This window comes from Stenella coeruleoalba (assembly GCF_951394435.1).
Source record: "Stenella coeruleoalba genome assembly, chromosome: 13".
NCBI lineage: Eukaryota > Metazoa > Chordata > Mammalia > Artiodactyla > Delphinidae > Stenella > Stenella coeruleoalba.
Genome location: NC_137159.1, coordinates 78,575,513 through 78,646,823, shown reverse-complemented (window position 1 = coordinate 78,646,823; position 71,311 = coordinate 78,575,513). Strand labels below are relative to the sequence as shown.

At 50.1% G+C, this 71,311-nt stretch overlaps 1 pseudogene across 1 annotated transcript; it reads right to left on the bottom strand.

Moving 5' to 3' along the window:
* Positions 1-21,116: 21,116 nt before the first annotated feature.
* On the bottom strand, positions 21,117-47,154 carry LOC307196056 (reticulocalbin-1-like; annotated as a pseudogene). The gene is made up of 3 exons: positions 47,048-47,154; positions 45,711-45,817; positions 21,117-21,706 (listed from the first exon to the last, which is right to left on the bottom strand). The product of its transcript is annotated as a reticulocalbin-1-like (transcript).
* Between the last annotated feature and the right edge of the window lie 24,157 nt (positions 47,155-71,311).

Below are 71,311 nucleotides of genomic sequence, written 5' to 3'. Positions count from 1 at the left end.
CACGTTGTGATGTCCTGGGCATGGGGGAGGGGCACGATTCAACCCATGAGACTTTCCTTTGCTCATCTCCCTTCTGTCCTCTTTCTGCCCCTGGTAGAACTGGTCATCCCCACCTTTGTGCCCTCGCTGGATCCTGTCCAGAAGATCATCAGAGGACCAAGAACTTGGCTTTTGGACTATGTGCATGTTTCTCTAACTTATTAGACAGTGAGTTCCTTAAAGACAGGGACAATGCCTTACTCCTCATCACCCTCGGGGCCCAGAAGTATGCCACGTGCACAGGCGGTGCTCAGTATTTGCTTGCTGAATAAGTGAGTGACTGAAAGCATGAGATTCTTTTTTTTTTTTTTTTTTTTTTTGTGGTACGTGGGCCTCTCACTGCTGTGCCCTCTCCCGTTGCAGAGCACAGGCTCCGGACGTGCAGGCTCAGCGGCCATGGCTCACGGGCGCAGCCGCTCCGCGGCACGTGGGATCTTCCCGGACCGGGGCACGAACCCGCGTCCCCTGCGTCGGCGGGCGGACTCTCAACCACTGTGCCACCAGGGAAGCCCTAGCATGAGATTCTTAGTGAAGACCTGAGTTGACTCACTTTTCTCCCACCTGAATTTGCTGTAGGCGCCCCTCTCACCAGCACCTCCCCCCACAGTTTGTTGATGCTGCCTGGTCTCCCTTCTGTCAATCATTTTCACTTCTGACTGGGTAATCTTTATAAAAACTGATTACGTTATTCCCCGGTGTCGACGGCTTGCCATCCCTATTGAATTAAATCTCTACTTCTTACATTGTAGCTATTAGTTAGCAAAATTATTATCCACATTATGATTCATCCACTTAGTGGAACCTTATGTAGTCATTCGATGTGTGAAAAAAATTGTTGTTGGCAGAGAAAATGCTTAGGAGTCTGAGCTCTATTCGAAATAGTAAACAATTGGCCAATCAGAACTGACCAATCGACAGGGTATGGCCCCAGCAGCTTCCAGCAATAGAAAACCAGTGTGATAATGAACTCTTACTGTCCCTCTGGTGTTAGCAGGAGGAAAGGATACAAAACTGAATACACAGTGTGTGGTGAGAGGAACTTTACAATGGCCCCCATGACCTTGGGACATGGTGTTCCTCCTGGGATTATCTTATGTTATACGGCAAAAGGGAGATTATCCAGGGGAGCCTATCTAATCACAAAAGCCCTTAAAAGCCAAGAGTTTTCTCTGGCTGGGAGTAGAGGGAGAAGTCAGAAATTGGAAACATGAGAAGGATTTGACCTGCCCTTGCCGGCTCTGAAGATGGAGGGGAGCTCAGCAAGTACTGGAGAGAGGCTTCTAGAAGCTGGCAGAGGCCCCCTGCTAACAGCTAGCAAGGAAACGGAGACCTCTGTCCCACTGCTATAGGGGACTGTATCCAGCCACCACCTGCACGGTCCTGGAGGATAATCTTCCCAGCCTCTAGATAAAGGCCTGGCTGACGTCTGGACTTGGGCCTGTTCTCTAAGCAGAGAACCCAGTTGAGCCCAACTGGACTTCAGACCTAGCAGAACTGTGAAATAATAAATGGGTGTTGTTTTAAGCCACTGAGTTTGTTATGTTATTGTTATAATTGCATAATTGCTACACAGCAGCAGAAAACTGAGACAAAGTGAGATAATCACTTTAAAAATATGAAATTGAAAACTGAAAGAAAATCTGCCAACACGTTACTAGCGGTTTTGCCCGTGGTGATTATTTCCCGCTTATTCAGTCTTTAGCTCCTTTCTAAGTGCTTTATAATGTGCAGGCTCCACTTCTACAATGAACAAACAGAGTTGTCCCTGCCTTCTTTTTCTTATGAAGATCTAGGTTTCTCAAGGACAGAGGCTGACTGATTGTTGAGTCTTGGTCCATAGATATTTGTTTGTTTGTTTGTTTTTGCGGTACGCGGGCCTCTCACTGTTGTGGCCTCTCCCGTTGCGGAGCACAGGCTCCGGACGCGCAAGCTCAGCGGCCATGGCTCACGGGCCCAGCCGCTCCGCGGCATGTGGGATCTTCCTGGACTGGGGCACGAACCCGTGTCCCGGGCATCGGCAGGCGGACTCTCAACCACTGCGCCACAAGGGAAGCCCGGTCAATAGATATTTGAATGAACAAATTCAGCTTTCCAAGCCAACATGGGTTTGCATTTCCAGGCATGATCTCTAATCCCCATAGTACCTCTGAAAATTCAGTATCATCATGTCCAGTTCACAGGTGTGGAAGTGGAGACCCCGGGTGGATGAGTGACTTGATCGAGGACCCCACGCCTCGTTTACATGGAGTCCACGTTTGAACCCAGGTCTGTGTGTGGACTCTAGAGGCACCAACAACTGCTTCTCTTTGTCTCCACATGCTGCTGGGTAGCATTTGCTGATGTGGTCTCAGTGTCCTGTCTGGAGCCAGGAGCTGCGGAGCCTGGAGCAAATGACCAGTTCTTGTTCTTGGGGGCTCCCAGCCTGGTGCAGCCCAACGCCTATAGCTCTAGTTCCCAGTTCCCCTCCCTGCCCTGCTCCCAAGGCCGGACCTCAGGTACAGGGGCACGTTTCATCTCTGACGGTCTCGGTCCAGGACCAGGTCAGCTGTGCCCTCCAGAGGCCTGAGATTCCCCTGTATCTTCACAATCTGGACTAGCCAGCTGTGTGAAAAGGACCCTGATGGCCCTAGGAGGCCCTGAGAGAGGGCGCAGCACCGCTGCCTGGCTCACCATAACTCTGTGCCTGTGTTTACAACAGATTTTAAACAATTCTTATGCTGTCGACAGCCCCCCACCAAGAGGCAGCTGCAAAACGCCTCCTTCCTGAGCTGACATCCCTGTTTAGAGAGGGACATCCGGGTTTTTCTTTTTCCTCTCTCTCTCTCCTTTAAAGTGAGATTTCAAAACAGCAGAGAGCTCTCCCAGCCCAGAGCCAAAGCTGGCCTTTTATCACCGGGAGGTCCTGCAAGAACCATTTGGAGAGTCTACTTCCTGTCCAGAGAGGAAGTGGCTAGGTCTTGACCTCGGACATACTCTCATTCCCAATCATTTTCCAGCCTGGAATGCAGTGATTCAGTTTCCATTTATAAAGTGAAATTAGTGCCTGTTGAATACTAGGCATGAGGGAGGGGGTAGGAAGAAGGAAATGAAAGCCCCTTCCAAACAATCCTCCCCTGTTTAGCTTGGAGCTGGCTCTGTTGTGGAAGGATTTCCTTATGTTCAAGGTGTTAGCAGCCTCTCTCAGGAAGAGCCCTGCTTCATTCTCTTCTGCAGTTAAAAAAAAAAAAAGAAACTGGAGTGGCCGCGTGACTCGGCAGAGACCTGGCTGTAATTGAATCTCGTGTTTCCATAGCACTTTATGCTTTGCAAAGAACTGTCACATGTATTGTCTCTGCAGGTCCCCAGAACACCTCTGGAAGGGAAGCTGGGAAGGCATTAATGTCCTCATTTAACTTTCTTTGCAAAGTGTGTTAATTCCGAGAGCTTCTGTGTGAAGGCCCGGGAGACAGCGGTGGTTCAGGGCACGCGGCCAGGTCAGGGAGTCAGATGATCTGGTATCTGGTCCTTGTTGGGTCTCTATTTCCTTGTGTGACTCTCTGGACTTTGTTTACCGATCTGTGACATGGGATGATAATACAGAGTCATCAGGAGTGTGTAACCTACATGTGTGAGGAGATGGGTGAATAGTTTGGTAGCAGTCGTTCCTTGCGTGAATACGTGGTTCTAGATGAGCATTTCCTTGGAACCCTGGAGGAAATCCCGAGAGAGCAGAGGGGCGGGACTAGAGGGGCCCACTCACTGCCAAGGCTCGGTTGACCAAGGGACTGATAGGTAGAGTAGAAGTACCCAGGGGCGCACCAAGAGCCCACAGGAGCTCTGAAATCAGGTCCAGGGTCCCTGCCCTGCCATCAGGGACGTGTCCCTTGGAGGCTGTGGACTGTGGCATGTGGAATGGTCTGGGAAACAAGGTGAGGTGGTTAGGTACTAAGAAAGGGGCTCAGATATGCAGAAGAGCCCAGAGACCCCCAAGGAGGACGGTCATCAGCAGGCCCTCCTGTAGGGCCTGGGCAACTAGAGAGAGGGGATTCAGAAAAGTGGGTAGCTGGGTCCCACCAGAGCCCATGGCTTCGAGTAACTTTCCCGAGGTTTTGGCTAATAAGTGGTGGATTCAGCGTTCAGTCCTCTCTATGGCCCTCTACAGCCTACTAAAGTGAGGGCACTGATAAGATGTGCTTCTCGACTGCACGTTCATCCCTGGAGGGTGGACCACGGGAGGGGCACTGTGGGGCCTCTTCTATGGCCCCTTGCATCGTGCCACTACCTGCGTCTTCAGAAGGACCAGCCCAGCAGGTCGCATGGGACTGCAGACTCTTTCGGTAACGGCTGTGCCAACCTGGGAGGGCGAGATGGGAGGGGTCCAGACAGCCAGCCAGGTCGATTCCAAGGCCAGGGCTCTTCCAGGCTTGCTCCCCACCCTTAGGCTACCGGGCTTCCCCACCCTGACCCAGGTTCCTCTTTTCTCATAGACCAGCTGCTCAGAGCAGGGAGCAAAAGGACAGGCAGCGAGCAGGCAGCTGTGGGATCGGGCAGGGGGTGTGTTTTAGGGGGCCCAGCAGCCCTCGCCAGAGACCAGATCCACCAGCTAACAACCTTCCCCCTCCCCAGGAGGAGCACACCCATCCCCAGGGCAGGTCCTTAGCACCCCGTGCTCCAGCCCACCTGACCTGGGCTGCTCTCTGGTCTTTGTTCTTCCAGGTCTCACGGCCTGGAGCCCTGCCCTTCTTCTTTCTTGACTTTCTTTTCTATCTTGGGAAATTCAGCGTGTCCTTGAAAATACAGGCCAAGACACGCCACCCTGCCTTGCCCTGCCCTTCTCCCTGCTATCTCTCGGCCAGTCCTTTCTCTTAAAACTTGGCACTTGGGCCTCCCTGGTGGCGCAGTGGTTGAGAGTCCGCCTGCCGATGCAGGGGACACGGGTTCGTGCCCCGGTCTGGGAAGATCCCACATGCCGCGGAGCGGCTGGGCCCGTGAGCCATGGCCGGGGAGCCTGCGCATCCGGAGCCTGTGCTCCGCAACGGGAGAGGCCACAACAGTGAGAGGCCCGCGTACTGCTAAAAAAAAAAAAAAAAACAAAACACCTGGCACTTTATTGTGACTTTACATGTATGTTTCACCTCTCCTGCCAGGTTCAAGGTGAGGAGGGAGGACCAGACCTCTCTCACGCTTCACCTACTCCATTTCTGCTTCCCTTTAAAATTGACCAAATAAAACCAGGGGGAAAATACTTGGCAGTTTGCTAATATAGCTCTTATGGGAGCAGGGGCTGGCCATAGGATTAGACGCAGAGCTTTGGGCTGTGCTAACCCCACATCCTCACCTGCTCGAGGACCACCGCTCTTGGGCATCCAATGCTCACCAGCTTGGAGCTTGAACTCTGTGGGCTTGGACTATGCCTTAGCACCGGATGAAGTGTGACAGGGGAGGAAAAAGGAGTGTCTGGGACACCTTGTGGGTTTTGGGCCTGGGAACTGGAATGGAAGGCCGTGCCATTCTCCAAAGACAGGAAATCCAGGAAGAGTAGCAGGCTTGGGCTGGGGAAGAGAAAGACCCCTGGAGTATCTACGGTCAGTCCAACTTTATGCCACACCTCCTCCAGTGCTTCTGGAATCAGAGTTCCTCTGATGGAGCTCTTTGGGATTTCTCCGTAATATGCATACTAACCCATACCAGTGTGTAGTATTTACCACACGTGCCGAATTTACCTACCCAAACCCTACAGACACCTTACAGAATGCCGTTCCTGTACGGAAGTCACCCTTGGGCCACTTTTGTCACAGTGTTGCCACTGTCCCAGCAACTAACGTTGCTAGTTGGGCACCTGAGCTGAATCAGAGGACAAGAAGACAGTGTGTTATGTGTTGCTTAAGTACGTGGCTAGATTTGAAGGGCTGATTGAATTTAGGGGTGCGCCTTAAAGAATGGGCTGGATTTAGGTAGGAAGAAAGGTTGAAAAGGTCTGAGGATGAGTTACCAGGAAGATTCTGAAATGCCTGACTTCTTCCCTGCCCACTGTGAGGGAGCTGGGACAGGCAGGCTTGGGGGGATTCTAGCTGCAGTGACTGGCCCAGGCTCCCAGTACATTCGATGGTGTTTGCTGTGTAATGAGGAGAGCATCCCACCATCCTGCCCATCACATGACCTTAGCTTAGGCTTTGACTACAATTGCAGGAACTGATCATATTTACGGACTGGTTTTGTCTCTAAATCGTAAATAGAATAGAAATCTTCCCAATTCATTTGAGTGGGCCAGAAGCTTTTTCTGAAAACATGGAAATATTAAAAGACAGATATATTCTACTGTCTTCCTAAGGAAGAAAAAAATAACTCTTTTTATATGTGATCATTTCTGCCACTGATTGCCTCGTACAGAAATGTCCTGCAAGGATAGAGCTCTAAATTGTGAGTCATTCATGCTTATACGCAGCCTTCAGTTGAGTCATTTTGTCGAGCTCTGTAACATGCCTCTATTAGAGTTTATTCATCTATATTCATATTGCTTTAGAGTGAAGTTTTCTTCCCTGATTTTTCCTCTGTCTGTGGAATCCATTTATAAATTTTCTCTTTGGAAATAGATAGGTCGATAGATAGATAGATATAGATAGATAGATAGATAGATAGGTAGATAGATAGACAGACAGATGGGACTTCTGATTCATAGAGTGTACCCATCTTCAATTTTACTAGATATTGCCAAACTGTTCTCCTAAAAGGTTGCAAGCACTTACAACAGTGGAAATGAGTTCCCCTTGCTCCATATCATCACCAACTCTTGATATTGTCAGACGTTTTATTCTTGCCAGACTGTTGAGTGTGAGATGGACACTCTCCCGTTTGCACATAACAGGCAACATGTGCTGGAGTTGGAGTTCCTTTTCGGTGCACCTCTCCTGTCCATGCCGGGCACGTGCCACACCAAGGCGGTACTAGCAGTGCTGAGGTGCTGAACTGAATATTCCTTGCGAGCCTTTAGTGAGTGTTTGCTTATGCTGGATGCTCTCCTGTGCTCTTTTCACAAATCGTCTTACTTATTACTCACAATAACCTAAAAAAGGGAGAAACTATTATCTCTGTTTTGCAGATTTATTTCTTCGTTCGTTCATTCATTCAGCAAAACACTGACGATTCTGGACCAGCTACAAATGGAGTAGAACCTCAGGCTTCCTAAAAGAGGCAGCGTCTGACATGGCCTTTGCATGTTTCTGGCTGCCCGGATCCACTACTCTCTCCTGATAACCACCCGATTTCCCATTGGGGTGGTTACTTTTCCCAGAAAGTATGGTTTTGGTGGAAGGATGAGTCCAGGTAAAGACCTTCCACCCTGGAAGATTATAAGCTGGGTCTTCCCTGTCCTTCCTGCACAGCAGCGAGTTCGGCACTGCCTCCAAGGTCTTTGAATCCAAGTGGCTCCTGGTGAGGGCAAAAGGGAGAGGTTTCAGATCACTCTGGTGGCCCTGGTGGGCAAAGCTGCAGAAGGGCGGCCCTGACCTTCTCCATAGTAAGGGAGCCGTTGTGTGTTCTGCTTAGTACTTCCTGAGCCTTGGAATTCCCTCAGCTCGTTCCCCAGTCGCCTGTCCTTTACCTGAAGCTCCTGACATCCTTCTAACAAAGTCCCTTCTGAGGTTCATAACAAGACCCTAAACTGACATAGAAGGTTTGGACCAGGTTCTGGAATCAGCAGCGCTGAGGAACCAGCATGAACTCTTGTCCCTGGGTCTGTCTTCCTCCTGGATCCGTGAGCCATCCTGGGAATTGAGATGCCCCCCTGCTGCTCCCTTTTTCTAGGGATGGGATTATTGGGGAAGGTCCAATAATTCACCAGTTCTCCGTCCTCCAGGCATGGAGCCCCGTAGCTGCCTCCCTGGGTACCTGGACCTGTGAGGGAAATCTGCCCCTTGGATGGGAGTCAAACCCCCATCGTCATGGCCACAGGCTCTGCCCTCACTCAAGACATGAATTTCCAACTGGTAAAGACATCGCCCTCCAAGGAATATTGCCGATGACCTGCCCAACCCAGAGAGGTTTTTCCTAATACAAATAGATTTTTCTGGAATTTCCTAGGGCAAAATAATTTTCCCTCAGGGTACGCCCATAGACCTGTAGCTGGGAGGAAACGCCTTCCTTCTGCTCACCTCATAGCGTTGTCCTGGGTCCTGTGACCCTCCCCCTTGCTCAACCCAACTGAGAGCTCCCCAAGGCCTGAAATTAAGTTGTTTTTGCCTCTCTCTCCGCGGTGCCAGACGCGGGTCTTGACACTGAGATTTCTAGCTGGATAAGTCAGTGCTGCTCTTACCTACATGACACGGATTTGACTTGGAGATGCTTTCTCTCCAAAGGAGGTGGTAGCTGGGAGTCTGGGCCTTAAGAACTTTTGGGTGGATGGGCATTCGCTGAGGATTCCTAGATGCTGACAGTGTGCTGGGTGCTGGGACAGGATCGAAAATTATACAGTCCTTGGCCTTGGGGAGCTCACAGTCTAACAGGAGAAACGCACGGATAAACAAACCATTTCCACGGAGTAAGAGCTTCTGCAGAGGTACCAGGAAAAGGTTTTCAGAGACCAGCACTTCATTTTGCAGGAAACCAAGGTGAGGAGAGGGCCTCAGTCATTCAGTGAATGGCAGGGCCAAGGCTCAAGTTCAGACATCTGTACTCAGAAGACAGACGTCTGCCCACCATTCTCTCTTCTCCTTGGGGGCTATTCATGAGTTATTATGTAATTAATTCAGATACTTATTGAGTGCCAACCATGCGTCCGGCACAGTGCCTCGTGGTGGGGATGCAGACGGGGGACAGGTGCGCGCAGACACTGGCTGTGTCTTCACAGGGCTTATAGCCTGGTGGGCGGACAGACACGCAAAAGACAACTTGTGAGTTATTACGCTGTGAGGAGGGGATCAGGGTGTTGGGGGAAGGGGGCTGCTAGCATAGCCCGAGAGTCCTCTGCATTCCTTCACTCACTCATTCATTTCATTCCTTCCATGACCATTTAGTGAGTCTACCATACGCCAGGCGTTTTCCACAGTCCCTCCCAGCACGTGAATCTCCCAGTTTTGCACTCATCTCGGCTGAAAGGGAATTTGCATGAACAAGAGCAATCGATTCTGCAGTGGAGAAATTACTGAAACTTTGCAACAGGGACCTACTTGCACGTCTTCACACCTTCCGTCACCAGCTGAGCATTCCATCCTGGGCTCCAGATCGGCACTCTTCTGTGTTGCTGTGGTAGAGGGAACCCAGCGTGGCTGCTGGTAAATTTCGTGTTTGGGAACAACATGCAGACAGCAGGGGTACAAGACTAGGGAGCTTGGTGCCGTCTGCCTGAAGGACCACTCCCTCCACATGGCCCTGAGCCACTGCTTCCTGCCCCGGGGCTGGTGGCCAGGTGGAGGTAGGGTGGTGGTTCCTGAGAACCAGCGCTCTCTGCAGAGAGTCCCTGGGAATCTTTGGTGAGAGCAGTGGCCAGGGTAGCAATGCCCTGCATGGCTTAAAACCTACAAGGGATACAAGAGAGGAGCGGTGATGGGGTCTCGGCGAGGGGCGCCACTGGAGGAAGCTCAAAGCTGAGGGTGGTGAACTTCGCCCGAGGTCAGGGAAGGTTTCCTGGAGGAAAAGGGAATTTGTAAGACGGCCAGGTGATAGCAACAAAGAAGGGGGAGTGTCTTCTGGGGGAGGAAGCCACAGGTGCTGCAGACCCCGGTGTGGGTTGTTTGGGTCAGGGAGGGGCCAAAGTCAAGGGAAGCGCCGGGAGCTCCTGCCTTCAGGTGTTTGCTTCCGTTTTAGCCTCCGTTCCACACATCCTCCTGGATCTTGCCTCGGGTAACCCGGACGCTTTGCCTGCTGTCCCTCCCTCTACCTCCTTGACCCCTCTTCCTGCTCAGAGGAGTCAAACCTTCTCCTCGCCTTCGAGCCACTCGGAGCCTAGCAGAGGAGAAAAGGGCTCTTGGCAACCCAGCGTGGTAAGCTATGAAATGATGAAAAAATCCAGAGAAAGCAGCTCATTCTCCCCTAGAGTTTCAGACCAGGCTCCTAGAGCATGGACAGCAGGGTGGGAAGGTGTTAGGATGAGAGGGGAGACGTTTCTGAGCAGAGAGAACTGGCTTTGCCGAGGCCAAACCTTGGGAGATTCAGGGCCTGGAGGAGATTCAGTGGGGCTGGACGCTGCTGAGGTTCTGTTTGAAAGGGTCGGGCCGAGGGTGGGGGGCCAGTGATGGAAGTCGATGCAGAAGGACCTTGACCCCCTCGCTGGGCACTTACCATGTACCTGCTGGGGCGGGTCTGAGGCTGGGGTTCTCACCTGGCTTTGGCAGGTAAGGAAACCAAGCCTCACAGCAGCTCAGAGAAGATCCTGAACCTCGGGGCTTTTCCTGCCCAGGTCCCATCACTGGCTCCTCGGCCTATGGCGGGGGGCGGGGGGCGGGAGTGGGGGTTGGTCTTTCTTCTGAGTTTGCTGATGCTCCCTGGAGCTTTCTAAGCAGGACCCTCTGGCCTCCATCTACCTGGTCGGGGCTCTGACATGCACTGCGTCCAGGACTCCGGGCTCTCCTCACCCACAAGTGCTCTCCTCCCCTCGCCCTGCAGACTCGCTGCCCCTGGGCGCCCTGCTGCCTGGACCAGGCCAGCACCCCTCCTGCCGGGCCATCCTGCGGCCACCGGGCCCAGGGTGCGATCACACTTTTCCGCTCTGCACGAGGGTGTTTATGTTTCTGCTCCAGATGGCCTCGCGCCCCTCCCCGGCCCCGCCGGCTTCCAGAGCATTTATCAGGGCCGGTGTATGTTTTTCTTGTGTGGGATTTGAAATGATTTCTTTAAACAAGGTCTAAACTGGGATTGATTTCCTCTCTTTATTTAGAGTGGTTTGTTTTGTAATTTGGTTCTTTTAACAGTCTAAATTGTGGGAACTGGGGGAAAAAAAAGAGAATTTGCTGACTTCATATAAATACAAATTACTTTATCTCTCTTTGAAGACTTCCATGTCTTTTCCTTGAAAAGGCTGGAGCCAGATTCTTTGGGGGTCCCTTTCTTTTCAGAATTGTTATGATGGGAAGGATCCACTGGCCTTGAGACTTCCATTCCGGGACTGAGCGTTAAAAACAACGCTGGTCTTTACACGGTGCCTTGTACGTTTCTCTCAAAGCAAAATTCGTACCCATTAATTAGATCTTCATGACATAAAATTCTCTTTTAATGTGACGTTCATAACAGCCCCAAGAGGTGAGGAGGGAAGGCAAAATCCCTCCCAGTTGGTGGAGGAGGAAACGGCTTGCCCGTCAGATTGTGGTCCTGGCCTGGGAGGTACTGGGTCCCTGGCTGAGCAGCTCCATCTTCCATGTGTTTTATTCGATAAATATTTTTGAGTGCCTGCTATGTGGCAGGCTCTGAGTTGGAAGTGACTCTGAAAATGAGCTCTGTCACTTTCCCCATCAACTGTTTGAAACCTCCCGCCCCGACAGCATGCAGGCTGTAGTTCCCCTGCTTGTGCTTGCATGCTTCCAGTGACAGGGAGCTCACCACATATCGAGGTAGACCGTGCCAGCTGTGGATGGTTCCAATCATTAGAATCCTCGCTTGCATGGAGCTGAAACCACCTCCCTGTGTATTTCGCCTGTGCTGCCCCCTGGGTGTTCCAGTCTCCCCACCTCGTCCTCGCTTCTCTGGGGGAATCATCTTTGCTCGGCTCGGCGCTAACCTCTGGGTCCCTTATCACAGGTGGGCCCTGTTCACACTACCTCTGGGCGGGGCCGTCTCATCCCTTACTCTGGGCGTTATAACTCAATCGATGCAGCCCGTGCTTGCCTTAGCTCGGTGTCACCTCACTCCTGTGGACTGACATTGGCCTCATGCTGACGGAAGCCCCCTCAGCCTTTCCCCTACACCTTCTGCTTGGATTCTTAGACTAGACCGAGGAGATAGATTCCACATTCGCAGTCACTTTGTTGAACCCATCACCAGCCTCCACAGATCCGCTGGATCCTAACCTCATATCCCTGACGTTACCTTTCCTCTTCGTCCACGTGCTGGACCAGCCCACGCCCCACTTCCTGTCCGAGCACTGATTCAGTCGTTGCCGAGCACTGAGCCCAGGAGAGGCCCTCTTTGGCCTGCTTTGGAGCACTAGCAAGTGAATCTTGCAGCCGAGCTATTTTCCAACTTGTCCGTAAGGAGAACATGACCTACTTTGTCAAATGTCTAGCTGGAGTATGGGTTCATTTCATCCACTGAATCTTACTGCTATCCCAGGCCAGGGAGCCTCTTGGGAGGGGAACAAAATATAAAGTAACTTATTCTTAAAGCTCACGTGCTAGTTCCCAGGGCACAGCGCTTACCTTGTTTCTCTCCAGCTGTTCACCAATCATCTGTGTACTTACCCATTCTAAAATAGGATTAGGAGAACGCTTTTTCTGGTCTGTAGCTGAATGGGATTAGGGAAAGAATAGTAGAAGAAATGAGAAAAGTCATTCGCGGCCTTGAAGGCTGTGCTAAGGCGTTTGTAGGCAGCTCTGTCCGACCCAGAGCAGGCACAAGATGCAGGTTCAATCCTCTGTTGATTTCATATCCACCCCCACCCCCATTTGTAGAAAGTTTCCGAATAGTGGCTTAACAAGATGTGAAGCTGACAGCCTTGGTTTCCAGGTTACAGATTCTGTAGAACAAAATCCTTCTGGAGAGGGTGACCATATAGTATATCTGGCGCACTACCACAGAGAGTGAGAGGGGTGCTGTTAATAATTATGCCAGGATGCTAGGGGTAACGGAGGACTTCTCTGGACAAATCCCAGTGAGTCCCACTCAGCATCTCTCTCAGACACTCCGGGATCCTCCAGTCTCTGACTAGGAACAGATGGGAATCATGTGTCACTCTGACCCTGCGTGGGGCTGCAAGGGTGAGGAGAGGGGGCTGAGGGTTTGGCTAAGAAGCCAAATGTTTGGGGTTTGCTAAAGTCTCAGCCACATTCTGCCTGGAGCATTTCCCTCTCACTGGCAGAGTTGTGTATTTTCAGGCAAAGTCGTTTCATATGGCTCTGGTGCCTTCCCACTCAACTCGTTCAGACCGTGCTCGAACAAGCCTCTTGCTATCGAGTGAGCTCTCCCTGTGGAAGGCGCTTCTCTTTGAACTTGTAAGGCTGTTTATTTTTGGACTGGAAACTGGAAACCTAGAATTCCCCAAAGCCACAAGCTCAGCTCCTTCTTTGCAGTGATAACCTGTGGAACTTAGGGAATGATAGACTCTGGAAATGTCCCAGAGGGGAGAACCCGACAGGTCATTTCATCTGACCGGCTCATGTTACAGATGGGCAAACCCAGGTTCAAAGAGGAGGGAGGGATTTAGCGAAGATCACCCAGCATTTTCCTCCCTGTGCCTGGTATTCTGTAAGAAAAGAAGCCATGCAACGCGAATAAAAATCCATTTTATTATGCGCGGCCTCAAGGCACTCATGATTTCAAGGTGTCCCAAGGCTGTGTGCAGACCTGCATCGTTTCTCCACGGTCAAGTGCAGAGCCGAGTTAAGCAGCATTCATTGTGGAAGCAGAGTGAGGGCAGGAAGAGTCGACTCTGGCTGTCCACAGAGCTGGAGGAGGTTCTGGTGGCCGCTGGAGATCAGCAGTGTAGCCCCTTGTGATGCCCTCTGTGAAGACACCCCCATCCCCTCTGCACATGGTGTCCCCTCAGCTCCGTCCTCCTGGGAGCACGGTCACGGGTGGCTCTCCCTTGCCGGGACCCTCTAAGGAAGGCCTCATGTCTATACCTGCTCTGGTAGGCACCATGGCATAGAGAAGGAGGTTGGGCTTTTGTTTCCACAGATTGGGTTTGAAATCCGGTTCTTTCATCTTGGGCAACTTACTTACCATGCCTGAGACTTAATCCTTTCAATGTAAAAACCACCATAATTCCCTCCACGTTAGTTGTGATTATTACATGGCATGATGTAGTCAAAGAGCATGTGCTCTATGTGCCTAGCAAAATCCCCACCCTACTCCCACCCCCAGTTGAGAACTTTTGCTTTTATTATGTCTGGGACATAACACGGTACCTGACATCATAATGTAGTGGGAAGAGTAGGGATTACGAGCCAGGCTGATATGAGCTTAAATCCAGCCTCTACTGTTACTACCATGTGGTTTTAGGCAAGACCCTTAATCAGATCTAGCTTTGTTTTCTCATCTGAAAAATGGGCATGATATTGGCTCTTCAAGTTTGTAGTCAGTCAAATGAGGTGATTTATGGGGCTGTCTGGCCCAGAGAAGATCCTTGACATATGTTCATTCCATTTGCTTCCCTCTGGGAGGTACTGATGGTGGGCAGTAGGGGGGTGGGTCACGGGGTATTGAATCTCTCGTGTCCCTACGGCGTTGCAAGGGGATGGACACTTCAGAACGCCTGAATCTGAAGAGTGTTAAACTAGAACTAAAAGTCCAAAGTGTTTAGAATCTTAATTTTTTGTTCCAATTCCTGAAATATCACTTTCCTTTGTTGAAAACAGGAGTTATCTAGGTGCTGTTTGCTTGTTGGAATGCATTTGGTAACTCTTTTTTTTCCTCCCTGTAGACACACAAATAACTACTCTCTGCTGTGATGCGTTCACCCTTTAACAAATCACTGTCACATCAGAATTCAGGGTCATTCTCATAACAAGCCAGGTAATTAATACCTTGGTAGAATTTGGACAGCGAAAAGGCCCAGAGGGGAGAAATGAGTTCCTCAAGGCTACACAGCAAGTCAGTGGCTTGCTTGGCCTAGAACCAAGTCAGCTGGCTCCTGGGAAGTCCTCTTGCTCCTGGTGCCACAGGAATTGGTGGTGTCTGTGGTGGCATAGCCATGGGGGTGGTGTGACAAATCAGGCTTGGGGACGGAGAGGCGAGGACAGGAGTGTATTAGTTTGCCAGGGTGGCTGTAACGAAGTACCACGAGACAGGTGGTTTAAACAGCAGAGATTTATTTCCCCATAGTTCTGGAGGCCAAGCTGTAGGGCTGGTAGAAACCCAAGGCCTCTCTTCTTGGCTCACAGATGGCCGTCTTCTCAGCATGTCTGCATGTTACCGTCCCTCTGTACACGTCTGTGTCCTAATCTCCTCTTCTCATAAGGACACCAGTCATATGTGGGATTAGGGCCCATGCTAGTGACTTCATTTTAACTTAAGTACCTTTTTTTTTCTTTTTTAAGTTACCTTTTTAAAAAGAGCCTGTCTTCAAATACAGTCACATTCTGAGGTACTGGGGGGTTAGCGCTTCCACGTACGAATTTTGAGGGACGCAATTCAGCCCATCACGGGAAGGGTGAAGGGAGTCTGGGAAGATGCTGGAGGAAACTGAAAAATGAGACAGCCGAGGAGGGGAAATAGAGTGGAGAGGTTTGGGACACAGGATGGCCTGAGGTGAAGGGTGGGAAAGCCCAGCGGAAGTGCTTTTCTCTCACCCACCTCTCGCCTCCTCTCCAGCCCCTCCTCACTTGATTTCTTTCTCTTTCTCTCCGCGGTCGCCTGTCCCTGGCTCTCTCTTTCTGCTGCTTTGATTCTATCTCTCCAGAACTCTCTCTGTCCCTTCCTCTCCAAGAAAGCAGAAAGCCTGGGGGAGTAGCGTGGGACACGAGGAGGACATTTTGCGTGTGATCATTTAGTAAGCTGGTCCAGGTTTTAACACAAAAGCCACTGCAAATAAATGCTGTTCGATTAATAAACAGGGCTTCCCTTCTCCGCACAATTAGCAGAGAAGCTGGAGTCGCCACAAAAGGGGCCTGTTGGTCCTGGGTCTGCCCGATCCTCTCTCCCTGGCTTTAGCTCTGGGGGCTCTTGCCCTAATGTCTCCTGATGGGGGAGGCCATGACCACGCTGTCATTCCTGTCCTGCCGTGGGGCTGGCACACCATCTCGGGGCTGAAAGAAAGGAAGGATGCCTTCTGGGGGTATGTGCTGTCCTCAGCAGCAGGCACCGTGGGGCTTTGGATGTCACTCGACACAGCTCCTTCTTGGAAAGACGGAGGCCCAGAGAGGAGGTGTGACTGGCTCAAGGTTGCACAGCTTAGCGGTGCAGAGCTGCATCCTGACAGCAGCCCATCCCCTTGCCAAGGCCCCGTGCAGCGCCCCAGGTCACTGTCCCTGCATAGCTCCACCCCGCTCCCCCTGACCCCTTCCTCTGCTTGTCCGTGGGCGTGGGTGTGGGCTGCCGTGTTCTGCAATTAGCACCCAGCGTTTAGGGTCCAGAGCGCTGGGGTCAGACTTCCAGGAACATCCTGGGAAGGAAGTGAGCCTTGAAGGTCCTTCATTTCCTGGGACTTGGTGCCCTGAAGTCACTGCTTCTCAGAGAAGGAGAGAGGGGACCAGCAAGCGGGAACAGAGATGTCTTTGGGGGAAAAGGTTCGGGCTGGACCGGAAGAACGGAGGATCCCAGACTTGCTGAGCGAGATGCAGAGTGAGGCAGGAGACAGACTTGCAGGTGGGGAGGGCAATGAGCCTGTTCAGTCAGGGGCTGCCCTCACCAAGCACCGCAAACGGGGGCCTTGAAACAATGGACATTGATTCCCTCACAGATCTGGAGGCTGGAAGTCCAAGATCAATTTGTCGGCAGGACTGTGATCTCCCTGAAGGCTCCGGGGGAGATTCTGCTCCATTCCTTTCTCTTAAGTTCTGCTGTCACCAGCGACGCTTGGCTAGTAGACGCTTCGCTCCGATCTCTGCCTCTGTCATCACGTGGCTGCCTTCCCTCTGTGCGTGTGTCTCCGTGTCTTCTCATGACACCAGTCAGACTGGATTTAGGGCTTGTCCTTGTCCAGTGTGACCTCCTGTTAATTAATTAACTATTCCTATAAAGACCCTGTTTCCAAATAAGGCCACATTCTGAGATTCTGGGAAAGACTTGACTTCTGGGGGGACATAATTCAACTCAGCCCAGGGTCTCAGGGGAGCTAGGTACCTGGCTCAGCCTCGCTCAGGCTTCCCAGGCCGTAAGATGGAAGATGCAGCTAAAATTGATGGCGGGCTGACCTCAGAGTCTGGACTTCCCCTGGCAGCCAATGGACACCTATAGCTTCTGTCGGCCTCTGAAACAGACACAGACGCGTCAAGAAAGGTTCTGGGGCTGCGGCATCGCCACGTAACCCTTTATGAGAGGTCGGGGCTAGACGGGAGTCCCCTGTCTGCGATCCGCCTCTTGGAATCCAGGGGGTTAGAGCGCAGTCTGTGCCTTGGCCTCGTTTGGGGCCAACCTGCGGGCTCAGGAGTGTCTCGGGGGGTCGGCTGAATGCACTCAGTGTATTCCTGACCAGGGTAAGACTCACAGCTCCCCCAAAAGAAAAACAGTTCTGGCCAAGGCTGTGCGCTGCCACACTTTGCTGAGGAGTCTGGGAAACTCACCGGTGTTGACAGAGAGAGTAGCATCTGGTAAATGTCAAGGAGGAGTCGACACGGTGAGCTCTGTGGCTCTGGGTGTGTCAGCGCCCCTCTCTGGCCTTCCTTGCCTGGGGTTCTGGGCACAGCTTCTAAGGTTTCCACTGATTCAGATATTAAAATATTTAATCACTATAACTACCATTTTCTCTTGTGCAGCAAGAGTTTGTGTTCCTTTTACAAAGCCCCTCTGGACAGTTTATCTTACTTAATCTTCTCACCCTGCTGGGGTCAGTAAGTCAGGTGTCACGCTCACATTTCACAGATAAAAGGCCTGAGGCTGAGTGATCGAGCAGGGCCCCAGCACTGCGCAGTCAAAGCATTTGCGATTCAATGTTTAGTGCCTTAGCCCAGCATCCCAGGTCCCAAAATAGTTCCGTACTAGTGGACTCTTTCGACAGCTATGTGTTGAGTGCCTGTTCTTAGCTAGGCCCTGCACTCAGCACAGGGGGCCGTGCAACAAACCGATAAAATCTCTGCTCTCTTGGGACTTCATTGAACAGGAGAAAAACAGCAATAAACAAACAGATGGCATGTCAGAGGGGGGAAATCAGGCAGGATGAGACGGGTAGGGGCCATCTCAATCTAGAAGGGCACTGCAATATTGTGTAGAGTGTAGACTTAGGGGGTCTCTCTCCTCAGGTGATGCTGAAATAGAACCCTAAAAGGACGTGAGGGTGCAAGCCATGTGACTGCAGGAGGAAAAAGCATCCCAGGTGATGAGGGCGGCAAGTACAAAGGCCCTGAGGTAGGAACAAACTCGATGTGTTCATGAAATACAGGGAGGCCAGGGGCTCACATTCAGATTCTACATTTGAGACCTCCCAGGAGAACAAGGTGTATTTTTACTACCTTTTCCAAACACCATCTATTTTGGAAATATAAATGTATCAGCCATTGCCTTAAAACAGTTTAATCATAAGATGTTCTTCGCCCTCTGGTCCTCTTTCACCTTGAGACTTGGCTGTGGTCCTTGAGCAGTTCTGAGTGAGGACAAAAGGAAGACCAAGCTGAAGGGGGATGAGGCTCCTGTAGTTGTGTCATGAACATGGAGTGAGTCATCGTATGTCTGGTGTCAGCAATCGTCTGAGCAGCTCTCCAGGGGAGCTGACCATGGACCTTTGTGAGAGGTAAACAGACGGCAGCCTGGGCAGGATGAGTTACCATCCTTCTAGGCGGGGCTTGGAAGAGAGAATCCAGTCCCGGCCATGAGATCCATCCTGGTCCTAGCCCCAGATCTGTCCTGGTGCTTGCCTGGAATACTCCAGGCCCCTTCCTCTTTTTGGAGTGGAATTCACTGCGCTCACAGAGTTTATTCAGTGCTCTAGAGATGTGGGGTTGAGTAAGGAAATCTGAATGACATCAATCCATTAGTGATGAACCAGTATTTCCTGAGCCCTTCCTAAATGTCAGGCCCTGCGTTTGGAATGTGGAGGGATACAGAGATTCATAAAACCTGGGTTCTTCTCTCTTGGGGCTTATAGACAACTGTGGGGAAAAGATTTGTGTCCAGGAAAGGCGAAGTGACGTATCAGAAAATGCACAAAGCAGCGTGAATTACCATCCCTCTGTCAGATGGGTGCTTCTCAGACCTGACCATACTAGGGAATCATCCAGGGAGCTTCTTAACGTGGCTGCACAGTGCGCTCACCCCCAGAGATGGGGAAAGGGGGGAACTTCATGTGTCCTAACCCTTGGGGTGGGCAAAGTGCAGTGGAGGGCTCTGGGCAACAGTTATTTGAGGGGATGATAGAATTTGTGGGCGAGACAGGGCCTAAGATATCAAGCCCAGTAGATAAGGGAGTGAGGCCCAGAGGGGATGTTTCCTGCCCGAGGTTACACTCAGAGTCCGTGTCAAAGTGGGACTAGGACCCAGGTCTTCTGTGAACCTTCTTCACGTTCACACCTGCCTCTTGGCTCTGATCAGCTCCTGGACATGGCGGCTCCATGACCCCACGCTGAGCTGAGCTTTCATTTATTTATTTATTTTTTGACACTCTGGTCTGTGGCTGGAGGGTTCAAGGGCCTGCTGATTCTGTCCAGAGATGGACTGAGTCCTCCCTGTGCCGCTACCTCTAGGGCAGGAAAGGGAGGTGGGGACCGGCTCAGAGACTGTAATCAGGGTATGGATTGGGGGCCAATGACAGTCACAGCTGACACCACGGTGGTAACTTTTATGAAAGTCAGGCCAGAGCAGACACGATGAAAGTTAATACGTTGATTGAAGTCTTGCCTTTGAGTATAAAAAGATGAACTAAACAAGCACAGGCTGGGGAAGGGAAGGAGGGGGGAGAGCATGGGAAAAGGGGCCTGGAAGATTCTAGCTAATGCTAGGCTCAATTTTATGGGCCAGCCATGTAGGAGGGCACTCAGTTGGCTAATGTGACCTCAGGCTGTATTACTAGAGATCCAGTGTCTAGAACAAAGGAGGTGATGATCTGACTGTATTTTGTGCTGATCTGTCTACACCTGAACATTGCTTTCAGTTGTTTGGAGATATAGTGGACTAATTGGCAATTTTTGAGAAGATGAGGGCCAGGGGAGCAAAGGGACACGAAAACATTTCCTTTGGAGAATGTTTTTTTTTTTTCCTTTGGAGAACTTTTGAAGGAAATGAGGGTCTCGGTCTTTTTTTTTTTTTTTAAATCCTCAGAGGGATCCTTTGTTTCATCCACTTTCTCCTTAAAAGGTAGAATTTCAACCTGTAAAAGTTATTTCTTCCAGTTCAGCCAGTGGCTTGGAACACTGCTTTGTCAATTGCATGGTGTAAGTGGTCCTGGGGCAGGTCCAGGTGTTGTGGCGTCACCGGGACTGGATGAGACGGGTTCCAGGGCTCCACTAAGCAGGCTTTCCTAGGACCCTACTCCCTACTCCTATCAGAGATCAGTAAGGAAATGGATTGGATGTCTATTCACTTTTTCAAAGATCAGGTCTACTTCATTTACATGTCAAGAAAAATTTCTCAAGTACGATAAAGTGTTTACCATTTTCCTATAGCTCTTCAAATGCCTGACATTCATCTTTGCTCCCTACCTTTAAAATTCCTTTCTTTTTCACATTATCTTTCTTAATTGCTTCTTATTGTAAAAAACAAAGACAAAAAACAAAGATGGGTGGATCTGTTGTGCACATTAGCAGGTCCATACAGAAAAATGCACAGAGGTTTATATGCCATTTACAGTAACAGCTCAGAGTCCAGTCAAGAAGGAGAATCTGATATCAGCCTTACTCTGAAAGAAGCCTGTGTAGGATGAGATACCACTGAAGCTTAATCAGAATTTTCCCTCACCAATTATCTAACAGTGGCAAATGTAAAAATTATGCAGTTAAAATACATAGCAGTCACTCCATGTACTGCCCTCTCCCCACTCACCCAACTTCTGAATAACGGGGCTTTTTCAAATTTTATTCCCTTTTAGTTCATATTTCATGGAAAAAGCGAAAAAGTCATGTTTTAGCAATATATCCCCATAGAGCATTGCAATTTACCAAGATTTTAATGTATTTGGACAGAAATCTTACTCAAAGATTAATGATGACTATTTTCCAGCAAATAGTGAGTAAAAAATAATTCTAAACCCAATCTGAGGTGATAAACTTCCTTTTCTGGGGGGACACAACTGCTGAGACAATTGTAACAATTATCCAGGACAATAAAAGAAAGCTTATGACAGTCTGTCATATTATGGTGAGTGTGCATCAAAGCTCATCATGGTTTTTGGTGAGATCTTCCCCATAATTAGTAGCTTGGCTTCCAACAAACATGTTCCAGTTGTCCAAGATCTCCTCCTTAGTGAGCTTCTCATCCTTGTTTTTGTCCGGCTCGTACACCAGGTGCCTGGCCCCAGCATGCGCGTGGTCATAACCTTGCGGGAGGATCCAGCGGCGATTCTCATCTCTGTCCAGCTTCCCGTCCTTGTTCAGATCTCAGAATTCATTAAACTGCTCCCGTTCTGACAGCACCCAGTCTGGCTCAGGGCCATTCTCCTCGTGGGAAAACATATCAGCAATATACTCATCCTGATACACAAGGCCATCCCCGTTCTCGTTGAGGTCCTCCAGAGTTTCCCGAACCACAATTTCCTTCACGTGCTCAAACTCCTCAGGGAGCAGAAAGGTGGTGAACTCCTCCAGGGTGGCTGTCTGGTCACCATCGAGGTCCGCAGGCTTGAACCTTCTCTCATCGCATGGCAGCATCTTTTTAAAGGTGTGATGATCTGAAGTCTCATGAAACTCTGTGGGACCACAGGTATCTTTCAAGGTGCAACGGACGTTGTGTTTTGTACAGACTCAGGGGAGAGGGAACTTAGAGCTCGGTATGTGGATTACTGCCCCTTGCGGTTGTGATCTTCACATCCCTGGAAGCAGTCACGTGAAGCCTCTACCAGAGAAGGGATTGCTCTAAATAATAGTGATAACGACAGCTGACATTTGTCAGGTGTTACCATGTGCCATGTACACTGTACACTGATTAACTCATTTGATCTTACCAACAACCCTATCAGGTAAGTACTGTTATTACCCCCATTTCACAGATGGGAAGATTGAGGCACAGAGGGCCACTAAGTTGCTCAAGCTCACACAGGGCAGTGTGGGTCCAGAGTCCGAGATCCTCTAGCACATGAAGAGGGTTTGAGCAACAAGACCTCTAAGATTTTTCCCATCCCTGAGACTCTCAGGTTTTAGGGTGTTCTCTACTGGGACCATCCTCAAGTCATGTACTTCTTGTGGCTTTTTTTTTTTTTTTTTTTTTTTGTGATACGCGGGCCTCTCACTGTTGTGGCCTCTCCCGTTGCGGAGCACAGGCTCCGGACGCGCAGGCTCAGCGGCCATGGCTCACGGGCCCAGCCGCTCCGCGGCATGTGGGATCTTCCCGGACCGGGGCACGAAACCGCGTCCCCCGCATCGGCAGGCGGACTCTCAACCACTGCGCCACCAGGGAAGCCCCCTTCTTGTGGCTTTCAGGTCACACTCCGCGTAAGGCCCAGGAGACAAGACACTGCTGACTCATTCTTTCCCAGCGGCGCAGGCTGGGAACTGAGCCAGGCCACTTGGCCAGCCTGGTGGCAGGTGCCGGTGCCTGTGGTTTGGCGGCGGGTCAGCAGCCGGGATGTGGCCTCAGGGGCTGACCCGTGGGGAGGGCAGTGGGTCCACAGAACCCAGACTCTGGGACCCTTCCGAGAGGGGTTGATTCGGGGATAGGAAAGAAATACAATTCAGAATTCAACAAGACAGACGTGTGAAACGGAAAAGCCCTAAGTGGACTTTACTCAGTGCCAGGTCGAGCGTGGCTGACCCATGTGCACTTGGGTGACCCTCCCTGGGGGCTGAACTAGGGCTGCTGACAAGCTCTCCAGCACTATTTATCCCTCGACATTGACCCAAGGCCTCCTCGGTAACCAGGGAGGAACAGGGTACCCTGCTGGAGGAACCTCCCTGCCCAGGGCTCCTCAGAGGTGCTCTGGGTACCGGCGCCCAGCAGACAGTATAGGGGTGCCTGGTCCCACCCGCTGCCCTGAGGGCTGAAGGGGTCAGTATCATGGTCCGTGGGTGCCCCCAGGGAGCTCCTCTTACGTGCAATCGTATAAGGTTTTCTATAAATGGAGCTCATGGGTGGAATTAAAACTCTAGGAGAGCCTTCTCCTGATTCCCTAGGACCTCCTGCCCTGCATCTTCTAAAGGAGGGTTTTGTGCCTGAAAGTCCCTTCTCTTTTGTTTTTGGACACTTGGGTGACAGAGGAGTAGACAAAATCCTGGCACCAAAGAAAGCAGCTGGCCAAACCCTGGTATTCCTACTGATTAGAAGGAATTCGGTTTGAGTTAGTGGTTCCCAAACTTGTCTGATGATAAAACCCACTCGATCAGAACCTTTCTGTGAAGAACCTGGCAAAACTACATTTAAAAATAAGAGTCCCTTCCCCAACTTTTATCATGGAGTGAGACCCTGAGGGAAAAAAGTTTGAGCTACAGACTCAATTCCCAGCACCTTCATCTTGGACTTGAGGGAGCCTTAAGGAATCTACACTAATGATCTGATAAAACTAAAATGTAAAGAACCCAGTGAATGCGAGAGAATGCTTCAAAACCCCTGAAGATTTTCCACCTTTAATTTTAAAAGTTATTTATTATTTTACAAACACTTTAATAGAACTTACTGTGAGCCAGATACGATGCTTGAAAAATATTTGCTCGTTTAATTTTCATAGAACCCAGAGGCCCGGTGGGGTTAAGTCACTTGCCTAGGGTCGCACAGAAGTGGTGGAGTCCAAGTTCAGACCCAGGCTGTCTGGCTCCTGAGTGTTTGCTGTAAACCACTAAGTTGTATGTTTTTTTTGTTTGTTTGTTTGTTTTGTTTTGTTTTGTTTTGTTTTGCTTTGCTTTGCGGTAAGCGGGCCTATCACTGCTGTGGCCTCTCCCGTTGCGGAGCACAGGCTCCGGACGCGCAGGGTCAGTGGCCATGGCTCACGGGCCCAGCCGCTCCGCGGCATGTGGGATCTTCCCGGACTGGGGCACGAACCCGTGTCCCCTGCATCGGCAGGCGGACTCTCAACCACTGCACCACCAGGGGAGCCCTATATGTGTTTTTAAAACATCTCTTTTTGTTTGGCCACAGAGCAAACCCTCTCTTCCTAATCATTGTAAACGATAGAACAGCTTCGTCTGCGTGATTTCAAATATTATACTTCCCCCCTGCGGTCCAATTAGCGGGGCTATTTTTGTATGTGGAGCCCAATCCGACTTTCTCTTTGGATGGAAAACCATGCCTATTGTTATGGCAATCCAAAATGCTGTGTGGAAGCTTTAAAGTACAGATTTGAATCCCTTTGTTTTTCACCCCAAATGTTGAAACAAACCTAAGAGCTCTGCTGATTCCTGACAGTTTTGAGTCTCTGCGTTTCAAATATTTCAGACCAGCTTGGGAGCAAACACATGATATTCTGCGTGTTTCTCTTGCACAGTTTATTTTTAAAAGCATGCATCTGGCTGCTTTTTCGTTCCCCAGAAGGAGGAGGGAAATTGCTCCGAGAAGGCGGGTGTTGGATGGAAACTTCTCCCCAAAGCAGGAGGCAGCTCCGTGCGGATCTAGTTCCTTAGTGGGTGCTGTCCCTTGATTGGTCTTGTCCTTCAACCTCAGGCTCAGAGCTTCCAAGCTCTTCCAAGAATCCTCTGACCTGCTGGGCTCCTTGCACGTGGACAGGAAAGAAGATGTTGGTTACTTGTACGTGTCCACCTTTTCAGAGGAATAGTTTAGTCACCCTCTGATCGTCCGTGGTCAGGTCAAATAGAGGACGCCTTTCTGGCTGAGAGAGCCCGTTGTCACAGTGTCACAATCATTACTGAGCATTTGCGACGTGTCAGACGGTGGGTAGCTATGCCATGAAGTAGACATTAAAATCCCCCATTTAAAAAAATTAGAAACTGAGGCCCAGAGGAGCTAAGTGTCCTCTACGCCCAAGGTCACGCAGCTCGTGAGAGCAGAGAGGGGACTGGAGCCTGGGTTTGACGCCAGCATCTCTGCTCACTGCACCAGCTCACGGAGCGAGGAGTCATTCTTATCCCTCGTTCCTAACACAGCACCGTGGGAGTCTCTGTAGGAGCAAACGGGCAGCAAATTCACATGACCAGGCAGCCGGAGACTATGTATAGTCTGAAAACTCGGGCCTTGATTATAGCTCTCGCTTCATGATTTTCTTGGAGGAGCCTGAGTCCCACCAAGAAGTGCAAGGTGTGAAATTCACGTAGCCTTTTGGGATCACAAGTACACTTTCACCAATAGCATTAATCAGGGAAGAGCACGTTAACCAGTAGGTTTTATGGTTGCTATAGTTATTTTCTGCAAGGAGCTGGAGTCGAAACTTGTGGGCAGCAGGAGGCAAACTAGCTCTGGTTTGAGATATGGCTCCATTCAGTGTCTTTTCTTCAAGTCCCAGCTCTGCCACCCGTTACTGGTATGACCTGCGGGCATGGGATTTGCCCACACCGAGCCTCAATTTCTGCATCTGTAAATTGGGATCACAGCTTCATCTGCACTGGGTGGTTTCAAAGACTAAATGACGTGGCATACAAAGCCCCTGGCAGTGGGAGGCATGTCTCCTCTGAGAGTCTCTGTGGCCCAGCCAGAGCCCTCACCCCCCCCCACCCCCAACCACTGTCCCCTGTGGGCACTCTCTCCTCCCTGTCATCCCAAGACCTCCTACCTTCTGAGCTCTCCAGTCAGGTTCAAGTTCCTTAACTGTAAAATGGAGATAATAATATATAAACCAAGTGTCACCCTGCCCCTGGGTCCTCAACAACTCCAGCCTGCTTGGTCCCTTTCCTTTAAGATTCAAGTAATGTTAGCTAGAGGCTTTTCATAGATGTCCAGACTGAGGAAGTTCCCCTCTATTTCTAGTTTGCCAGGAGTTTTAAAATCAATCAATGGGTGTTGACCTTTGTCAAATGATTTTTTTTCCATCAATTAAGGGGATCATGTGGTGTTTCTTCTTTAGAATGTTAACATGGTGGATTACAATGATTGATTTTTGAAAACCAAACCAGCCTTTCATTTCCAGAATAAATGCTTCTTGGTTGCTGTATATCCTTCTTTCTAAATATTGCTGGATTTTATTTATAAATATTTTGTTGAGGACTTTTGCATCGATGTTCATAAAGGCTATTGATCTCTAATACTATTGATCTTTAATACTTTCTTTATAGGGTTTTTATATCAGGATAATGCTGGCCTAATAAAATGGTTGGGAAGTGTTTCCTCCTTTTTTCTTTTCTGACAGACACTGTGTAGAATGGATATTATTTCTTCAATTGTCTGGTAGAATTCTACAGTGAAATTATCTAGCTTGGAGGGTTTTTTTGTAACTACAAACTAAATTTCTTTAGTTATTATAGAACTATTTGGTTATTTATTTCATAGTAGGTGAATTTTGTAGTTTTTGTTTTTTGAGGAACTGGTCCATTTTACCTAAGTTAGAGAATTTATGTGTGCAGAGCTGTCCATAGTTTTCCTTTATTATCTTTTTAATGTTTGTGATATCTCTAGTGGTAGCCCCTCTTTTATTCCTATTTGTGCCTCTCTTTTATTCCTGATTTTGATAATTTCTCTCTCAGTTCCTTTATCAGTCTTTGTAGAGGTTTATGAATATTGTTGATCTTTTCAAAGATCCAGATTGGTTTAACTGACTTCCTTAATTGCTTTCTGTTTTAATTCAATTGATTTCTGTTCTTATCTTTATTATATTCTTTCTTCAGCTTCCTTTGGGTTTATTTTTCTCTTCTTCTTTTATTTCCTAGGGTGAGGTTTTTAGATCAGTGATTTAAAATTTTTCTTTCTCTTTTTTTAAAATTTATAAACATTTGATGCTATAAGTTTTCCTCTAAGCACTGCTTTAGCTGCATGGTACAAATTTTGATATGTTGTATTTTAATTTATGCTCAATTAAAAATATTTTCTAATCTCCCTTGCTACTTCCTCATTGACCATGGGTTATTTAGAAGTATATTGTTTAATTTCCAAGTGATTGGAGGTTTTCCTGTTATCTTTCTGTTGTTGATTTCTAGTTTAATTCCATTATGACCAGAGAACATACCTTATACAAGTTCAGTTCTCTTAAATTTGTTAAGGTTCTTTTTTAATGGCCTAGGGTATGGTGGCTGTTCCATGTGTACTTGAAAGGAGTGTGTATTCTGTTGTTGGGTGAAGTGCTAAATGTTATTTAGATCCACTTGGTTGATGGTCTTTTTCAGTTCTTCAATATCCTTACTGATTTTCTGTCTACCAGTTGTATCTATTAATACTGAGAGAGGAGTTTTGAAGTCTCCTAGTGTAATTTTGTATTCTGTCCAGATTTTATAGCTGCATTCATTGGGAGTAAATGTGCTTACTCCACATTTTTCAGAACTAAAGCCCATTTGCCTCTTTACCTAAATCATGTTTGTGCCACTGCTGATTGACTCGGGAGAAACACATCCTAGCAATGAAATATCCGACTCTCTTCACATTTTCAGTGCCTAATCCTAAGACAGGGTTTGAGAAGAACCAGTTGGGGGAGAGTGGGGGACTCAGGCTTCGTCCAGAAAGGGGGGTCGTCCCACACCTAAGAAGGGTCTAGGTGTTCCCTGAAGAGCCCCTGCTATCTCCTTGTCTTCCCACAGCAGGGTTCAGGGATCCAGAGAGGCATTCCAGAGGAGGGGACACCTGACTAAGCTTCCAGGCTATTTTAGGGTCATAAAGGTGAAAAAGATAGGAGGGACGGTAGAGGGAGCCATCTCTGCAAAGGCCTAGAGCCCGAGAACACAGGGTGAGCCTGGACATATCGTCACCTCTTCTGACCACTCTGCTGCTTACTTCTTGGACCCGCAGTTACAAGCACAGGAATCTTGCCTCTGCAGGCTGCAAAGCACTCTCCCTAAGGTCATCTCACTGTGACCAGGTGGTGCCTTATTCCTTCCCTTGAGGATGAGAACACTGAGGCTTTGTGGATGGACTCATCCATGCCACCCTACAGAGCTGTCACAGAACTGTTTTAGAACTCAGGTCTCCTCACTCCTGTCTAGCCCTTCCCCCTCCCTCCAGGGTGGGGACATGGATTTTTTCCCCCAGCTTTAATGAGGGATAATTGACAAATATAGTTGTATACATTTCAATAGTACACGATGATGATTTAATATACATATAGATTGTGAAATGATTACCATGATCAAGAATCAAGATAACTAACGCATACATCACCTCGTATAGTTAACTCCTTTTTTTTGGTGGCAAGAACACTTAAGAGCTACTCTCAGCAAATTTCAAGGATGCAATAGCATATTATCAACTATAGTCACCATGCTGTACATTAGATCTTCAAAGCTTATTCATCTTATACATTTGACCTATATCTCTTCATTTCCCCCAACCCCCCAGAAACCACCATTCAACATTCTGTTTCTATGAAATCAGCTTTTTTTTTTTTTGTAAGTTCCACATATAAGTGATACTATTCCTTTATCCACTCATCTGCTGATGGACACTTAGGCTGTTTTCATACCTTGGCTATTGTGAATAATACACAATGCACACAGGAGCGCAGGTATCTCTGCAAGATCCTGATTTGCTTTCCTTCTGATATATTCCCAGAAGCAAGACTGCTGAATCATATCATAAGATAACTCTATTTTTAATTTTGGGGGGATCCTGTTTTCCGTAATGTCCTGTCCAATCCTATTTTCTCAGAAAGTTCCTGGCCATGGGGCCTCCCAGATCACCGGGGAGATTCTCAAGCTCTTCTATTTTCCTGTTTCCAAACCATTTCCATGCGCAACCGCTGTCGGCAGGTGCCCATCCCTGGAGGGGGCATATCAGCGTTTCCAGGGGTTGACTGAGTGGCATTGAACTTCACAGTCTGAACAAGCACCCCTGACCCTGATAGGCAGTTCTCCTCTCCCTGTGCCTAGAGAAGAACCTCTGATTCTGTTCAAAACCTTTCATTTTACAGATAGTGAAACAAGGCCGAGAGAGGGGAAGAGACCAGCTGGGGGATTAGAACTGAGACCCAAGCTGGGGATTTGGGATGTGGCTTTGTGACTCTTTAATAAGAAATCAATCATGGTTAACAGTTATCGAGCACTTCCTCGATCCTGTGACCCTCTGTTAGTCCCTTTACGTGGATGAACTCATGCATTCTTCACAACACCCTGGGAGGCAGATATCATTACTATTGAGCTCATTTCACAGATGAGCAAACGGAGGCACGGAGAGGTTTGATAACTTGATGAAGCTCATGCCCTAGTGCATGGGGAAGCCAGGGAGCCAACCCAGGCCCTACAAGCTCCAGGCCTTTGCGCCCAGACACGCCCACCTCTTCTGCTTCTCTACCTGTCCCCCTGTTTCTCAGCATCAGAATCCCTCTGCCACCAAATGAACGGCCTTTATTTCCCTTCTAGGGGCACCCGATCAGCTGCTGGGGCTCCTCAGCGTTAGTGATATTCACAAGGAGTGTCCAGTGCCTGCACACAGCAAGGCCTTAGGGGCCAAGCCTCTGCCCGAGTGTCCTGCCCTCACCGAGGAGGGGCCCTGCCTGGGCCTGGCCTCCCGTCCTGCGGACCTGGCCTCCTTCCAAAGCCCACATCCTCTCAAGGTCTCGAGAGCAGGAGCCCTTCCCAGCTCAGTCAGGACCCGGCTGAGGGGTGGCCCGGGGCAGGAGTGACAATGCGTCTAAAATTACCCCAGCTGAAAGTTGTGTGTGCTCCACCCTTCCTGCATCCCTCCCCGAGACTGGACCAGCCGAGAGAGAGCCCTCTGCGGATTGGGTGATTTGTGTTGAAAGTTGTGCTCCCAGCCTCTGGGCCCCTCTGGGCTGGAGTGCTGGGAGGGGTTCCTGGAAACCCAGCTTGTGTGAAGCAGGCTTGCCATGGGGACCGGTGCTCTGCCCCGATGTCTTCTTTTGAGCTGTGGAGGGTTCTCTGGGCCTCTGTGTTCCCTCTCCTTGGATCACACTTGCCTGGTAATTCCTACTTAGCCCCACAGGTGTTCTCCTAGATGCCTCTTCTTCCAGGAAGCCTTCCTTGCATACCTCCCTCCTGCATCCATCTGGGTTGCATGCCTTTTCCCATCTTACCCCTCATAGAACTTTTCAGTATTGGCCTGTTCATGAGTCTGTGTCTCCAAGTAAAGGGCCAGGTTCACTGTAGTATTCCAAATCCCCAGCACAACGCCCAAACCATAAGAAATGCTTAATAAGAGGGAACTTCATTCAATATCCTGTGATAAACCATAATGGAAAAGAATATTAAAAAAATATGTATATGTGTAACTAAATCACTTTACTGTACAGCAGAAATTAACACAGCATTGTAAATCAACTATACTTCGATAAAAAAATAAATAAAATTCAGAATGTAAAACTGGAAAAAAAAGAGATGCTTAATAATGTTTGTTGGATTAGCTAATTAAAACAAAGATGTCAAGGGTGAAGACTGAATAGTATAGTTTTCTTCACACTGTAGCTTTTGGATATCCATAGACATAAGAAAGGAAACATTCCAATGTTGAGGTATTAAAGGAAGAAACATGCCTTGTATATTGTTTTAGGAGTTGCAAACCCTCAGTTGTTTCTGATCGTGTCTAAATGTCTTTCTGAGTGGGATACTTGGGATGAGACTTTAGAATGTCCTTGTTGGCAGGACTCTGAGAGGTCTTTATCCCTATTTTACAAAGAAGGAAGTGGAGACTCAGAGAGGTTCAGTAACTCGCTAGGGTTGCACAGCCAGGAAATGGCATTTTGGGGTTGTCTCATTATTCATAAGGCGTGTGTGTCTCTTACCTTCATGGGCTTTCGTGCAGCATGGGAGACACAGTACTAAGGTACTAAGGTACTAAGGTACTAAGGTACTAAGGTACTAAGACCATGACACATCGCTGCGAAGAGTACAGTGACAGAGGGAAGGGGAAAATTGCAGGGGGAGCCGGCGGGAAGAGGGAAGCGCCTGCCTGGGAGTGTGCCAATTGGACCAGGGTGGGAAGCAATGGGAAGAGCGTGTGCAAGGCAAGGAGGCTGGAGATGCAGGGCTCTTGGGGGACCGTGATGATCTCCCCCTCTCACGGGCAGCTGTTGAAATGAGGCGGACGCTTGGGAAGAGTTAATGTTGCTTTTGCCTGTCCCTAAAGTGAGGTCATGTCTGGCCACTGAACTGTCAGCTTTACCAATCTAACCTGTTCTCCCCAACAACAGTAAACCAGTCAAATCCATTTACCCTCTTCACCATCAAATAAGCCGAATTTTCTGACGTCAGGATTTCTGGAGGTAGAAAGGTTTTGCCAAGAGGTGGAGAAGAGCCCTCCGGTTGGGTCTTTGAGCAAGTCCTGCTCGGCCACTTTCCGTCCCCTCCAGGCAGTGTCTGTCCTTCCATCCATCCATCCATCCGTCCAACCATCTGTCTGCCCGTCTGTCCGTCCGTCCCTCCGTCCGTCTGTCCATCCGTCTGTCTGTCCGTCCTGGCCAAATTGGCAGGTCGGGGCAGGAGCCCTCCATGGCCCGCTGCAAGCTCTTTCTCTGAGATGAGTGATGAATGCGCTTGGGGATTAGCCGACTCTTCCTGGCCCTGGTGGTGCCAGGAGTGAGCACATTCCTGAAAGGCCAGAGCTGATGGATGCCTTGGGGGGAGGGGGAGGCTTTAGGGAGAGGAGAGGCTAGAGTTTGGGAGGGGATTCCTGACATTCCCAGGGACGGGGTGGGGGGCGGGAGGCAGAAATGCCTGGAGCCGTGATGGACAGACAGCTGAGAGAACAGGCCCAGACCAGGTGCGGGGTGGGGGGCCTTGATCCACACCTCCGGCCCTCCCCACCCTCAGTGCCCTGGAATGTTATCTTTCCTCTAATCACCTGCAGGCCAGGGAAGAATGAGGGGGTGGCACTCGTGTGAGAGAGTGGCTTTTTCTGGGTGGGGGGAGGGAGGGAGAGGACAAGGAGGATGGTGGCCTAACGGGGTGGAAAGAAGATGCTAGAGCTTCCTGAATCCCACCTACTTGCATCATAGAGGGCCTGAGTGGGGAAGGACGTGGAACCTATAAAGCTTCCCATGAAGGACCCTGGGGTAACACCTCTTCCACCCTCTATGTGGTGACTGAGGCATCTTAGGGCCCAGGAAACATACCAGAACTCTTGATGTCTTTGGTTTCATAATCAGATTCCTCTTGCCCTGAGCCTCAGTTTCCCCAATTCTAGGAGTGAAGAAGTTTAATTCCGTGGTCTCTGAAGACCGTCCTGGTTCTGATGTCCTTGGACCTCTGAGAGCGCTCGCCCCAGACCACTCACGGGGGTGGCTGGTGAGCAGGCGAAGAGGGGAGAGACATGTCAGGCATCTCACTCTTATACTCCAGTGAGGCCCCTGGACGGTACTGGAGGCAGGGAATCCATGAAATCTGCTTCTTTGGAAGCTGAGTTCCTGAGGCTGCCTGGCAGAGGGAGAGCGTCAAGCCCAGATGCTGCCAGGATCCACCCTCGTGCCTGTGGCTGAATCGCTCCAAGCCTCGCTTCCTAACTTAGAAATCAGGGTGACAGCGGTGACCTCTCGTGGTTAGGGCAAGGCTGGAGCAGGTTTTGCTGATGCTCCCCTTTCTGGCCGCCCGCTGGCCGCCCACTCTGGCTCTCACCTCTAGAGTGTTCTGCAGACCAGGCGGCCACGGGTCTCAGAGTTCCCTGGTCTCTTTTGTGGTTTTTCTTTTCCACAAGGCGCTTTGTTCACTATCTAAATGTAATGTCCTTTTCATGTCTTTTAATACTTCTCATTAAACAAAAATCTTGCTGATCAGAGGAGGAAAGGACGTGGAAGATCAGGGACGTGATGCCTTTCACCTTCCCTCAGCGGCGCCCCCCACCCCGTGACCAGCACTGGGCCAGGGTGTCTGCCGAGGGGGTACATACAGGTACACCTTGTTTTACTGCACTTCACGTTCTAGAGCTTCACGGATATTATGTTTATTACAACTTGAAGGTTTGTGGCAACCCTGCGTCGAGCGAGTCTATCGGGGCCATTTTCCCAACAGCATTTGCTCACTTTGCGTCTCTGTGTCACATTTTGGCAGTTCTTGCAACACTTCAAGCTTTTTCATTAATACTGTATTTGTTATGTGGTCTGTGATCAGTGATCTTTGATGTGACTATTTCAAAAAGATGAAAATTTGTTGAAGGTTCAGATATGGTTAACAATTTTTAGCAATAAAGCATTTCAAAATTAAGGTATGCACAATTTGTTTAGACATAATGCTATTGCACTTAATAGACTACAGGAGAAACACAGCTTTTATACGCACTGGGAAACCAGAAAACTCGTGTAACTCACCTGATTGCCATATGGCTTTATTGTGGTGGTCTGGACCCGGACTCCCAGAATCTCCAAGGTATGTCTGTATTTCTTCCCATTTTATAGATGAAGAAACTGAGGCCGAGGGACCTCAAGGTCACACAATTAGTATGAGGTAGAACTGGGGTTGATTCCTAAGTAGCTGAGTGAAACTGTGTGATAGTTTCTTCTTTCACAGCAGAGGAGCCCTCCGAATGACAGTGCAAATCTCATAGTAGACGTATGACGAACAAGAACTATTCTCTTGTGGTTACACAATGATTTACTTAAAGACAAGTGACCTGAACACGTAAGTTGCTTTTCAAACCTTTATATTCTAAATAACGCTGCCACGGTCATTCCCATACATCCATTCACAACATGTACCAAATGCTACTGCGCGCTTGACACTGCCTTGGCTTCATGATGTGTTTGTGTAAGTCACTGAGGGACTGGTCCCCCTCTCCGTCTTGCGTCCTCCTGCACCGTGCCTGCCGTGGCTCCTTGAACACGTAGCTGTTCTGAAAGTATCCGTTACGCGCCAGAGACATCACAGAGCCCGGGAGAGGCTGGCTCTATTTTTCTTCAACCTGGAAGCTAAAGACTGTATCTCTTGTGGGAAGCCACCTTTGAATACTAGCTGGAAAAATACTGATGGCGCAGTCCCTTATCAGAGCTTCCTGAAACCCTCCAAAGGAGCACAATGTTGGGTGGGTGGTACTATACCCATTACCTCATCTCCTTCGCTGTCCTCCTTTTTCTGGTCACATCAAACAAAAACAAAACCTTGGCCAACCCTGTCCATAGGGGCTATTCTATATTAAGATGAGCAATTGTGAGGAAATCTAAAATTAGCCCAGCGTTAATCAGCTCCTGTTGCCAACGTGGATGACTCAGTTTTCAATTGCACAAGTCCTGAATTCCAATGGTGCTCTCGGGCAGCACTCAGTGACATGGACGAAGCGCAATGCTGGGACATCGTGTGGCCATGGGCACTGGTAGGAAGAGTACTAGCTTTTAGAGTCAGGTAGCCTGGGTTGGGATCCTGGCTCTGACCCTCACTAGCTTCAAGTCCAAGGGCACGAAAGGGTGGAAGAGGTTTTCTTAACCTCTTTGAGCCTCAGTTTCCCCATATGAAAAGAGGTGAAGAAAGCACCTTTTTCATAGGATGGCTATAACGATTCAATAAGATCATGTATGGAAAAGTGGACCTAGCATAATTCCTGATGCAATGGTTCCTCCCTGCAAGGCTGTGGTTGCCTACGCAACTCAACTCACGGTAGCAGCCTGCACAGCCCTGGAGAGGACCATCTTCCCTTGGGTATCTGAATTCAGCTTCCTCTTGTACACATCCAGGACCAGCCCAACACGCTAGTCATCCCCATTGCTACCTAGCCAGCATGGCAATTGGCACTGGATAAAATTCGATCAGCACTCTGCTCATCTGGGGGTCAGACACAGGAGCCTCTCAACTCCAGAGCATGGCCATTACCCTGGAAGCAAGCAGGAAATGCACCTGGGTAACAAGGAAAGTAACTTCTGCAAAGGGCCACTTTTGTCCACAAGAGCAAAGAGAGCCAACCTTGGGCTTTCTTGGCAGAGTTTGGTGGCATAGAATTCTGCGTGGAGAGAAAATTATTGACTTAATCATGCTGAATCATGTCTGCTTTCTTCTGGAAAATCTAATTTCTCCCCCTTGTTAGTGGGAATAATGCTTCCGAAGCAACTTAGGACACATTGAGAGATGGAACAGAGAAGTAATAGCCATGGGGAACGGTTCTGGGAAAGAAAATGGAATTAGTGGCTGGAGACAGGTTGGTGCCAGTGAGTGCAGGGACACCCAGCCCTCAGCCTGGTGTTTTCAGAGGACAGCAGTGAATCAAAGTCTGTTTCAAGTCACTCATGTTGTATGTGTTATGGGGTCCAAGTTCATACTGCTCGCTGCGCCACAGGCCAATAAAGTGAGAGACGGAAACCAGCAGAGAAGAGAGTGGACTATTATCCCAAGAAGCATCTTACCTGGGTTAGCATTCAGGCTTCTTTGATACTAAAAGGGGAGGGAGTGTGGCTGGTTTTTGCAAACTTCTTGGGGCAGGAATCCTTTGTTCTTGCAGCTGTCCGCAGAGGTCTGGTCACAACGTTCCTATAAACCTTCAACAAGACAATTGTTGTTTTCTGTTCTGCAACTTTTAATCTCTATTTGAATGGAAAAGTGTTATACCTTTAAAGGTCAGAGGCTTAAGAATGGGCTGTCTTGTCTATGGCAGGCTATAGGCAACATTCTTTTCCTAAGGTGCAGAGCCAGCATGACTAAGCACAAGCAATAGCACAGAGGTTGCAGCTAAAGGACTAGATCCAATATGGAGTCAGGTTTGTTCTTCTGTGTTACACACGTGCTTTGTTACACAAGTCAGGAATGCTTCTAATCCACTTATACTCCCAACACAAGTGGCTAAAAATATAAAAGCTTCTCACTTCAAATGGAAAATGTCAGTAATCTGGAATATTGGCTTTTATGGAATAGTTTACTCACCTCACTCACAGAGGGCAGGCAACGGCTGCAGGGAAGGTTTTCTCTGGCTTCCAAAAGGAGTAACAGCATGTATGGGGGCAGGGGTACAGGGGGAAATCTCTGTACTTTCCACCCAGCTTTGCTCTGAACCTAACACTGCTCTGAAAACTAATGTCTATGGCGGGGGGTGGGGGGGGAGAGAGATGAGATTGGCACAGTTTAGTTTTTAATGTTCCTGTTTCTAGCATTGAATAAATGAATACATATCACTTTTGACTTCTGATGGGTGCAGAATGTACCTCTTTCTAAACCTCCATTTCCTTATCTGTAAAATGGGGACAAAACCATCATGTATCTCCCAGGGCTGCAGTGAGGATTAGACCGGATATGGCTATGAGGGCCTAGGCACAGTGCCCAGTTCCGTGGAGATACCAGTAGCACCATCGTCTTTGGATTTGAAGGAAAAAATCAATTTCATGTAACTGTGACTGCTTCTTGGACAGCACCGAGGAATGAGAGCTTGACTGAGGCCAGAAATAAAGGGCGTTCTGAGTCCTCAAGTCTCCGCTCTCAGGAGGAGTTGACTGTGTCTTGTCGTGGATCCCATCCGTGATGGAGGTCCCTTTTCTATCCCTTCCCCACCAAGCGGCCTTCCATTCCTTGCCTCCGGAAGCAGTGTGAGCATCTGAGCGCTGGGAGGGAGAGGAGGAACTGTCCCCGAGCCCACGAGTCTTTAAGCTGAGCAGGAACCGCTGGGCCCCTCGGACAAGCCTGTAACATGCAGTGACATTCTGAGGTTTTGGGCCGCGGCCCCTCTTGAGCGTCTACACACATCACGTGACGGCTTCCGCCCCCATTCAAGCAACAGGACGCCTGTGGGCTTCAGAGGGCTGGGCTTATGTGTCCTTCCTTTGCATCCCCAGAAGGTGGCCATGAGGGGTGTGGAAGGACTGACTCTCGGACAGGGAATCAGGCAGACCTGCCTTCCTGGAGCCTCAGTTTTCTGATGGGAAGAGTTGAGTTGATAGTCCCTGATAGCCTTTCAGTGTTGTTGAGAGCCTCAAACAGGGTACTTGGTCTGCAAACACCTTGGGAATTGCCAGCTGCAGAGGTTGAGTCTGAGGAGGAGAAAGGCCATCTTGGACGCTGAGTGTGTCACCATCATAGGGTGTCCCCATCTCTTTCCTCTTACTGGGGTGTGGAGCTTCCGGTCACTGCTCAAGTCCATACGTTCCATCCTCAAGTCCCATCTGGGTCACCCTGCCCAGATTGCCACCGTGGAGGCCATGCTGGGAGGGGGTCCACCTTCTCCTTGTTCCTTCATGCTAAGAGCCTGCCACCAGGAGAGGGGACGGGCCGTGCACTGGGTCACATGGCCTGGGAGTAGGGGTGGGGTGAGGTGGGCTTGACCCCGGATCTCTGGGCTCCCAGACCTGCCTCCACCACTCCAAGCTGGCACTCACAGACTGATGGTTTTCCATCCCTCCATCACTCAACGCCGTGAGCACATCAACTGAAACGTTTTATCTCCTGATACGCAGTGGAGGGAGTGTCTACAGGACACCTTCCAAAAATAATATTTTTGCTCTCCGGCAGCAAAATACACAGAATTCGTTCTTGTCATTTTTGAATCTCTGGCAACAGCTCAACGCATTCTTATTTAGAACAATGTAACAATCTGACTTCTGTTTTGGCCTCTAAGTTCTTTTGTCCCTTCCAACAAAGTGTGAATATGCACTTCCCGGAGTGGGAGGACAGCTCCTGACAATGTAAAGCAATAACAAACTGAGCCGGAGGCAGGGCTGGGCACTGGGACCAGTGATCCCAGCCCTCTTGAAATCCTCTGTCTGGGTTACCAGGAAGACCAAAAATAAGTAGATGGCCACAGCTGCCTGGTTACAATGGGTTGGCGACATTTTCTGGTTCTCGTTTGCAGTCAAGGATGGTGTGATATCAAAGGTTGTCCCTAACCGACCCCCACGTACCTCAGTCCCCCGATTTGTTATTCAGTTTGCACAAGGTGAGCCCCTCTGCCTGAGCACCTACTACCCCATCTGAATCTCAGAGTCCCTTAGGTATTAGGTCCCCTGGAGACTTCCCTTGACTCATCCATCTGGTCAGTAAATGTTTGCTGAAATCTACGGCGTGCCAGCATGGCGATGATCATGACCCAGACACAGGTCAGTACTCCCTCCGTTGTGCTACGTCTATTTATGTTTCTTCATTTTAGGTATGAGGTAACTGAGGTCTAGAGAGGGGAGGTGACTTAAGCCAAAGTGATGTTACAAGTGACCTGAGAACACAGAGGCTCTAAGAGGCTCTACTGCTGCTCAAGTTGCCATAGATGCCCTGGGTTGCACATGGGGGCAGCTGGTCACCCCCTCATCTCTGCACAGTGGCGGGGGAGCCCCAAAGACCTCAAGAGCAGGAAGACACGGTGGGTGGCTGTGCCTCACGCCACGCCAGGGTGGGGGATGCACCCTAGATGGGGCAAGAGGAGGTAGGCAGGGGGCTGGGGAAGTGAGGGGTGATTCCAGCGACAGGTGGTGGAGATCAGGGTGGAGGCATCCCACAGGGAAGGGGCATGGACTCTCCTCTACGAGGGAGGCATGTGGGGCTCCTGGTGGGGGAAGCTGGGCAGGGTGCCTGAGGTCACTGGGCCGGGACAGACCGGGGAGAGGGAGGGGGAGTGTTGACCACGTGAACCTGCAAGGCTCCGAGCTGCCCCTTTCCCCATGGCAGGACCTCCAAGCACCTGACGCCCATGTGAGGTGACGTGCTCTTCTGGAATGGCCAAGTTGCCTGCACAGTGACAGGCAAGACTCCTTCACCCACGTCCCCTTCCTCTGCACCCCTCGATGCTTTCTCTGCACCCCCTGCCTTCCCCTGCTCCAACTCTTATGACTAATTCAACTCAGTATTAACCAGAGCTTCTATTTCTTGAAGGCGTTACTCGGTGCCAGGCACTGCAGGAGGTACTTTGGCTAAATTAGATCAAACTTGCAACATCCTGGGCAGGTAGTTATTATTTCTCCCCATTTTGCGGATGAGAAGGCTGAAAATCAAAGAGGTCAAGTGACTTGGCCAAGATCACTCAGCTGTGTCTGGGATGCACACACGGAGGTTGCTTCCTGTCTCCACAGAGGTCAGTATGAGCCTGAGCTAGAGTAGAAGGCAGGGAACCCAGACTTGGCCCCCCTGGGGTTGAACCCCTCTTCCCCCCACAGCCCAGGCACCTCGCTTCACCTTTCTGGGGCTCCAAAATAAAGACACCAATAATATGCATTTCGTAAAGTTACTTGGAAAATCAAATGAAATGATAAACATAAAACGATAAACAGAATTGATAGTAATTAAAGCAACTCGCGAGATGTTGGACTTCACTTGTATGATGCAGTAGCAAAACGATTGCTCGTATAGGGAGAATATTGGTGCATTATTTAGGAAAATCATTGAGGTTGAGTATGTTCTATCTTTACTGATGGCTCAGCACTTTGAGTTTTTCCTTCTCTGTGAAGATTTCCCTCCAAGCTTTTGTGGAAAGAACTTTAATTCTAGTTCTAATCGTGGGACCTCAGTTTGCCCATCTGGAAACCAGGGATAATCGATCTATGGAGATAGTCCATGTGAGAGTATTTTGAAAGCTGCCGAGGGCTACAGAGAAGGGAATATTTATTCATCTAGATTGTTAGGCATCCAATTTAAGAATGAAGCCAGAACGTTGTGAAGACATCTCCTGAGTTTCACGGCTTACCAAAGCCACGTCTAGGGCCATATTGCCGCCGAGGGCTCAACATCTATTCCTTTTTCAAATTTCCTCCTTACTCTCAGCACCCACCTCTGCCCGGTTAGTGATTTTTTTAGTCATGGACGGAGAGTAATTTCTCCATGGGGTGGCCTCCTCGCCCTGCTGCAGCCTCAGCTAGTGTCCGAGGTGGAACATTCATTCCAAACTTCGTCCAGCTCTACTTTCAAAACAGGTCCAGAATCTGGCCACGTGTCACTTCTTCCAGTGCTACCCTGAGCCTAAGCTCTCATCAGCTCTTCCTTTGGAAGACTGCAGACCTCCTAACTCTTTTCCCCAGTCTGTTTTCCACACGACAGCCAGAGTGGTACTATAGACCATAACTCATTTCTCTAAAGAAGGTCTACAAATGGCCAAAAACACATGAAAAGATGCTCACCATCATTAATTATTAGGGAATTGCAAATCAAGACAATAAAGTATACTTCATACCCACTAGGATGATTATAATTTTTTTTAAAAGGAAAAGAGCAAGCATTATTGAGTATGTGGAGGAATTGGAATCCTAGTACGTTGTTGATGGGAACATAAAATGGTGTCACAACTGTGAGAGACATTATGGAGGTTCTGCAGAAAGTTAAACACAGAATTACCACATAACCTGGCAATTTCACTCCTAGGTATATACCCGAAAGAACTGAAAATAGGCATTCAAGTACTTGTACATGAATGTTAATAGCAGCACTAATCACTATATTTTAAAGGTGGGAACAACATAAATGCCCATCAGTGGATGAATGCATAAACAAAATGTGGTGTATACACACAACGGAGTCTTATTCAGTCATAAAAAGGGATGAAGCACGACATGCTACAACTCGGATGAATCGCAAGAATGTTATGCTTAGTGAAAGAAGCCAGACACAAAAGGCCACATGTTGGACTTCCCTGGTGGCGCAGTGGTTAAGAATCCACCTGCCAATGCAGGGGACACGGGTTCGAGCCCTGTTCCGGGAAGATCCCACGTGCCGCGGAGCAACTAAGCCCGTGCACCACAACTACTGAGCCTGCGCTCTAGAGCCCGCGAGCCACAACTACTGAGCCCACGTACCACAACTATTGAAGGCTGTGCGCCTAGAGCCCGTGCTCTGCAACGAGAGAAGCCACCGCAATGAGAAGCCCGCGCACCACAACGAAGAGTAGCCCCCGCTCACCGCAACTAGAGAAAGCCCGTGCGCAGCAATGAAGACCCAACGCAGCCAAAAATAAATAAATAAAATAAATTTATTTTAAAAAAAAACTTTACTGAATTTGTACAGTATCTTTAAAAGTGAAATGCATTTTTCTTTTGTAATTGTTAATTGCTTGTTTTAAAACTAAAGAAATGATCAAGAAAACGATTCTAACTGAAAATAATTTGGTTGCATAGAGGAGGGGGGGTTTAGAAAATGATAAACTCTGGATGTCAAATACACTAGACAAGCCACTGGGCAAAAGAATCTTTTTCAAATGCAAGTCTGATATTGCAGCCCCCAAAAGTTCAGGCTCAAGCCCCAAGGCCTTGAGGGGCGGGGATGAATTGGAAGATTGAGATTGACATATATACACTAACATGTATAGAATAGATAACTAATGTGAACCTGCTGTATAGCACAGGGAACTCTACGCAGTGCTCTGTGGTGACCTAAATGGGATAGAAATCCCAAAAAGAGGGGATATATGTCTACATACGGCTGATTCACTTCGCTGTGCAGTAGAATCTGCCACAACGTTGTAAAGCAACTAGACTCCAGTTAAAAAGAAAAGAAGAAAGAAAGCCTCAAGCCTCAGCCCACGTGTCCCTGCCCGAATGCCCCTCCCCCAGGGGCATGGGCCATCTCCAGGGTGGAAGTGAGTTGATGACTGGGTCCTGCTGGTGGGCTGGCAACGTGCAGGGGACGGGGTGGAGCTCCTTCAGCTGCGAGGCCTTGGACGGCAGGCTCCTCAAGACCCTATGCCTGCCTTAGGCAAGGCCCTGACCCTGTGGAGGCCTCGGTTTCCTCTCCTGCACCACGAGGGCTCATGCTGGACGCTGTCCAAGGACCCTGCCATGCCCCATGACTCAGCTTCTTCCCAGGCCTGCTGTCAGCCTAGGCTGGTAGAGTTCACTTTCTGGAGAGGAAGGGAAAAAATGTGAATTGCTTGTGATTCAAGAGAAAGTTAGAGCAATCACTGCTTTGTGAAAGTGTCTGTCAGCTTCCTCAGCCTGTTCCCTGCTTTGGCACCAAAATAGACCCCGAATTATCTATAGACAGCAATTGTTTCCTGCCCACTAAAAATTTTTTCTTTTTTCCCTTCTTCCTTTCTTCTTCTTCTATTTTTTTTTTTTTTAAACAGACATTTGTATGGAGGGAAGAAATTGGGCAAAATATGCCATGAGGTTGTAATATCCCCCAAACAGTTAGCAAACTGAGCTCCCTTGGCCTGCGGGGCATATTAAGAGAGGCCATATTTACAAAAGAGGGTTCAGTTAGGTGCAAGGGGAAGCACTTGGGGCTGGAGTCAGAACTGCCCTCGGATGCTGGCTTTGGGCAAGTCCCTTCCCAGGCTGAGACTTTCTCATCTTTCAAATGGAGATTCTGATCCGTCCTCTCTTTTTTACAGGATGCTCTGAGCTGCACTCTTCCAAACTGGCAGGACTGACTATTTCGACCCACTTGGTGCCAGGCCCCGGGCTGGAGGTTGGGGATTTGGAGATGGATGGGAGAGAGCCCCTGGATTCAGGGGCATGGCCTTCTTCTTGCTGGGCTCTTGCAGGAGAGCTCAGGTGGGGAGCTCACAGCAGGTGGAGAAGGAAGATTTGGGGAGGGCTTGGATAGGACCTGGGTAAACAGAAAGGAGGGAGGAAGTGGTCCGTGGATAGATGGAAACAAAGCATTGATCTGCTGAGCAGAGGTTGGGCTAGAGAGGAAGCCAGAAGTAGGAGACAGGGTTGGGAAGGTATGTGTAGTGAAGTTTGCCTCGGTGGTGAAGTGGAGGAATGGTAATTGCTTCAGCAAAGGAAAGAGACGGGGAATTAGTGAAGGATATTGCAGCCTTTGAAGCCATGATCCATGCTTTAAATCCTCCTCATAGAAAAAGAATTCTTCCTCTGACCTGTTCATGTCAGGGGTTGCCACATACATGACCTCGTTTACTTTTCCAAGTAATACAGTGTGTAGGTATTATAATTTGCATTTTACCAAGGAGGAAATGAAGGCTCCAAGATGAAAGATTAGCCCAAAGTCACACAGATGGTCAGAGTCAAGACCAAGACCGAAACTCAAGACTTTAGACAGTTTGGGAAATGGTCCATCAGGCGGCATCTTTATCAACCAGAGTTCTTAACTGCCAGCAACTGAAATGAATCCCTGAACAGAAAGGGTTTCAGTAAAAGGGTGGTCCGGTGGTTGAGACTCCACGCTGCCAACGTAGGAGGCGTGAGTTCGATCCCTGGCTGGGGAGCTAGGATCCCGCATGCTGCATGGTGCGGCCAATAAATAGATAGATAGATAAACAAATAAATAAAACAGTGACTGTGTAAATCAACCATGCTTCAAAAAATAATAATAATAATAAATTAAATAAATAACTAAATAAACGGGTGGTTCAGAGAGTCCAGGAGGGCTGGAGACCTAGGCCTGGGGTGGGACTGGATGTGAGGACATGACCGCCTTTGTCGCGAGTGCTAGGTGCTGTCACTCGCTCACTGATGTGCCCAGCCTTGGACCCTGGACCTTGGTCATGGCCACAGCTGCCAGCCAAGTGGCCACTGCTGCCCAGAAGCCTCATCTGCTGCAGGTACTGCTCCTTCTGCTCCCCTGACTACGACAGAAGAGAGTCCCCACTTCCTGCATGACCTGAGTCACGTCTAGGCAGCCGAGATCGATGGTGAAGGCCAGGACAGGAGCCCCTGCTCTAGACTGGCAACGTCAGGACTGGCCATTTTCAGCTTGCACCAGGGGGACGGGCCTTGCCTCCCACCAAGACTCACGGGTGGCTAATATACAGAGAAAGGGTTCAGATTTCTTTTGGCCAAAGAGAAAGACAAATGTCCACTCAGCTGCATTCCTGGGCTCTTAGTGTATGTGAGTTTGAGCAGGGGTAGTGGGAGGGTGGCGGTCCCAAAGAAGAAGCAGAAAGCATTGTGGTGTGGAAAGGCCCAGCTTGGGGGTCAGTGCCTGAGTTCTAAACCCAGACCACGCCCCCCCCCACTGGGCCCTCAAACACCTCACAAGGTGGACAGGACAGGGCTTCTCAGATGAAGAAATGGAGGCCCCGAGAGTGGAAGGGACGTGCCCAAGGTTATGGAGGTCATGACTGCAAGCTGGTCTCTTGGACCCAGGAATTTGGATTCTAACCCAAACCTCTTTTGAAGACATGGAGACCAGGGCACTGCAGGAAACAGGGCTTTCTCAGAACCGGCTCTGCCTGTTTGACACTCGATCTGGGCTGGGGAGGTGGGCTGCTGGAATGAGCGTCAGATCAGATCAGAGATGGGGGGCGGGGACGCGTTCTGTGCATCCACTGTGTGTGGACTGAATCCGCTTCTTGTCTGCGCCTCTCGAGCGGGGATGCTGTGTGGGAGTGCAGAGCGGGGCCGGCAGGACTCAGAAATGCCCGGATATTGGAGCCAGGCGGGCAGAGGATCGCTCCTTGTGCGTCGGCTGGTCCCGTGGGGACCCTGGGGTGCATTTCTCCGAGGCCACAGCTGGCGGCATCTTTGGCACTGTGGGCCTCAGCTGACTCTGGGTTCAAACCACAAAGTCTCTGCCCCAGGGCATCAGGGAAGGCCCCAGGCAGAGCCTGATGGTAGCCTGGGCTGTGGTCAGTTTACCGAGGAGGCTGAAAGCAGCAGGATACCTGGGTCCTGGACCCTGGGCCCTGGGAACAAAAGCGTCCTGTAAAGGGGCGGCCCGCCCACGTTTTACCTTGTCTGCTTACCTGCCTGAGCCATAAAGAAACTCCCGTGGTGACTTTGGCCTGTGAGCTTGGACAGGCTTCTGGTCCTGGGGGAGGAGCCCTGAATTTGGAGTCACATGACCCCAAGACCAGTCCCAGATCTGCCGCAGCATCAGCACACAGCCGCGACGAGTCACTTACTTGCACTGAGCCTCAATTTTCTCTCCTCTCCTAAGGGCTAATCGTACTGTGAGGAATGATGGAGCTTGTAGATGCGAACGGCAGACAGGACATTATAGGTCCCTGATGACTGTCTGTGGATGGAGTGGTTGATGGAATGAATTCATCTGGAGCTGCCCCAGGAAGGGGTGTGTGGGGTAGGACGGAGGAGAGGATGGGATCAGAGGCACCGCATTGCGGGTTTATGAGAGACCTTAAGTATCTTGTCCAACGGCATCATTTTAAAGGTGGAAAAACTGAGGTCTGGAGACAGGGAGGGACTTTCCTGAGGTCACATGGCGACTAAGTCCCATATCTAGTCTCTTCTTAATCTCGCTGTGTCCGTTCCAGCTTGCCTCCTTCAAACACACAGCGGAGGCCCTGCTGGTCAATGAATTACACAGGCTTTCGAATCATCAGACTCGGGTTATGATCCCCGGCTGGGGGCTTTGTCGAGGCCAGCTAGCTTTGTGAGCCTCAGTTTCTCTTATCTGCAAAATGGAGATAATAATGCCAACCTCTGTGATGATTAAACGCCCGGCTCACTGTAGACATCGAAAGGAACGTGAGGACGAAAGCCCCAGATGTGGCTGCCCAGATAACGTCAGGCCCCACATATCCTTTGTTGGATGCCATTGTCCCTGGGGGCTTGCAGGGCAGAGTCCCTCAGAGGGCACAGAGGAGGGGGAAGTGGCAGGCTCTCCTCTCCAGGATGACAAAGTCAGGCTCAGCACAGCGACGGGGGGTAGGGACAAGCCAGCTGGTGTGACCTCGGGCAGGGGGTGCCCTTCTCTGGCCTCGGCACTCTCACCCATAACATGAGGGCTGCTGCTTAGGTAATTTTAAAAGCTCTTCTATCTCCGATGTTCAAACATTCTCTAAATGTATTAATTTCAAAACTCCTGGCCGTATTTCCAGGAGCTACATTTTCTACAGGTCAGTTTTGAAATGATAAGTAGGCAGCTCATTTGTCTCCCAGCCCATACAGGTGGTTCTAGGGGCGGGGGGGGGGAGGGGAGGTGTGTGTGACACATTTTCTGCACTGTGCGCATGTCAGTTTTCCAACGTCTCCCCGTTACCCCTAGTAGGCAGCTCACTCACGAAGGTCTGCTGTGCCAGGGTGCCTGGGGGTGCAGGCTGGGCCCCTGGATGGGGCACTCTCCTCCCTCCGAGAATGTGGCCACACCTGTAAGACAAATAACCAAATAGCTGCAGCGAAAACCGCTTTACATCTGAAACATGTTAACAATTGAGAAGAAAAAAAAACTCGGTGGGAGTGTTTCTGACATCGATCCTCTGAATAACTGCTTCAGACATTCATTTAGCATGTTCACAAGGAAACTCACTAACGTGAACTTTCCCCAAAACAAGATACACGGTTTCTAAAATTTCTCTTCCAGACCCAGGAAGGTGAATCTTTGTCAGCGGCTTCCTTGAAACTCAGAATGTAGGGAAAAGAACGTGTTCTCGGGGTTCAGGAGAGCCTGGCCTGTAGTTCTGTCACGTATTGCTATGTTCCTTTAAGCAGATCATGTCACTTCCCTGTCCTTCCTGGGGACAAATCAGTGGATGCCTATCGAGAAGCGAGCTCTGCCCTCAGGTGGTCCAGAGGCCGAGTAAGGGTGAGTGGAGCCCCTCTCTCGCCTTGCTGCTCTCTCTTACACCCTGGCATCTAAAATCATGCCCCGAACTTTCGCAGGAGCCTCTCCATTTGCCTAGAATGTTCTTATACCCTCGGCAGCCTAGCAAACTGTTTTTCATTCTCTGAGACCTTCAAGTTTCTCGCTCTCTGTGAAGCCTTCCCTGACCCCAACCTACCTACACAGCCAGTCTGAGCTAATCAATCCTTTATTCCCATCTGTGTTCTCACGGGGCTGGGGACGAGGTAGGTCTTCAACTTACACATGATGGAGTGAGGGAATAAACTGTAAGGTCCTTTTGCAGATGTATGTACACCTGAGTAAATGTGAAGAGGTGAGGCTCCCCTTAATGAATCTCTTGGTGCTCATAGCAGTGTCTGGTGTGTGAAATGTATTCGAGGAATATCTGTTGAAACAATAAATGAAACAGTAAATGAATGAGTGAAATGGAGTCTTCATAATTAGGTCAGAGGCAATGGAAAGTATCTCATTCTTTCATTCAACATTTACTGTGTACACAGGATGTCAAGGAAAAAGAGCAGACATGGTTCTTGCCCTTATGGAATTTACATCCAAGGGGAAAGGGGGTCATTACACAAGAAACTGCAATAAAATTGATAAGGGTAGAATGATGTAGGGGTAGATTGCAAGGGAAACCAATCTAGTCTAAGGGTCTGGGAAGTCCTCCTGAAATAAGTGGTTCTTAAGCTAAGTACTTAAGTATGAGAAGAAACTAACTGGATGGAGCGGTAGAGATATTTCAGTAAAAGAGATACTTCGGAAATGCAAAGACCCAGAGGAGGGTGGAGGGCAGACGACCGCGGAAGTTGAGGTTGACGAGGTGAGTGAAGGACACGTTGTCGTAAAGGACCCGAGAAGCCATATTAAGGAGTCTAGGCTTTGTCAAGGGTAATGGGAAGCCACCCAAGGAATTTAAGGCTATGAGTGACAGGTTTTTAAAACTTAATCTAGCTACAGAGTGGGAAATGAATCGGAAGCAAGCAAGAATGAGGGAAAAGCAGTCCAATAAAACCGTATGCTGTAGGGGAGTGAGGTTCTAAAGACAAAGATGACATGAGGAGTGAAAAGTGTGCGTGGTTAAAGTGATCACTGACATTCCCATTTATCACCAAATATGCAGAATTTACTATCCCACTGATCCTTGATCCCAGAAGCTCACAGTGTGACAGGGGAAGACCCCATTCACGCAAACAGTAAAGGACATTACAGAGCTTTCCCCTGGGCTAGGAAGAGTCTCAGTAACTCTAAGGGAAAAGGATGAAGAGAGAAACCGTGAGCTGAGATCTCCTGGGAAGTCATCGTGTCAGAGGGGAGGGCTGCCCAGAGCACTGACAGGGACACACAGGATACGAGTAGAAGGAGGGAGAGGTTCTCAGGTAGAGGCTGCAATGAGAACAGCATGCAGTAGAGATCAAAAGAAGACTTACCTTGAAGGAATTATTGAAAGCTAAATGGTTGGAAATATCAGAAGGTGCTATTTTCATTAGACTTGACTTCTCACCTTCAAAAAATTGTTTTTATCCTCAAGGTTTGTCTAGAGACACTTGCTTGTGATCGGGTGGACTGTGTTGTTCGGGGTGGGAAGGCATTTGGCATCTTCTCAGTGTGAACTAGACTGACGGGGTCGGCATGGGTCGGGCGGGGTATTTGTTCTCAGCGAGGAGCTGGATTGCGCTGTTCGGGTGCTGATTGGAATATGATGAGATCTGTTGTGAGATGGAAAGACTGAGCTGGCACGGGTTAAATTTAATTGAGTTGTGTTTATTGTCACGGATTTCTTTAGTTATCCTAGGCTTAGGGCAGATCGTTTGGCTGGCCTGAATAGAATTCCAAGTGGCTGACTTGGAGCCAGTTGGAATGCACTGGATTACATTAGGTCAGCACTGGTTGGCTGAGGCTGGTCCTTTGAGACATTTCTCAAACTTCCTGAGAGTGTGCGGTGAATCCAGTTTGGGGATATGTTTGCGGGGTGAGAGGAGAAGGGAAGTGCCCCTGGCGCACCGCGTTAGTGCCGCCGACCCCCCCGGGCAGTCTGGTGTATGCGGTCGCGTCAAGGGGCATTGCCAGGGCGGGACCTGGGTCCCCTGTCCCACCCACACCTTCTTCGTCCCAAGACTGCCCCTCCCCCCCACATCCTAGGCAATGCCCATTTGGGCCCATTTTGCTCCCCGTCTGAGTTCCATTTCTTTCTCTGGGCCTCTGTCCCCCCATCTATGAAATAGATTGAAATTCCTCGCGGTTCACAGAGCGCACCCCTGCTTATTCCGTGGGCTACTCGCTCCACCCCCGGGAAGTCAATGCTGTTGTACTGATGGGGGAGACTGAGGCTTGGAGGCTGAGGGCTCTCCAAGGTCACACAGCCGGGGTGGGGGGGGGACCTGCCAGTTACAGAGCTCTTCAGATAAGCCTCCGCACCGAACCCCGCAGAGCCTCGTTGGGGCTTGGCGCTGGGGGCTGGGCAGGGGCTCCGACGTGCCCATGAACGGATGTGGTGATGTCTGCCCACGGAGTGTTGACATGACCCAAAGGCCCTGTAATGGAGCAGTCCTGGGTTCCACAGAGAGGCGTGGGAGTAGGAGAGGACTGTGGTCCCTAACAGAGGGGAGGAGGAAAGGAAGGTAGCGAGCCAGCTGGCCTTTCTGATCTGAACCCCCAGGTAGAAGAGGCATAAATCAGTCCCGATCAGTGGAGCCTTCCTGGCCTCTGTGCCTCGGCTGGACCGTGTGATGGGGAAACGCCTGGAATGGCAGTCAGGAGACCTTGATGTGGGTCCTGCTTCATGTCCTGTTGGATGAGTCTTTCCAGCTCTCAAACTCTCGGCTCCCACCTCTGTAGAATGGAGGCGCTTGTGTCTCCATCAGGACTCTTTTTGGAGCTCAGAACCCGGCGCACAGTAGGCGCTCTGTGTGTTATCACTTCTCCCGTCTGCCCGTGAGTCCCAACGCGGAGCCACTTAGCCTGAGCAAAATCGGTATCTACCGTCCATTCCCAGGTGACCTCCTGTAACCCCTTCCACCCTGGGCAGGTCGACTGACCTGTGACCCTGAGGTGTTGACAGAATCTCTGACCTCTGGGAAGGAGCTGGTCACTTTACTGAGTTTGTGCAAATAGATAAAGAACAAAGTGGCCCATAAATCAGGGCAACAGGAAAAACAAATAATTCTCTCCCCTCTGGGAAAGGAGCAGCAGGGATGTGGCAGATGGGGTGAGGGGAAAGCGGTCCAGGCAAGTTCCCTCAGGGTTTCCCCTGATGCAGGGGACCCTGTTGCCCACCTGGCCATGGGGGGAGGGCCAGTCTTGGGAAGAGGAAGGTGTGAGTGGGGCAGGGGACCCAGGCCCCGTCCTGGCAGTGCCCCTTTATCCAACCATATACACTAGACCTCCAGGTCTCCTGCAGGAGTCTGGCCACTGCCAGAAGCCTGGCCTGGGGGTTGGGGAGAGAATGTCTCTTTTCTTTAAAGGAATTACCGGTTGTCCAGTGTCACCGGAGGAAAGAACAAGCCAGGAATGGGCCTCACAAGGTCTCAATTAAAATGTGAACCAACCACTGACTGTGTGATGATAGATCAACCTGTCGCGGCCCTGAGTCTCGGTTTCCCCACCTGTAAAATGAGAGGTTCATCCCCGTCCTGCCTGCCTCACCAGCGTGTGACGGAGGGACAGGAGACAACACGTGTGTAGGGACGAGGGAGCCGTGCAGTGTCCTGCGAGCCTGCCACCCGTTTCAAAGCCTGGCTTACGGCCGGGAGAGTGTGGGCAAGTGATTGAACCCCTCCCATCTCGGTTTGCTTTTCTGGAAAATAAGGATGGTGACAGTCCTGCCTCCTGGGGTTATTCTGACACACTGTCTAAGACACCACGTGTTACACTAGGTGTTTGCTAAGAAAAATTTCTCCCCATCCTTGTCTCATCAAGATCACACCTTCCTTTCTGGACCCTGAAACATTTCAAGGTGGCTCGAGGGCGTTTATGGAAAGGTAAGGACTGGAAGAGGAAAAGCCCGCACGCCGTGTACTGCCCTGGCCAGGCCCCTGCCTGCTGCACTCAATCTGCCCCATCCACACCCACTCAAGGCTCTGCACTTCCTGTTCCTAAGGTGACCAGCAACCCAATGTCCCCAGGACTGAGGGGTTCCCTGGGATGTGGGACTTCCAGTACAACCTCTGCTCCTCTGAGCAGAGAAGGCCCTGCCCGAGGAGGCCACGTGGCCCCTTCCGCTCTCTGCTCAGGCCTCTTCCACCACCAGATGTCAATTACACCCCCTCTCACCTTGCTGTCTTTTCTCCAAAGCTCTTCTCACCATCTGGAATATTGTATATGCGCTTGTTTATTTATTTGTCCCACTCCCCTCTAGAATGTAATTTCTGTATGAGCAGGGAATTTGATTTTGTTTTAATTTTAGAGAATATGTCCTTTAATTCTCTAAATAACCCCAACGGGCAGGTACTGTCACCGTCGATGTTTTACAGAAAAGGAAACGAGTCTGGGAGGGGTTCAGTGATTTGCCCATAATCTCCCTGCCATGAGCCAGCATCTGAGCCGGGGGGACACCATTCTATTTCAGTTTTTTGTTTTTGTTTTTTGTTTTTGTTTCTTTTGTTTTTGCTGCTGTATCCCCTGGAGCTTAGAATAGAACTTAGCAGGTAGTAGGTACTTGATAACATTTTTATTGAAGGAACAAATGAATGAATGAATCTGTGGTCCTTGGATCTAGATAAAAGCAGAGAAAAGGCCAAAAGCGTTGCTTTTTAAAATGAGGATTAAAAATAAAAGTTTATGGCTGTCCCGCGTTGACTAATGAGGTGCGGGCGCTCGCGCACAAAGCAGGAAGCGGGGTCGGATGCTCAGACTGGAAAAGGAGAGACGGGGAAAGTGCAGTGAGACTTCAAAGCACCAACAGCTTCTCGTGGGCTGTGTCTAAGCATGTGAGGCCCAGAAGTGCGGCAATTAATCAGGTAAGTCCAGCCCACTTCTACCCAATGGCCTCAATTATCTAGCTGTTTGAAAACTACCCGTTTTATGGGTAATGAGTGTTAATAGGCTATTGTCCGGAAACAGTCTCTCCCCGGGTTTGCTCTTTGGCATTCAAGAGACCCCAGGCATCAAGAAAGGTTCCCTGTTTGAAACTCACTCTCTGCATCTTTAACAGGAGGACAAGACGGCCTACTTCAGCAGGATGCTGTCCAAATGAAAGAGTGGGCAGAGCACCTGGTCCAGGACCTGGAACCCTGGCTGCGAAGCGAACATTCCTTTCACTTTGGTCATCACCTTCATGTCTCTCCCAACCGGTCTAAAGCCTGACCCTCTGACTACCTGCCCTCCAGGGCCACCTCATCTCTCTAGTTCTGCAAACTCCTCCGAGCGCAACCAGAGAACTGTGAGAAGAACAATTGCTTTCCATCCTTCCTGAATCTCTCCCCCTAGAACAGAGCTTGCCCTCCTGGGGAAAAATGACTGAGCCAGGAAAAAAAAAAAAGGAGAGAGAGAGATTGCAAAGGAGAGGGAACTCCCATCTCTTGAGCCACTGGTTCTCGTAGCCCAACTCTTGTGCTGGGCCCTTTCAAAGCACTTTCTCAGTTAATCCTCACAGCAAGCCTGCCAGGGGAGGGTACCATTATGATCCCATTTTGCAGATAGGGAGACTGAAGCTCAGAGGTTTCAATAGCTTGTCTAAAGTTAGACAGCCAGGAAGTGATGAAGCTGGGACTCAAACTCAGGGCCTATGGAGTCATCAACTCCAGGGCTTTTTGGATTACATAAGTATTGAACCAAGAAAACCAGGGCTGGAAAAGTCTTATGAGATCTTGGAATCCAACCCCTTATGTTATAGGTAGTCGAAGACCACCGGAGAGTGGAAAAGGCGGTGCGAGCATAACGGGAACGGCGATGATACTATCGTAATGGTGACAGCCAGCCCGGAGCACGCGTCGGCTGGGTGTGGCTGAGACGGCAGGCTTGGGGCCCACTGTGAACCGCCATTCCTGGCCCCACTCCCTCTGCCGTTTCTGCCCCCTCCTGAGGTTCCAGCCTTGCTTACAGCGGCTGCGACGTCATCCCGCAAGCCCTGTGGCTGCAGCCGCGAAGGTGGGTGGCCCAGGCTCCTGCTGTAGCCCACTCTGCACAGGCACCCACCCTCCCCGCCACCTTCCAGTGGCTGAGCCAATAACTGTGGGTTTCTGGTCTTTCCTGAACTGGATGAAGGTGCCAAAGGAGGGTCTTGGTGTTTCTGTCTCTGTGAACTAAGCACCCAGCACAGGGCATCTCCCGGACCTCGTGTGTTAGTGGCGAGGAATGAACAAGTAAAGAGGACGTGGCCCCACAGCTCTTTTCCTAGTTGTGTGCTCCCCCCAGCCAGACCCTAGTCTTCCTGAGGGGCACGCGTCCCGCCCAGCTCCATCCTCCTTATGTGTCTGCATGGGGTAGGAGTGGGGGACAGAGTCATCTTGGAGAGGGGAGCGGGGAGGTATGGGGGAGGGATATTCTGACCTTCTCGGGCTGCTTCACCTTCTGCTGAGAAGCCCTGCCTTCCTGGGAAGACGAGGTGCACTCCTGTGTGTCACCCTGGGCAGCAGTGCTCTTAACACCCCGGAGCCCGGGAAGGGTGCAAGTTTCCAAGTGGCGAGAGAACCTGGGAGGGGCCGATATGTCCCTTGAGGGACAAATGCCACCACCACACAGGACGGGTGGAACCTGGAGTCCATCTTCAGCTCAGCCCTGGTCCAGCTCTCCCTGCCCCCAGCCCCAGTGCAGGGGATCGCCCGTCCCAAGTGCAGGACTACTGTGTGCAGAGGGAGGGCTGCTGAGGGGAACCAGGGTGGCGATGGGGGCTGATGTCAAAATGAGTTGAAAAAAAATTTTTTAAGACACTCTATTCTTTATTTCTCTGGAAAACACTAAACGATAAGAAAGCAACTCAATAATCAATGAAAATTGAAGAGCATAATACTGGTATCATTCTAAATAGCACAACTGGAAACACTATCAACTCTACTAGGTGTGGGCAATGTTCAAGCGAGCCCATATTAGCACCGCCACGTGGGACGGTCCACAAGTCAATCAGCGAACACGGAGCAACTACTGCCTACTCAGGTCTGTCTCAGATCTGTGCAAACGTCTCTGAGCCTCAGTTTCCTCCTCTGTGAAATGGGAATAACAATGCCGCGCATACCTCGGGCCTTTCTCCGGGAGAGACGGCAGGGGCCAGAGAGAGAGCTGACGCAGGGCGCCCACAGCGGCCACCCAGCTAATGTCTGCTTCTTCCTCCTTCCCTTCCCTGCTTCATAGGGATGACAGCTTATGGGAGTAAGGACACAAAAGAGAACATACACGTATGATTCCATTTACATGAAGTTTTGAGACAGGCCAAGCTAACCTACAGCGATAGAGATCAGAACAGAGGTTGCCCCTCGGAGGTGGAGGGATTGGCTGGGCGGGGCTTCGCAGGCTGGTGAAAACGTTCTTTATCTTCATAGGGGTGGTGGTTCCACAGGGAGACCTTTTTCAAACTGTAAAAACCATACACTGAAAACCTATACATTTTATAGCCTGCAAATTATACTTCCGTAAAAACATAGGATGCGTAATTCATAATAGCGAAAAGGCGAAGCAACCCAAATGTCCATCAGTGGGTGAGTGGATAAATAAAATGTGTCACATCTATACAGTGAAATGCTATTTGATATTAAAAATGAAGGTCTGATACACGCTACAACATCATGCTACCACATGGATGAAACCTGGACATATCTGCTAAGTGAAAGAAGCTAGTCCAAAGTCACATGCTGTATGATTCCGTTTATATGAAATGTCCAGAACGGGCAAATCCACGGAGACAGAACATAGATTAGTGGCTGCCTAGGGCTGGGAGAACTGGCACTGCTGAAAGGTGTGGGATTTCTTTTTCCGGCGGATGAAAGTGTACTAAAATTTTTCTCAATAGAGCTGCTTAAAAGTTATGCCAATATAAAAAAAAAGTCAAAATACCACTCCTCGATAATTTATCTTTTATTTTTTTCTAATAAAATTAAAAATAATAACTTAAATTTGACAGACCCTTATAATTTACCTGGCATTTTGCTCTTACCTCATGGAATGCTCCCAAATTAACCAGTGAAGAGAGAAATCAGCGCTATATTAGTGGATATGCGTGGGCTGTGGCCCGGATGGGAACTGGGTTCAAATCCAGTTCTGCTATGTGCTAGCCGTGTGGTATTGAACAGATCATTCCAATCCCTGAACTTCATTTTTCTCATCTGTATAAATGGTGGTGATAACACCTACCATGAAGGGGTGGTGGTTGAGAGAACTGGGGATACTGCACATGTATAGTTAGCACTCAACAAAACGTCTTATTCTTTTCTCCATTTTATAGATGAAGACGCAAGGTCAGGCAAAGCTGATCAGGTAAGGTGCCTAGACCAGTACTCAGGCTACTGGACATGGGTCCTCTTGTCCTATGTCCATCCACACTTGGTCTCTTACCGAATGGTCTGGGTTCCAGCCACAGCGACCGAGGTAGTTGTTGGCGCAAACAGATACTCAACAAATGCTTGCTTGAATGTAATACAGCACAAGAGAGGAGATTGAAAATCAGAGGAGTTAAATACAGCCCCTCGGAAAACACCTAATTTCTAGTTCAATGTCTGTGGTGTCAACGTGTCGCAACCCCAGAATCTCAGTCCTCATCGACATTGGCCTGTAACTGAAGATAAACATGCTATCGTGCTGTCTGCTGGACAAGTCATGGAGGTGGAGGGTCCTACATCAGACACTGTAGAATGGGATTTGCCTTGCTACCAGCAGAAAAAAAAAAAAAAAAAGAGGAATGATCAAATGTCAAGTAGTGGCAAAGAAAGACTACTCGTTTACCAGATTATGTGAATATTTGCCGTGTGGATATATAAGAGGAGGAGGTCACTGTAGCCACCAGTTCTATTCAGGCAGTGACACATGTTTCATAGGAGCCAGAGAGCTTGCAGATGCACAGCCAAAACGTCTAGTAAGTGAAAGCACAGTATGGGCCCAAGAAGGTGGGGACCACTGGCTCATCCATTGACTGTACGACTGGAGAGCTTGGAGGGATCGAAACTTCTTCCCAAAAGAAACAAGTGCAAATATTTCATCCACATACAATCTCCCCTTGAGCCTTTGAACACCAAATCCATGCAGCTGCAGAGGGGGCATGTCAACATTCCCTTTCTGTGTGTTGACAATGCAGATAACGTCATTTCATCATACATCTCATTCTTTTGACCTTCCTGAGGCCCCCTGACCTCTCCCTGCTGAACAGCTGGTGGGGCCGACGTGCCCAGGGCAGCCCACAGTGTCACCTAACCCTATTGGCCAATTATTTAATCTTCTGACCTGAGTAAACAGTCCGGGAAAGGGGTAGCCCCATCCCCTTCGGTCAATCCCCAGCTACAGAGCTTATGGTGAGTTGCGTTGGGGAGGGCAGGGTGGCAGAGGAAGGCTGCGTGTTGGCTTTCCTCACTTTCTGAAACCTGTTGCTTCACCAGCACTTTGTGTTTTTGGTGCTAGAATATACATCACATAAAATTTATCATTTTAACTATTTTCAAGTGTACAATGCAGTGGCGTTAAGTATATTCCCATTGATGTGCAACGGTCACCACCATCCATCTCCAGAGCTTTTTCATGACTCTAAATGGAAACTCTATACCTATTAAACAAAAACTCCCCATTTTCAGCTCCTAGAAATGTCTATCCTACTTTCTGCCTCTGTGAATTGCACTATTTTTAGGGACCTCATATAAGGAGAATCATATAATATTTGTCCTTTTCTGTCTGGCTTAATGAAGACTTAGCGTAATGTCTGCAAGTTTTATCCATGTTGTAGTGCATGTCCTTTCCAAGGCTGAGTAATATTCCATTGTATGTATAGACCGCATTTTATTCATTACCAGCACATTTTTACCATCTACTATTTGGTTCTATTCTAGGCACTTTGGTGTATGGGTGAGGAGACTAATGAGGTTAACAGCATTTAGACATTCTTAATATAATTGATGATTAAATCAATATGCTACTAAAAGATGGTGGTGATGGGGTTAACAGAGGGAGACATTTCTGAGGACTGGCCTAATCAGAGATTTGGGAAGTGACCTGAAATATACAGTTTCCTGTGTGCCTATTGATTCTCCCTTGTAAATTGTTCTTTTTTGTATTTGTGTACTTGAGCAGGCTGAGAGAAGGGTGAGTTAGCTGCAATGTGTCAATTTCCCTTTTATTTCTAAGCAGTTTCCTTATCGGTTTCCCTATTTTATACCCTGCTGTTGATGCCTCAACTTCATTATCAGCTTTCTTATTATCATTTGCTATTTTAAAAACATTTTTCTCCCTATATGGTCAAGTGTCTTTGGGGATGATGCAAAAATAGAAAAACTATACCTTGTCTGTTATCAATCTGTCAACTTGATTTCCTTTTATTTGAAGTTATGGATAAATTTCACCCAACCCTTCCTCCCCCATCCTGCCCTCTGTCATCTCTCCATCTCTCCTCTCTGCAGCCTCTTCTCCCGTCTGCTTGGTTCCTCTGGAGCCGTGGGCACAGCATCATCTGTCTGTGCCCCTTTCCCTCTGGTCAGCAAAGTGACCAAGTAGAGCATGGCTTGAACTCTCCAGGTTTTCCTTATTCTTTTGCTGCTTGTTATTCTTTAGATTTGGTGCTACTTGGGATGTCTTGGATTAGTAGAGACAAACTCTGATCAGTGAGGATTTCTGATATTTACTGATATTATGATAGTTTATTAATTTCGATTTATAATTAAAAAGAAATCTTTCAAAGAGTGAGCATAATGACTTCCCTGGTGGCGCAACGGTTGAGAATCCTGCCAATGCAAGGAACACGGGTTCAAGCCCTGGTCCAGGAGGATGCCGCGGGGCAACTAAGCCCATGCGCCACAACTACTGAGCCTGCGCTCTAGAGCCGGCAAGCCACAACTACTGAAGCCCGCGTGCCACAACTGCTGAAGCTCATGAGCCTCGAGCCCGTGCTCCACGACAGGAGAAGCCATTGCAGTGAGAAGCCTGCGCACCGCAACGAAGAGTAGCCCCTGCTCGCCGCAACTAGAGAAGAGCCCGCATGCAGCAACGAAGACCCAACACAGCCAAAAATAAATAATGAATAAATCAATTTTTTTTAAAAAAGAGTGAGCATAACATACAAGGCTGGTCCTCTCCCCCAAGAACATTCCAGCAGTACTCAACTAACTGCTGTGGTCCCTTGTATATACCCGGCATTACCCCTCTCTTTGCCTTTGCCCAACGGCTCCCATGAACTACATGTTTAAACAAATATGCCATGCGTCTTTCTGCTGTGGCACCTCTAAAGCTTTGCTGCACGCGTTTGTTTAAATGTCTGCCTTTTCCTCTTGATCTGAGCTCTTCCAGAGCAGTGATGGAGGCACAAAAGTCACAATCCTTTTGCTCGAGCGGCTAACAACAACATGGGAAGCCAAACACGTAAAAGCCAGCTACAAAACAAAGGCGTGAGGAAGATGCTTTGGAGGAAGGAATAATCAAGTGTATAGAGGGGGGTTAAGTGCCGGGGGAGTTTTTAGTTAGAAACTGAAAAATGGGAGAGATTTACAAATGAAGAAGTACTGGGGTGGATTGGGGCCATATCAGCCAGTGAGAAGAGCGTAAGTGGAAAGTGCATTCAGAAAATGTCACATTGGCTGGTGAGGTAAGAGAAGTGACCTAGGAATTGAGGAAGGCCATGGATCGCCAGCCTAGCCATCAGCGCTTGTTCTGGGTCCACGTGGAGCCACTGAGGGCTGTGGAGACGGGTGGCTGTCGTCCCAGTGTGCCTTAGGAAGATTAATCGTCGTGGTGGGGGCAGCGAGACCGAGGCAGAGGCTCTTGCGACAGAACTGAAGAGAGATGGTGAGAGTGGGTGGAGACCAGGGGCAGAATGGAACTATGGGTACTTCCCTGGGTAGGAGTTTCCCGTGGATGTGTCAGTGGGCGGAAGAAAGCGGATGGAGAAGCATTTCTCCACCAACGGGGCAGTTGTCAGAAAGCAAGTTGCTCTCCCAGGCCCAGTGTTTATTGTTTTCTGTCACAGTCTATTTTCTGCTACATAATGCATCAGGCTGACCCCTACCCCACAGACTCTGCGCCAGAGGCCTTGCTTGGCCTCAGCCCTTGGGCCTGTGATTGGGCCGCTGGGCTGACAGGCCCCCCGGCCAGCCCCTCTTCTGTCCCCCGAGGTGGGAGGGCTCAGCAAAGCTGCTAAGCCCCTGCGGGGGCTTCCACCCCTGGTAGGGGCAGAAGAGGCACAACCGTGGGCGAATCGAGGCAGATCAAAATGTGATGGAAGCACAATTCCCCACCTGATCATTTGCCTCGGGACAGTCATTTACCCAGTTTCCTGGTCTTACCTGCAAGAGAACAAGATTCTGGCAAAATAAAAAGTGCTAGAAAGAGATGACTCAACATTGAAGAAAATAAAACAGACACGGGCCATCACCTCCGGTACTGATGTTGTCATGGCCCCTATTATCGCTGTGGTCTTTAAGGGCTGGAGAAAGACGTTGAAGCAAAGGGGCTGCCCCCCCACCACGAGTTCTGGACAACTCATAGTGAGAAGAGCCCTGAGTGGTACCCGGAGCTACTCAAGTCCAGCCTGGAGACTGGGCGGGTCCAAGGAATCAGGCCCTGGTCTCCAGGTCAACCACAGTAGAACGCTCAGGAGCACAGCGTGCGTGCGTGCGTGCGTGTGTGTGTGCGCGCGCGTGTGCGTGTGTGCGTTGCGTGCGCGTGCGTGCGTGTGCGTGTGCGCGCGTGTGCGTGTGCGTGTGCGTGGAAGGGGGGAGGTGGAGTGTTTCTTGAGCTGGCGCACGTTTGGGCCCTCCCGGTGGGGGCTGGTCTGCCCGGGAGGTGGAGGCTGAGAGTGGGCACAGCGCCCAGTGGCTGGAGGGGGCAGCTCCCCTGACCCTCAGTGGGAGCAGGGCCCAGGGAGGAGCTGCCAGAGTAGACCTTCCGTCCACGGCCAGAGATGCCCCCCAGGGGAGGCTGTGGAGGGCAGACCGCTCCAGCTCAGGACAAGAGCCTGCTTCTGTACATGGAAACATAGGTTCCTCTAGGAACGCTCTGGCAGAGCCCCGGGAGCCCTCAAAGCCGTCCACCAGTTGTGTATGCAGTTAACAAAAATGCGGTATGTACCTACTGCGCTCCGTGGGGTTTTCAGGTGCTGGGATGAAGTGAACATCTCTCCCTCCAGAGCTCCCATCCCACAGTGAAATGAATGACAGCTCGCGTGGAAGGTAGCAGTTTACAGGTTCTCCCGCTATGCTAACTAACGGTGGTCCCACCACAGCCAGGCTACGATCTCCATCTTTGGGAAGGTAAGTGATTTCGCCCAAGTTCAAAGAGCTAATAAGTAACGAAGCAGATAACGTCATCCGGGGGCCCCTCCACAACCTGGCTCTCAAGGAGCTGTGATGAGCAAGTAGAGTGACGTAAAAGCACTTTGTAAACCAGGATGCAGTGAACGAGACATGGCTGTCATCATGAATATGAAGGAAATCGGAGGGGAGCCAGTCTGGACGGGAGCAGAAGGTGGAACAGTCCCTCCTTGGCGTGCTTGGGCTTTGGCTCGGGGGTGAGGGGGAAATGTCCTTTGCTCCCCGCCAAATGCCTGTGTCCCACTGTCTGCCTCTAATCTTTTGGCATGAGTCAGAAATGTTTGTTTTGGAAGCTGAAGGACCAAGCTTGTACCAGTTAAGACGAGTCCACCGCTGGACAAAAGGCAGTGCACTCAGACCCCTCTGCACGCAGGAATTCATCCTGTCACCTCTGTGTACCATCCATAACCCTAAAAGACGGTCCTGTCATCTTATCTGGCAAGTGGGGTTTTAGCAGTCCCTTCATTAAGCCCAGAGAACAAAGGCGGCTGGATGAGGGTCCCGGAACGTCCAAACACGCTGTCACCCCGAGTGTGAGGCTGAGGCTGCCTGGGGAGGGCCGGGCGCTGTTTACAGATGGGAGAGATAACCGCAGAGGAAGGTCGTCCCGGCTTCTTTTCCATCCTCCCTACCCTGCCCCCTGGGGGGGCGTCCCTGACCACCCTGGTGCTCCAGCTGGCCTGGGGGGCTTTCTGAGCTCCTGATGGAGAAATGCAGACAGCCCAGGACCCCTACCTTCACGACTTGTGAGAGAGGAGGGGGTGAGAAGTGGGGGCAGGGAGTCTGCAGGAACCAAGGATCGGATTTGACAATGGCACTGCCATTGCTGCTAAGGGCAGAGCTGGTGGAAAATAGGAACCGAAGCAATGGGTAACAGTTGGAGTCACCCCCTCTGAGCCAGAGTGTTCTGAGAAATCTCTGCTTCATACTCCACCCAGCTAACCTCCTCCCCCTGGAACAGCAGTCCCCTCTCTGTCATCAGAGACAAGGGGCTCCTCAGAGGCGGCTTGGATGCTGTCAGTGACGGGGAGCTCACTCCTCCGGGGGGGGTCTGTTCCTTTACAGGGCAGATGCCTGAAAAACCTCCCCGGGGCTGAGCTATATCTTCTATTGCCTGTGTCAGCAGATTGGATGTTTACCTTGGCTTTGTGCTCTAAGACACTCCCAGGAGAGAAACTTTCTAGTGGATGAATATTATTATTCTCACTACCAGCAAAATTCATGATCATCATCATCATTATTAATGATAACACCTTGCACTGAAAGAGTACTTCTTACTTTTCAAAGTACTTTCACACCCAAGAGTTTATTTGCTTATCCTAACAGCCCTGGGAAAGGGGCACGAATTAACCTTATTTTTTCAGATAAGCAAAGTAAGCCTTGGAGAGATAAAGTCACAGGTACAGGCCAGTAAGAAAAAAGGTGGGACCAGACTCCACGTTTCCTCACTCTTAGTTAGTGATCCTCGACTCGAAAGTAGCTCTCGCCATCTCTAGATGTTCTTCGAGGGTTAACTTTGTGTTTAGTGGCATTTCAAAGAATCACCTCTGCCCTGAAGATGATGGCGGTCTTATCCCCACTCCAGAATGAATAGGTGTTGTTACAAGATTTTAATCAATATTAGAAATACACTTGAATTAAAAATAAAATGTTTTTACTGGAGTACAGTTGATTTGCAATGCTGTGTTAGTTTCTGCTGTATAGCAAAGTGAGTCAGCTATACATACACATATCTCCACTCTTGTTCAGATTCTGTTCCCATACAGGTCATTACAGAGTATTGAATAGAGTTCCCTATGCTATTCAGTAGGTCTTCTTAGTTATCTGTTCTATATATAGGAGTGCCTATATGTATTTAAACACTGGAAAAGTTTGTTTTGAGAGCTAGTGAGGTCCCCGCGCCTGGAGCTGGGAGCGCGTGAGCTGATTAAGTATAGATATGATAAAGGACATTTGAGGACCAGGTCAGTGGTTGGAGTATAAGATATCCAGGTACGTTTAAGTTTAGTGGCAGGAAAACTTCTTTTCTTCCCAGGCCCCGCTGTTAGCAGATTTGAGGACTCACATAGGAGGGCCCATTGGGGACATGGTGCTGTGTGTCAGAGCAGGACGGTACTGCTGCTTCCAGCACAGGGCTGCCGGCCTCCCGGACACTTTGTTGCTTGTTCACAGCCTCCTTGCAATCAGGGAGCCTCCGCACAGACCCACAGGGCTGCCCTTGACCCTAGGACAGAGCTTCTGCGCTTCAGATCTTGCTTCCATGAGTTAAGTCCCCTTGTCTCCCCTCATGACCAGCGGAGCTTTTTGTCCTGATGAACAGACCTACTCCAAGGTCAGCCCCTGAGACACCTCCTCCAGGAAGCTCTTCCTGGTTTCCACAGCCTGTCGAGCCCCCGGTCTTCTGAGAGTCCCGGAGCCTGCCAGTCAGGACCTCCCGTTTGGCTTTCAGCGTGGAAACCTAGGGGTGTCACAGATGCCCCTTTTCCAGCATGTGCTGTGTCCCCGTCAGGATGCTCCCATTCAGTGCAGCCTCTGCTCTGGCCCCCTCTGTGCACGAGTGTCCTCTCATCGCTCCCCTACGAAATGCCTCCGGCGGCTCCCCAGCCCCAGCGGGATCAGTCACCCTCTCCTCCCTGCATGCACGGGCCTTTGGGTGTGTTCTGTTCCTCCCTCCAGCCTCGTTCTTCATCTGCCTCCCGCGTGCGGGTCCTCACTCAGACTGGCTTGAATAAGGCGCACTCTCCCGCCGCCCTCTCAGTGCGCAGCAGCCATCATTCCCCAGGTTCAGCTGCCCGGAAATCTCCCTTTCCTCCTTGTGACGGTTAATTTCATGTGTCAGCTCGACTGGGCTAAGGGATGCTCAGAGGGCTGGTAGAACGTTGTTTCTGGGTGTGTCTGTGAGGAAGTTTCTGGAAGAGATGAGCATTTGAATCAATAGACGGAGTAAAGCAGATCACCTTCACCAATGTGGGTGGGCGTCACCCAATTTGTTGAGGACCCGAATAGAACGAAAAGGCGGAAGATGGGTGAAGTGCCGTCTGGGACACCCACCTTGTCCTGCCCTCGGACATTTAGACCCGGACCTCCTGCTCCAGTTACTGGGTTTTTGGCGGGTTTTTAGGTTGAATTACACGACCAACTTGCTTCGTTCTCCAGCTTTTTGCAGATGGCAGACTGTGGGACTTCAGGGCCTTCATAATTGCATGAACTAATTCTTATAATAAATGTAACAAATGGAAATGTAAATTTGTATTTATATGGAAAACTTCTATCTGGTCTGTTTCTCTGAGAACCCTGATATAACCCTTGAAGGTTCAGCTCGAACGCCATGTTCTCTAGGAACACTGACTACCAGCCTCCTCCAGCCCTGCCAGGCTGGGAACCGTCTTCCCTTCTGTGTGTAACCACTGACCCTGTGCGCCAGGCTGGGAACCGTCTTCCCTTCTGTGTGTAACCACTGACCGTGTGCGCCATCCCTCGGTTTGTTCTGGTCACACAGAAGGGTGCTCATCTGTCTGTGAATATGCTTCCTAGATGGGGTTCTGGTGTCCCTGCTTAGGAAAGCATGTTCTCATGTTCAGAAAGATTCATGGACAAACACTTGTCTGCGTGTCCCAAGACCTTTGTTGATCTGGATGGAATCCCCCAACACACTCTTAACCTCTTCAGTAATAAGTGTGAATGCACACGCACACACACACACAGAGCACACGCATGCAACGTACGACACATGCACACAACGCACCTGATACACCACACAGAGATGCAATGCACACAACACGTGACGCACAACACATGCACGTAACACACAAGACACAACAAACATCCGCTCTTCAGCACTGCCTCCCACGTCCAATTCCAACATGTTTGCAGCTTATTTTGCCCGACAGCTAACAGGCTGAGTAGACAGAGAATAGCCCTCAGTCAAGTTCTCTGGGGTCTAAGGACCGGGACTGATTCACTGTGTGGTAATGGGCAGGTCCCCTGCCTTTTCTGGGCTTTTTCTGCAAAATGAAGGGATGGTTCTGTGATCCGGAAGGTTCCTATTTGGTCTATATTCTAAGGCAAAGTGAAGGAAGCAACACTCTTGAGTCCTGTCCCTCAAGGAACCTGGGAAGTGCTTCCCGGCTTTGCAGGAAGATGGACTGGTGAAGTCCGCATGCACGCCAGAGCAGGAATGCAGGCCTTCGGGAACAGAGGCTGTGGAGGCACAGAGGAACCTCCTGAGGAAGGAAGCGTCTGAGAGGGAGACCTCAGGTAGCACAGCATGATTTGGGAAGTGTCAGGGGGAAAAGTCCCCCCCCCCTTTCTCTGTCACTACGAGTTGTCAAGGTGATGTTTGCTTCGTCTCCACTTTCCTACAGTCACTGCCCTGTGATCGGCAAAGCGCCCACAGCTCAGACAGGCATCGCTGCATGGGGGTGAGGGAGCAGAGGCCTCACCCCCTGACGGCTGGCAGCCTAAGCAGGGCCTCCCTCCTGGGCTGGTGCGCTGAACCCGCTTTCTGGCATAAGCAGTAGCTTCCCTCATCAATCCCTGTCTGCTGCCATGACACTTTTCATTTGGGATTCCAGATATAGTATCTCTATGTCAATAGAGGGAGAAGGAACCCTAACCGGCTAAGAGGATGCACAGAAGGGAGGATGGCCTCTCAGAGACCTTAGGGGAAGAGCGGGAATGTTCCTCGCAGGGAAGCCAGAAGGGCATTCCGAGCAGAAAAAGCTTGAGCAGAGCAGAGGCACGAGGGAGCCTCAGTCCCCGAGGACGCCCGGCAGAGAGCGGTTGGCTTGTCCCAGCCTGGGTCCCTTCAAACAGTGAGGGGGCCGGGGTTGGGGGGACTGCCAGCCAGTCCTTGTCTCACCTGGGTGTTTGGGGACTTGGGTTGGAATTTCCATCACATCAGGAAACGAGCCCCTTCTCGGGAGAGATCGCGGGAGCTAGTGGGAAACGGATCTGGGGACGTTAGGCTTGATATTATTTCTTCCGATAGAAAGGCGTTGGCTTAAGCTTTCTGTCTTCTGCTTAATCACTTTCAGAGGTTCGTGAGACTTTGAGGAAGGAAACTTTCAAACTCAAACCACATGCTGTCCACAAAGAACAGAAGCCCCCGACCCACCACCGGCACAGTGAAAGGCACATGGGCTCCGAGCTGGGCACCACTCCCGTGGAGGGACTCTTGCTGAGGGGCCGCCGTGCTCCAAGGTCCCAGAGCATCGTGGTCAGACCCAGAAGGAGGCACCACCGTCGTCCGCCTGGCACAAACCACGGCCCAGAAATGTTTGGGAACTTGTTTTAGGTCACCTGCGGCAAAATGGCAAAGCCAAAGGCCAGACTGCCTGGGTTTGCAGCCCGGCTCTGCCGTTGACCTGCTGTGTGACTTTGGGCAAGTTACTTAGCCTTGCTGAATGGGTTTCCTTCTGTGTGAAGTGAGCATAGGGATCACGTCTGCCTACTGGGGGACGATCGACCACCGGGTTTACCATGGACCTAACACAGGGCCTAGCACATAGCAAGTGGCCGCAAATTTAAGGAATGGCTGAGTACGTAAGTAAGGTCCGACTGGGATGCCACCACCTTCACAGGGCTTTGTCCCTGAAGCTGCTTGACATCAATCTGCTCAGGACAGGCAGCACCAGGAACTCTCCTCTGCTATTTTATTTAACCCTTAAATAGAACTTCCTATGTGCAGATACTGTTCTAAGTGCTTTCTAATCTACTATTACCCCCATTTTACAGATGATGAAAGTGAGGCACAGATAGGTCAAGTGACTTTCCCAAGGTTACACAGCTAGGCAGTGGTGAAGCCAGGATTTGAATCCAGACAGTCCAACTTCAAAGCTCCATCCTTTACTCCTGCACAGTGTTGCTGCCATCCTACTGTGGGTTTATTTGCTTCCTCCAGTGAGCCCCTGGGGGGCAGGACTTCGATGATTAATGCAGATTCCCCAGCTCTTCACATAAAGCCTGGCCCAGAGTAAGCAAGGGCTTGGAGAATATATTTGTTCAACTAATGGGTCAATGAGCATCATGGGTGGAGACTTTCACACAAGCTAGGTGTGAAAGTCCACAGGCAGACAACAACATCAAACAATATTTTTCATGTAATTCTTTTTGGAAAAAGTCCTGCTGGCTGTTCTGTTTTTCCCAAATGCAGGGGTCTGGCTCAAGGGACCAGAATTTATTTACCCTCTTTTTCGGATTGTGTCTGTCATTTCCTTTCTACCAGGGGGTGGGGTGAGTGGGGAGAAGGTCAGTTATGGAAGGCTCCACAGCGGAAGTGGTAGTTGAATGAGCAGGGGCGATTTAGGCATAAGGAAGCTCGGTGAGATTGCTTTTCATGTGGAGAAAATGCTAAGTCTTGAAGGCAGCGTCTGTGCCGTAGGTGTCTTTTTATCTTCTCCTTTTTATTCTCTGTGTCTTTCACAGACTATTCATTCACTGTAACCTCTGGCATCCATCCATCCATCCGTCCGTCCACCCTTCATCCCTTCATCCATCCATCCATCCGTCCGTCCACCTTTCATCCCTTCATCCATCCACCCATCCACCCGTCCATCCACCCATCCATAGAATACTCACTGAGCACTTACCTCGCTCTGGAGGCACACTGAGGCCACTGAATGGAGGCCCCAGAGACAAAATGTTATCTGATTATCAACAAGCAAGCACGTCAAGGTGCTCTACAGCGCAGTGTGGAGGGCAATGAATTCCCAGCCCCTGTGATACATAAGCCAAGATGGTCCAGATGTGATCATAAAAGGGGGTCTGATTGTCAACAGGGAATTGGATAAGAGGGCGCATCCTCAGGTTCTACCAAGTGCAGAGAGCTGACCTGCTGACTCGAGTGCTGGAAAATTCTCAATATCCAATACCCTGATATCTTGTGTCCTTAGTCACTCAAGACCCTGAAAAACAACTCCCTCTTTGACTGAGACTGGCTCGGCCCAGAAATGGCCCTTCCTTCTGTTCAGGCCTCACATCCCCCATGGCTGCTCCTTCCTGGCCAGAGGCTGTGGCCCCCGTGTCTCCGCGGCATGGAGCGTACGCGCTGGCTCACCACACACACAGCCCCCTTGTTCCAGGAATGCAGGCGGCTGCTTGGAGCCACTGCTGGAAATGGCCTCCCAACAGATGTGCCTTTAATTTGTTTCCGGGTCAGTGGCCCCCGTGCCCCGAGGAGGCCGCCTCCCAGGCAGGAGGCCCTAAAATTGCCCTGTGTGTGCGTCCCTGGGTGAGGTTATCCATCACTGCCCGGCCTCTGCCCCCGGATGCCTCACTCTGGTGGCTGGCTCGAATCGGACCGCTTGATGTGCAGAAGGGGGGTAGCCGGCTCTGTCCCCTCGGGTGACGGCCCCTCAAAGGGCCAATTGTAACCACATGGAAGGGAGGCCTTCTGCCCTGGGCCCAGGGTCAGCCAAAGATCTCTTCCGGAACAGAGACTTATAGGAGGGAAGCGTGAGAGGTTTGCAAAGTTCTTAGAGTAGAACCCGTGATCGAGGTTGCTGTGCATTTCTCTATCCCGTGTCCATTTACTGAGCACCTACTACATGCTGGGCACTGTACCAGGCCCTTCCCATGCACCAACTCTGATTCTCTAATTCTCAAGGAAATTCTGCCAGGCAGGTACAATATTCCCATTTGACAAAGGTGGAAACACAGCCTCAGAGAGCTGAGGTTTTCTCCAGCCCAAATAGTAAATGGGGAGCCGAGATAAGAACCTAGGTCCGTGCGGCTGAAAAACAGGGGCTTTCCCCAGGACCACACTGCCTCCCTGTCTAGGACAGAGAAGCTTGCATACAGTAGGTGCTTACTAAATCAGCATGTTTCCTCTATCGGTCTCTTTGTCTATAAAATGTGGATAATAACCAACTGGGTTGTTTTAAGGTTTAAATGAGATCATGTGTGTACAGAGCCTAGTGGAGTGTTTGGTGCTCAATAAACAAATAAAGGGGAGATGTTCAACATGCATGGATAGTAAGAGTGTGTGTGGTTTGTAGGACCCACTGCACGCTCCCTCGCCCCCTGCAATTCTCAGGCCAGTGCACAGGTGGGGACATTGCATCACAGAGGCCCAGAGAGGGCAGAGACTTGCTCCACCAAGCTGGAAGGTGGCAGGACTCAGCCCCCCGCCGCCAAGGCTTTGTCCCTCCACCACACTGTGTGCAGAAAAGGAATTGTTGGGTGAATGTGTCACCAGCTACGTTCAGGCGCTCAAAACCGTAGCTGCGATCAGGAAATCAACACCTCTCCACAGACAACTTCCTGCGAATCCACGGCAGCTCCCTGTTGCCTGGCAAATAAACTCCAATCTCTGATCCTGGCCTCCAAGGTCTTCATAGTCTGAGGTGCCTGAGTTGCCAGCCTCGCTTTGCACTTCTCTCCTGCCACACCGCAGCCCCACGCTAGCTAGATTATTCCAGGAGCTCGCAACACACCTGTGAGTTCACAATGATGGTCTTTTTCTAAAGCTGTTTTCTGGGCCTGGAGTTCCTTCCTCTCTCTCTATTCTCCCAGTTTCTGTCTATGGAACATCCTGCTGTCCCTGCCCCAGAGGTTTTCCAGCACCTCCTTACCACCCCAGTGGTAATTAATCCCCCTCCATTGTATTCCTGTATCACATATTAGATAACCTGCATCCTAGATCAGGGTCAGCAAACTATTGCCTGAGGGCCAAATCTGGCCCACCACCTGTTATTGTAAGTAAAGTTTCATTGGGACACAGCCACTCATTTGCTTACCTGTTACCTCTGGCTGTTTCCACGCTACAACGGCAGAGCTGAGGACCTCCTTCAGAGGCTGCATCAGTAAAGCTAAAATATTTACTGTCTGTTCCTTTACGGAAAACGTTTGCTGACCCCTCTCCCCGTGTGAGCAAATGATCTGTTTCTGTTTCCTTCATACCTGTCCAGGTGGGAACAAGGTGAGGTCAGGAACACAGGATACTTTTCTCTCTACCCTGGGTGCCCAGTACCCGGGCCTGGCATAGACAACGTTCAGTGAAGGGTTATACAACCCATGGCGAAGCTGTGCACGCACGTCTGGCCCGTGGCCCAGTGCCTCGTCATGACGTGGTGTGGATACAGCTCCCCCAGGGATTGTGGCGGCGTGTGGTCCAGGGCCAACTGGAATCTTGGTTCTGTCCTGGGCATCGTCAGAAGCACCAGAGAGGAGCGGCAGGGATCCTGGGAAGTCAGGGCTGAGGAGTGATTGATTGACTGAGAGCCCAGGTCAGAGCTGAAGAAGCCCATCCCCTCCGGCGAGGCCGGGGCTTTCCCACATCAGTGGGATTAAGCAGAAGATTCCGGGTTTAGGAGTGAGGACTCCTGGATTCTGTTTCCAGATCCCATCTCCGGTTGCCCTGCCTGTGATGGGTGAGGCTTTCCCTTAGAGCAGATGCACCGAGGTGGGGAGCTGGTACATCCTGCTGATGGGATCCAGGCCGCTGCAGCCAGCGGGGACCAGCCGGGTGAGACCAGCAGCCCCGGGGTCCTGGCCACTGCTGCGCTGAGAGCAGACCTTGGGTCTCAGTGGGAGAGTGGCCCGGTGGGAGTTAACAGAAATAACCAGTGACAAATAGAAAAAGGCCTGGGAGCACAGTCTGATGTGGGCTTCAGGCCAGGAGCGAGTATGGGAACACATTTGACGCTGCCCCAAGTGGGGGCAGCCACCAGAACGCCCCAGTGGGATCCCAAGCCCCCTCTGTGGCGTTCTTGCCAAGGGACCGTCCGGTTTCTGCTTGCACACCTCTGGGAGCAGAGAGCTCACTTCCTTCTGAGGAGACTGATCTTGTACCCATGTCCCCAAGCCCCGCCAAGCCTCCTTCGTGACAAGCTGGAACCTTCTTTTCTGCACCTCCCAGACTTCTGCCTTAGAGACTCAGAACAAACGCCTAAACCACAGATGGCCCTTTGGTTCTGAGGGCTGGGGGACCAGAGTGTGAGACCACCTGCCCTTTGGGTGGTCCTTGTGGAGGGTCCTGGGGCTCAGTGGGGGGAAGCAGCTTGCCATCCAAGACCACCTGAGAGGAGCAAATCCAGGTGGGTGAGTTAGAACCACGTCTTCTGTGGGGAGTTTGGTCCGGATCATTCCTTTTTACGGTGCTGAGCACACTGCCACCTGCACAGAGCCATGCAGAGCCAGAGGACCAGGAATGCACGTCTCCATCACGCCAACCAGGAAGAAGGACTCTGAGTTGAGTATGAAGGGGGCTGGCAGGACTTACCGAGGCCCCACCACACCCCAGACCCCTGCCCTTGGGCCGATCACACAGCTTTTCTGATTTGGCTTTCCCATCTGTAAAATGGGAGCACGAATAACCACTTCCTGCTTTCTGTTGTGAGTATTCAATGCTCAAATGCATGGAGTGTGGTTAGCAAAGAGGAGGTTGCAGCCTTTAAAAATATTTTCTGATGGGCAGGAAAGTGAAGAAAAACTAGCTGTTGTTTCTAAAGCACCTGTGAAGCCGGCCCTTACTCCTCAAGGAGAATGTGTGTCTTGCTTGAGTCCCTATTTTTAACCAAATGCCATTTCCCTCACCTGCTGGAATGCCAACTTAGATTCCACCAGGATGGTCTAGACCCCAGGGCTTCCACAGGCACCATCTCATTTAACTGAATCCTCGCTGCAACTCTTGGGTATGATTTCCATTCCTTTTGTGCAGATGAGGGAACTGAGGTGCAGAGAGGTTCAGAGAGGCTGAGTGACTTGTCTGAGGTCACACAACTCTTGGGTGAGGGGACCAGAGGCACTTTTTCCTGAGACTCCTCTGTCATCTACCCTTCAGGACAGGCTGGGAAACTTTCTGAGGAGGTGAGTTTGAGCTGGGTGATTTCTCACTGCCTGACTCCACCTAGGCTCTCTCCTGGGTGAGGGGCCCTGTAGCTGGCAGACCTCCTTACCCCAGAGGGCAGACGTCACCCCAGCTCTCCCAGGCAGGCTCTCCCTCCGGAAAGTGCAATCAGTGCAGCAAATCTAACCCAAAGGAGCTCCAGCAGCTGAGCGTTCTGGCAGAAATGCCCCCCCCCGCCCCACCCCCTCCCACCCCCAGGCCCCTTTTTTGAGATCTGTGATCTTCCTGCTTGAAATCACCTTTAATTTCCCTCAGGAATGAACAAGCATTTAGAGGTTAGGTTTCAATTACACCTGGAAAAAAAGTTTGACACAAATTTCAAGCCAAATAAATTAGGAAACCACAGAGCTGGAAACACAAAGCAGGGGATGGGGAGAGGCTGACCCTGGGTCCCTGGGCAAACAGACCCCTTACTGGCCCTCAAGACTGCCCTTCCCAGGGCCATGGCTCACCCACCCCTTGGAAGGTTTGGGCCCTCTCCCCGCTACTCTCCAGTGCCTAGGCTGTCTTTTCTCTTCTGCCTGGCCTTTCTTCTTCCAGGAAGCCTTCCTTGACTGCTCCAGCCATGGGATTTCTTGGCCTCTGAGCTCCTGTAGACCCAGTTTTGCTGGTGACTTCCTTAGAACCGAGAATGACTCTGCAGTAACAGCCTCTTGCTTCCTAGTTTTCTCAGTATCCCTCCCTGAAAACTCAGGAGTAGAAAAAGCAGCAAAGTTCTCTCCACTTTCCATACAATGCAACTG